Source organism: Phacochoerus africanus, chromosome X, assembly GCF_016906955.1.
Source record: "Phacochoerus africanus isolate WHEZ1 chromosome X, ROS_Pafr_v1, whole genome shotgun sequence".
In the NCBI taxonomy this organism is placed as follows: domain Eukaryota; kingdom Metazoa; phylum Chordata; class Mammalia; order Artiodactyla; family Suidae; genus Phacochoerus; species Phacochoerus africanus.
In genome coordinates, this window is record NC_062560.1 from 88,303,738 (window position 1) to 88,375,826 (window position 72,089).

At 40.6% G+C, this 72,089-nt stretch overlaps 3 protein-coding genes across 9 annotated transcripts; 2 read left to right on the forward strand and 1 right to left on the reverse strand.

Moving 5' to 3' along the window:
* Positions 1-3,810: 3,810 nt before the first annotated feature.
* Positions 3,811-5,388, reverse strand: LOC125118305 (protein BEX1-like). The gene is made up of 3 exons (XM_047764596.1): positions 5,251-5,388; positions 4,785-4,859; positions 3,811-4,448 (listed from the first exon to the last, which is right to left on the reverse strand). Exon 3 carries the CDS (start codon positions 4,441-4,443, stop codon positions 4,057-4,059), a length of 387 nt encoding a protein of 128 aa, XP_047620552.1. The 5' UTR covers positions 4,444-4,448; positions 4,785-4,859; positions 5,251-5,388; the 3' UTR covers positions 3,811-4,056.
* A 23,055-nt stretch (positions 5,389-28,443) lies between these two features.
* Positions 28,444-30,330, forward strand: TCEAL7 (transcription elongation factor A like 7). Of its 7 annotated transcripts, none has more exons than XM_047764600.1 (4): positions 28,444-28,559; positions 28,813-28,869; positions 29,156-29,280; positions 29,651-30,330. In XM_047764600.1, exon 4 carries the CDS (start codon positions 29,664-29,666, stop codon positions 29,964-29,966), a length of 303 nt encoding a protein of 100 aa, XP_047620556.1. In that variant the 5' UTR covers positions 28,444-28,559; positions 28,813-28,869; positions 29,156-29,280; positions 29,651-29,663; the 3' UTR covers positions 29,967-30,330. The 7 variants fall into 7 exon arrangements, with proteins under 7 accessions (XP_047620556.1, XP_047620557.1, XP_047620560.1 ...); XM_047764601.1 differs by having other exon boundaries at positions 28,813-28,831; XM_047764604.1 differs by lacking the exon at positions 28,813-28,869 and having other exon boundaries at positions 29,648-30,330.
* Positions 30,331-57,229: 26,899 nt separating this feature from the next.
* TCEAL9 (transcription elongation factor A like 9) lies at positions 57,230-59,576 on the forward strand. The gene is made up of 3 exons (XM_047764605.1): positions 57,230-57,387; positions 57,896-57,961; positions 58,792-59,576. Exon 3 carries the CDS (start codon positions 58,868-58,870, stop codon positions 59,180-59,182), a length of 315 nt encoding a protein of 104 aa, XP_047620561.1. The 5' UTR covers positions 57,230-57,387; positions 57,896-57,961; positions 58,792-58,867; the 3' UTR covers positions 59,183-59,576.
* The last annotated feature ends 12,513 nt before the right edge of the window (positions 59,577-72,089 follow it).

The window sequence follows — 72,089 nt, forward strand, 5'->3', positions numbered from 1 at the left end:
TAGTTGCCAGCCTATGCCACAGCCACAGCAAGGCCAGATCCTTAACCCACCCAGCAAGGCCAGGGATAGAACCCGCATCCTCATGGATCCTAGTTGGGTCATTACCGCTGAGCCATGATGGGAACTCCTACCTTCAAATAATATTAATGTATAGGGTAAGAACTTTAAAATTGCATACTTCCATTCTCCCTCTCTTGGCCTTTGTGCTACTATTGACACACATTTTATCCCCACACGTTATAAATCCTACAATACATAGTAAGTTCATGGCAGTCAGAAGGCTCATGTTGTTTCTCTTCTCTCAGAGAACTTTTCCCTCCACTATCTGATGTTCATAACTGAAAATGTTGCTTCACATATTTTGTCCAGATTTTAGTTGTTGCAGGGAAGTACATTCAGTCCCTGTTACTCCATTTTTATTTGAAACATAAATGTGGATTGATGTTTTAAATGATCTTTAATCATGAAGGCTTTATTTCACTTCTAACCAAAATGCATTTCCTATGTTATCTGGGCTTCCTGGAAATGTCCAGTGTCAGTGCACTGTTCCTGCTCTGCCTCTGGCTAGAAAATTCAAACTGCATTACTTTGTTTGGTCACAAGGTGGCCCTTAAGTTTATTTTCTGAACTTCAACGGATTTGAAGTTTTTAAGAAACAAATCCAGTCATTATTTCTATTCAAAAGTTATGAGATATCTGCATTATTATTTCAGTTTTGTTAGAAAGACATAAAGATTCAAATATGTATCCTTGTTATCATTTGCTGAATACCACTAAATCTATACTTGTTAAGTTTTTCACTTATCAGATATCTGCTAACTATACAAGATGTGCTAAAACTCCAATGGCCCAATTCACATCTACATCTCAAACCTTTCTTGAACACCCTTTTTCTGTAATAACGAAAGGCACACTCCCTAATCTCCGTGCCTCCTCTTTGCTAGATTTTTTTAGGCACTTATGATAATAATCTGCCTATTCCTTTTGTGGAGGATGGCCACTCTGAGGGAGAGAAGGAGGCTCACCAAATAGAAATGATGTCAATAGGCAAATGCAGCCAGACCTCTTGCTGCATGATATGGCTCTTCCCTCTAGGTGATCTCTTGCCCTATTCCCTTATTGTTTTTTGCTTATTTTCTGCTGGTTGTTTGTTCCCTGAGCATTTTTGGTGGAGCTTGACCACCCACATACTACTCCCTCACATGCACTTTCAGATCCAAGTTAAAAGCCAAGGGAAGTTGGTTAGCAGAAAGCATTCTGTCTGGGTACTAGAATTCCAAACTCACTCTTCTCTGAGGTTGACAGTGCACCTTGGATCTGTCTATACACAAAGACATGTACATTTTTTTCAGGAATATGCATGTCTAACCTTCTATCAAGATGTGCCATGGGAGTTCCTGTTGTGGCGCAGTGGTTAACAAATCCGACTAGGAACCATGAGGTTGCGGGTTCGATCCCTGCCCTTGCTCAGTGGGTTACCGATCTGGTGTTGCCGTGAGCTGTGGTGTAGGTTGCAGATGCGGCTCGGATCCCACGTTGCTGTGGCTCTGGTGTAGGCTGGTAGCTATAGCTCCGATTAGACCCCTAGCCTGGGAAACTCCATATGCCGCGGGAGTGGCCCAAGAAATGGCAAAAAGACAAAAAAAAAAAAGATGTGCCATGGGGAGTTCCTGTTGTGGTGCAGCAGAAACAAACCCGACTAGTATCCATGAGGATGTGGTTCGATACCAGCCTTATTTGGTGGGTCAGGGATCCAGCGTTGCTGTGAACTGTGGTGTAGGTTGAAGATGTGGCTCAGATCTTCTGTTGCTGTGGCTGTGGCTGTGGCTGTGGCATAAGCTGGCAGCTGTAGCTCTGGTTCGACCCCTAGCCTAGGAACTTCCATATGCCACAGGTGCAGCCCTAAAAAGCAAAAAAAAAAAAAAAAAAGAGAGAGGGAGAGGGAGAGAGAGATGTGATGTCATGGATTCATTCATATGTGAGCCTCCAATTTCTCTTCACAAAGGAAATGCTGAATATCCTTAAGCCAATAAAGCCAGAATTCTTCTGTTTTCCATAGAAACTGGTACAAACATTGGCAAACAAAAGTGAGAAGTCTGGTAGAACATAAGCTTCTCTGTTCACCAGTTTTCCTGTCTTTTCAACTTTAGCCTTTCTTTTTATAAACTTTTGTCTTGCAGGAATGTGCCTTGTGTCTCAAGCACTAGGAGGGAGGGCTTTGAAATTGATTAGGCATCTGATTCATGATGTCTGGGCGTTTGCTGTGTTGCATGACATTTTCACCTATCTACCCACTTTGTTTTAGTTTCATAAGTGCTATTGTGATGTTATAGTCTAGAGCAGAGGTTGCCAAACTTTTTCTGTTAGGCTCAGACACTAAATATGTAGGCTTTGCAAGCAGGCCATACCATTTCTTTCACGACTACTCAATTCTGCCACTTTAGGCCAAAACCAGCCATAGACAATATGTAAGTTAATAAATATGGCTATATTTCAATAAAACCTTAGGGACACCAAAATTTGAATCTAATTTTCATGTCACAACATATTCTTGATTTTTTCAATCATTAACAAACATAAAACTTATTCTCAGCTCAGTAGGCCAGATTTGGCTCATGGGCTGTGGTTTGCCAATTCTGTTCTAGAATCCTAACTTCTAAGTTTATTTCTGCAAAAGACTCTCTTTCATACATATGTTTCACCTACTTAGCACACTGCAAGGCAACTTTATTTACCAAGTTCTACTGGGATACTTAAACCCAACAGCCTTCCAATTGGTCTTCTCATAAAGATGTCCATACTTAGGTATCCTCTGAATTCACTGACATGATCTCTGAGCAATCAACTCAATATAGGATATTTTTTTACATTCATTGGTTTGAATTCAAAGGCGTGGTGCGAGAAGTGCCTATCTCAAATGTTATGTGAGCTATTCCCTCACACATCTTATATAGTCTAATGAATAGGAGAGGTTTCTTGGAAAAGAACTCCATCTAAGAAAAGAAAGAACCAGAGCTCCCATTGTGGTTCAGTGGGTTAAGGACTCAACACTGTCTCTGTGAGGATGTGGTTTGATCCCTCGCCTCACACAGTGGGCTAAGGACCCAGTATTGCCACAAGCTGTGGCATAGGTTGCAGATATGGCTCGGATCTGGTGTTGGTGAGGCTATGGTGTAAGCCTCAGCTGCAGCTCTGATTCAACCCCTAGCCTGGGTGCTTCCATATGCCACAGGTGCAGCCATAGAAAGAAAAAGAAAGACCTATGAAGCTAAACACAGAAAGGGGATTTATCCACAAGTACCTACCCCTTAGTCTATTGGACTTGTTTGTGAGTATAGGGAAGACCTGGCTTTGGGTACTTCCCCAAATAGCTGGAGGTAATATCTAAAAGGTTGGGCCATATCTACATCAGTGGGAATAAGAGCATAAAGCTCACAAACTTACTGCCTCATCAAGTGCACAGAGACGCTCTGGAGATGATTATTATCTTCATCTTGCTAGTAAATGTAATGATTTTTAAGGAGATGTGTCTCTTATCATTAGGTTTACACTTCTAAATAAAAGATCAAGGTAAGCTAAACCAAGATTCTGTCCCAAGCACTTAATAGCCAAGCACTTAATAAGTGCTCACCTTGCTTTTAACAGGTGGTCAAGCTCCTTCAATTAGCAGTATGTGTTCAGTTTTGAAAAATGAGAAAACAGATAAAAAATAAAAAATTATTCATAATTCTACCATAAAGAGATACTTTGTTACTTTATATTGTGTTCATACATAAAATACATAAAATTTTAAGTAAATAAAAAAGAGAATGCTTTTTTAAACTGCTTTATTAACTTCACAATATATAATGAACATCTCTCCATGCAACAGGTAAAACTCTCCTGCTGACAGAAACGTACAGATTGGGTCAAAAACACAACATTCACTTAGAAGCTGGTAATAGGAGACCCACAAGAAACAAGTAACACCAAAAGGTTTACAACAAATACATCACAAACATGTAAGTTTAGGAAGTAGGTGTGTCTCCTTATTAACTTCAGCGAAAACATCAGGATTTAAGGCATAAGGCAAAACTCATCGTGATGGTCATGGTGAGGGGGGTCAGTGCTAACTGCCCGAAGACTATGACTCAACTGCTTTTCCCTCAGCTTTTCCATCAGCAGCCTCACCTCCTCCCCAATCCTTTCCATATTCTCTTCTCTCATCCTTGCCTGTGGCTCTCCAAGCCTCTGAGTCATGTCCCATCTATACTGCAGGATAGGCTGCCTCACACGGAACCGCCTACGATTTCCTCTAGGTACGCAATTATCACCAGCTTCCACAGGGAGGGCCAAAGGCTCTCCTTTAACACCTTGCTCCTTTTCACCCTTTTTTTCATTTCCCTCGTTGGCATTTTCCATGCTGAGATTTTTTACTGCTTGCTGCTCCTCTTTGGACGCCATTGCTCCTAGGACACAAAAGGCGAGAGAAGGGACTATTTTCTTGGTGGACCGATCAGCACCGAGGACAGAGGCCCTACTACGCACCTCTCGAGATTCCCCTCCCCACAAGTCAAAGGCTTTTCAAATTTTCCTTCTCCCACCTGAGAGGCTCCCTAGGCCCTCTAGGGGGCCCCCAGTCCGGGCTCCCCCCCCTCCCTCCCCCCAACCCACCATTTTCCCTGCCCATCCATGCCCAGGCCTCTGCAGGCACCAAAATGGAGGACGAGCTGGGGGGGGGGGCTCGTTTGGGGTCTCAGGGCTTTCCAACCCTCCCCCCGACCCCCACTGTCCCCCACACCGACCTGGGCCTATCCTTGCTGTCTCCTGCTCCTCCCAATTGTCACGAGTGCACCGCCGCGACACCTAAACCCGCAGACCTGCAGAGGGTCGGGGTGGGGGCAGAGGGGCTGCTGCAGCCGGGAGTCGGCCCCGCGCCCCCCCCCCCCCTCCCGCTTTCCCCGCGTTCCCCGCCCCCACCCCCGCACAGACCACCATTTTCCACACCAAGAAGAACGGGAGCGGGGCGGGGATGTCGGAAAAACTTGCGGGGGTGCGAGAAGCAGGTGTCTGGTCTGCGAGGAGTAGTCGCCTCGCGGTCATTAGGCCCGCCGCAGGGAAGGCCGACCTTTCTAGGGGCCAAATGTCCGGCTGCGAGGGACGTGGGGTTTGCGGTCTCCGCTTTGGGGCAGCTGGACCCCCGGGGAGGGGTCTGCAGGCCGCGTCCGCTAGCCCACGCCACCTCTGGGGAGCTCTCTCCGAGTCCTTTACCTGCTTTCCCTGCACCGCCAACGCTTGGGGGCCGCCCCCAGCCCGCACTCCCTCAGGCCAGACGGGAGCAGGGACCGAGAATGGAGAGAGCGACAGCCGCGTCTGACGCTGAGGAGTGGCGCGCGCGAGTCGGCGCTGGCCGGTCACGTGGTGCCTTCATCACGGTGGGCGGCCACGCCCCCAACACGCCCCGCCCCCCCGCCCTCCGCGACCCCGGTCTGGGCGCCTGGCTGGGCCCTGACTCTGTTCTGTTTGTGTTCCTGGGCCTTTCTCTGCCAGCCGCCCAAAGGCAGTAACTTCCTAGGGAGTCTTTGGCCATTCCCACTTCTTTTCTGGGGATCTTCCTCTCCTCCCTCAGCTCCCAGGATACGCCCTCCTTCCACCTGCTGTCCTTTCTGCTACCCGGTGCTCTCCGTTTTCCCTCCACTAAAACGCACAGAAGAAATGTGCCCGGAAAAGACCCCAGGAGAGTGGCTTTTTAAACATTCTTAATATCTGTTTTGTTCCCTTTATTTTAACCCAAAAAAGTCAAAATATCTTTTTTAAAGAAAATAAGGAATAGGTATTTTTATTTGAGAAACAGGATTAATGTTGGGGGAAAAAAAACCCCAACCACCTGTCTCCTCTGACAAGTCATTATATAAATATAGACTCTACAGGCAGCTACGTGTTTAGCAGTTGGAAAAGGACACGCAGCTGATGGTTTCTCTTGTGAGGGGTCCGTACATAACGAGGCCCTTCCGTGAGGTGAGCCAGTAAATGTGCAGCAGAGTATTGTTTCTTTTTCAGAACTAAAACAAGAAAAACTCCTTCACAGAGCTCTGGTTCAAAAGGCAACAAGTATGTCTATTTGCAAATCACACTATCTGTATTGATAAGAATCCCAAGGGATATACAATAAACCTACATTGAAAGAAAATTTTAATTTAACAAAGTTGTAGTTATAGGTAGATATACAAAAATTCAATTGTGTTCCTTTCTGCTAGCAATGAACAATTGGAAATTGATAATTGTCTGTGTGTGAGAGAGAGAGAAATGTATGACAGCTTCCAAAAACGTGAGACATAGGGATAAATTTAAGAAAATGTAGAAAACTTATACACTGAAAACAACAAAATGCTGCTGAAAGAAGTTAAAGTTCAAAATAAATGTGAAAAACCATGGTCCTGTATCAAGAAATGCAGTACTATTAAGAGAGTAATTCTCTCCAAATTGATCTATAAATTCTGTGCAATAAAAATCAAAATTGCAGCAGGCATCTTCATATAAATTGACAAACTTACCCCCAAATTTATTTGGAAATTCAAAGGACCTAGAATAGACAAAATAATTTTGAAAAGAAAACCACAACTTTTAGATTGGATAAACAACAAGGTCCTACTGTATAGCACAGGGAACTATATCCAATCTACTAGGATATATATGTATAGCTGAGTCACTTTGCTGTACAGCAGAAATTGGCACAACATCGTAAATCAATTGTAATTTTTTAAAAAAGAAAAAATAAAGAAAACCACAAATCTGGAGAATTGCATTATTTATCTAGGTTGAAGATTTATGATGTAGCAGTAAAGGTAGTGGAGTAGTGGCATGTACTAGCCATTGGACTTAGCAAAATTAAAAACTTCTCTTTGGAGTTCCCGTTGTGGTGAAGTGGTTAACGAATCTGACTAGGAACCATGAGGTTGCGGGTTCAGTCCCTGGCCTTGCTCAATGGGTTAAGGATCCATTGCCGTGAGCTGTGGTGTAGGGCGAAGACGCGGCTCGGATCCCGCGTTGCTGTGGCTCTGGTGTAGGCTGGTGGCTACAGCTCTGATTGGACCCCTAGCCTGGGAGCCTCCATATGCCACAGGAGCAGCCCTAGATAAGGCAAAAACAAAACAAAACAAAACAAAAAAAAACTTCTCTTTGCAAGATATGGTTAATAAAGTGGAATGGGAAGCTGGGAGAAAATACTTATGTATAACTGACAAAATGTTTGTATTCAGAAAATATATAAGGTAAGGAAGTAGATTTCAAAATAAGAAGGCAAACAATGCAATTAAAATAGTTGGAAATAATAAATGAAAAATAAAAAAGAAAACAAAAATGATCAAAAGATTGAAACAAAAAATTAAGTATATATACAATATGCATCATGGAAAGATGCTTAATCTCATTAATTATCAGGAAAATGTAAAGAAAAAAAACCAGAATGAAATATCACTGCGTGCTCATCAGAATTGCTAAAACTGGGAGTTCCCACTGTGGCTCAGTGGAAATGAATCCGACTAGTATTTGTGACATTGTGGATTCAATCCCTGGCCTCGTTCAGTGGGTTGGGGATCCAGCGTTGCAGTGAGCTGTGGTGTAGGTCACAGAGGCAGCTTGGATCCCACGCGGCTGTGGCTGTGGTATAGGCTGACAGCTGTAGCTCGGATTAGACCCCTAGCCTGGGAACTTCCATATGCCACGAGTGCGCAGCCCTAAAAAGCAAAAAAAAAAAAAAAAAAGAATTGCTAAAATTAGACTGACAATCCTAAGTATTTCTGAGGATGTGGAACAACTGGAACTTTCATTCATAGCTGGTGAGAAGTTCAACCACCTCAAAAGACTTTGACAGTTTCTTGAAAAGTTAAACTTACACTTACCATATGTCCCAGAAATTCCATTCTTTGGAATTTTCCCAACAGAATTTAAAGCATATTTCTTCAAACAGATTTGCATAGGAATGTTCATAGAAATTTCGTTTATGACAGTCCCAAAGTAGATACAATCCAAATGTCCATCAAGAAATGAATAGATAGGAATTCCCATCATGGCTCAACAGAAATGAATCTGACTAGTGTCCGTGAGGATGCAGGTTCGATCCCTGGCCTTGCTCAGCAGATTGGGGAACTGGTATTGCTGTGGCTGTGGTGTAGGCTGGTGGCCGCAGCTCCAATAGGACCCCTCGCCTGGGAACCTCCATATGCTGCTGGTGTGGCCCTAAAAAAAAAAAAGAAAGAAAGAAAGAAATAGATAAACAAATTGTGATGTATTCATGCACTAGAGTACTGTAAGCAATAAAAAGAAACAAACCATGGATGCAAGAATTAACAAAGATGCATCTCAAAAATATTATATGCTGGGAAAGATACGAGACACAAAAGAGTGAATTCTGCATGATTTCATTTATATGAAGTTCTAGAAGAGGCAAAACCAGATTGTATCGATGTAAATTTAATCAAATCACTGTTTGCCAGGCTTGAAGTTTGTGATTTTTCTGACCGTAAAAGGAGCATAACAGAACTTTCTCAGCTGAGGGAAATGTTCTCTATCTTGACAAATTAGTAACTCTGTCAACAAATATATTTAATTAAATCATTGAATTGTATAGTTAAAGTGTGTTTCTCTTATTGTATATAAATTATACCCCAATCGGAGTTCCCATCGTGGCTCAGTGGTTAACGAATCTGACTGGGAACCATGAGGTTGCAGGTCGATCCCTGGCCTTGCTCAGTGGGTTAAGGATCTGGCATTGCTGTGAGCTGTGGTGTAGGCTGCAGATGCGGCTCGGATCCCGCGTTGCTGTGGCTCTGGTGTAGGCTGGCGGCTACAGCTCCGATTGGACCCCTAGTCTGGGAACCTCCATATGCCACAGGAGCAGCCCAAGAAATGGCAAAAAAACCAAAAAAATTTAAAAATTAAAAAAATAAATTATACCCCAATAAAGATGACTAAAAATCAAATATCTAGGAATAAATCTACTTAAATACTTGTAAGACCTCTACAATGAAAACTATAAAATAATTTTGAGAAAGAGTAAAGAAAACCTAAGTGAAGAAATATAGATTGAAAGACTCAATATTTTAAAGTTGTCAATTATTCTCAGATTGATCTATAAATTTTTTAGATGACTTTATAGTTTTATTTTATTTTATTATTTTTTTCTAGTTATTTTTTTATTTAATTTTGCTTTTTTTAAAAAATTACTCAAATGAATTTATCACATCTGTAGTTGTATAATGATCATAACAATCTGATTTCACAGGATTTCCATCCCACAGCCTAAGCACATCCCCCCACCTCCCAAACTGTCTCCTCCAGAGACCATAGGTTTTTCAATGTCTGTGAGTCAGTATCTGTTCTGCAAAGAAGTTCATTCTGTCCTTTTCTCAGACGCCACATGTCAGTGAAAGCATTTGATGTTGGTGTCTCATGGCATGGCTGACTTCACTTAGCATGATAGTTTCTAGGTCCATCCATGTTGCTAAAAATGCCAGTATTTCATTCTTTTTAATGGCTGAATAATATTCCACTGTGTATATGTACCACCTCTTCTTGATCCACTCCTCTGTCAATGGACATTGAGGTTGTTTCCATGTCTTGACTATTGAAAATAGTGCTCAAATGAACATTGGAGTACATGTGTCTTTGCAAGTCATGTTTTTCTCTGGATAGATGCCCAGGAGTGGGATTGCTGGATCAAATGGTAGTTCTATATGTAGTTTTCTGAGGACTCTCCATACTGCTTTCCACAGTGGTTGCACCAATGTACAATCCCACCAAGAGTGTCCTGGGGTTCCTTTTTCTCCACACCCAGTTCAGCACTTATTGTTTGTAGACTTTTTTGATGATGGCCATTCTGGCTGGTGTAAGGTGGTACCTCAGAGGGGTTTTGATTTGCATTTCTCTACTAATGAGTGATGTTGAACATCTTTTCATGTGTTTTTTGGCCATCTGTATGTCTTCTTTGGAGAACTGTCTGTTTAGATCTTCTGCCCATTTTTTGATGGGCTTGTTTGTTTTTTTGGTATGGAGCTGCAGAAGGTGTTTATAAATTTTGGAGATTAATCCCTTGTTAGTTGATTCACTTGCAAAGATTTTCTCCCATTCTGTGGGTTGTCTTTTTGTTTTGTTTAAGGTTTCCTTTGCTGTGCAGAAACTTTGAAGTTTGATTGGGTCCCATTTGTTTATTTTTGTTTTTACTGTCATTACTCTAAGAGGTGGATCTGAGAAGATGTTGCTGTCGTTTATGTCAGAGAGTGTTTGGCCTATGTTTTCCTCTAAGAGTTTTATAGTATCTGGTCTTAAATCTAGGTCTTTAATCCACTTTGAGTTTATTTTTGTGTATGGTATTAGGGAGTATTCTAATTTCACTCTTTTCCATGTGGCTGTCCAGGTTTCCCAGCACCATTTATTGAAGGGGCTGTCCTTTCTCCATTGTATATTCTTGCCTCCTTTTTCATAGATTAGTTGGCGGTAGGTGCGTGGGTTGAATTCTGGGCTTTCTATCCTGTTCCACTGATCTATATGTCTGTCTTTGTGCCAGTGCCATGTGGTTTTGATGATTGTTGCTTTGTAGTATAGTCTGAAGCCTGGGAGCCTGATTCCTCCAGCCCCATTTTTCTTTTTCAGGATGCTTTTCTGGGTCTTCTGTGCTTCCAAACAAACTTGAAAATATTTTGTTCAAGTTCTGTGGAAAATGTCCTTGGTAATTGGATAGGGATTACATTGAATCTGTAGATTGCCTTGGGTAGTATAGTCATTTTCATAACATTAACTCTTCCAATCCATGAGTATGGTATGTCTTTTCATCTGTTTGTGTCACCTTTGATTTCTCTCATCAGTGTCTTACAGTTTTCAGAGTACAGGTCTTTTGACTCTTTAGGTAGATTTACTCCTAGGTATTTTATTCTTTTGGATGTGATGGTAAACAGGATTGCTTCCCTAATTTCTTTTTCTGCTCTTTCATTGTTAGTCTATAGAAATTCCATCAATTTCTGTGTATTAATTTTGTATCCTGTGATTTTGCCAAATTCATGGATGAGCTCTAACAGTTTTCTGGTAGAGTCTTTAGGATTTTCTAGGTATAGTATCATGTCATCTGCAAATAGTGATCGTTTTACTTCTTCCTTTCCAATTTGGGTTCCTTTTATTTCTTTTACTTCTCTGATTGCCCTGGCTAGGACTTCCAAAACTATGTTGAAGAGTAGTGGAGAGAGCAGACATCCTTGTCTTTTCCTGATCTCAGTGGGAATTCTTTCAGCTTTTCACCATTGAGAATGATGTTCACTGTGGGTTTGTCATATATGACCTTTATCATGTTGAGGTAGGTTCCCATTATGCCCACAGGCGAATTCTATCAAACATTTAGAGAAGAGCTAACACCTCTCCTTCTGAAACTATTTCAAAAAATTGCAGAGGAAGGGATACTCCCAAACTCATTCTATGAGGCCACCATCACCCTGATACCAAAACCAGACAAAGATACCACAAAAAAAGAAAACTACAGGCCAATTTCACTGATGAACATTGATGCAAAAATCCTCAACAAAATAGTAGCAAACCACATCCAACAATACATTAAAAGGATTATACATCATGATCAAGGGGGATTTATCCCAGGGATGCAAGGGTTCTTTGATATCTGCAAATCCATCAGTGTGATACACCGCATTAACAATCTGAAGAATAAAAACCATATGATCCTCTCAATAGACGCAGAAAAAGCCTTTGACAAAATCCAACACCCATTTCTGATAAAAACCCTTCAGAAAGTGATCTATAAATTCAATGTAATCCATATAAAAATCTTAGGTTATTATTTTCTTTTTGGACAAGCTGATTCCAATTACTATATGAAGATGAAAAGTCAAATATAGCAAAGGCAACCTTGAAGAAGAGACCTTCAAGGCTCCCATACTAGACACCTAATTTGATACAATGCTGTAGTGAATAAATAGTATCATATTTTCTCAAATATTAATATATATGTGTATACACACACACTCATACACATATGGACCTGTGTGAAAGATACCTACACATACTGTTGCTTGATTTATGGGAAAGAAGACAATGTAGTGAAGTGGAGAAAGGATTTGTTTTAAAAGTCATAGCAGATTAGTTGAATATCCATGTGTGAAAAATATTTAACTTCATCTAAAGTAATACACAAAAATTAACTCCCAATGGACTGCATATCTAAATAGGAAAGGGAAAATGTCATTCTAATGTGAAATACACAGGAAGTCATCTTCATGACTTTGGAGCAGTTCTTAAGGTGTTCTTAAGGAGAACACAAAAATGACTAATTACAAAGGGTGAAAAGATTATAAATTGAAATTTATTAAATCAGAAACTGCTATTAATCAAAAGACACTATTAAAAGAATAAGGAAGGAAACTACAAACTAGGAGATTTTTTGGAAGACACACATCTGAGAAGTAATATATGTGTAATGTTTATCTACAATGTATAAAGAACTCTTACAAATGAATAAGAAAAAGACAGGCCATGGAGTTCACGTCGTGGCACAGCGGAAACGAATCTGACCAGGAACCATGAGGTTGCCAGTTCAATCCCTGGCCTCACTCAGTGGGTTAAGGATCCGTCATTTCCATGAGCTGTGGTGTAGGTCGCAAACACGGCTTGGATCTGATGTTGCTGTGGCTCTGGTGTAGGCTGGCAGCAACAGCTCCGATTTGACCCCTAGCCTGGGAACCTCCACATGCCGTGGGAGCGGCTCTAAAAAGACAAAAGACAACAACTAAAGAAAGAAAAAGAGAGGCCATCCAATAGAAAAATGGGCAAACACCTTAAAAAAGCAGTCCAAAAACCAGAATCTCCAAATGTCTAATAAATTTGTGAAAATACGCTTGACTTCATTAGTTTGCAGAGAAATGCAAATTAAAACCAGAATGTGATACCACTAAACACCACCCAGAATGTCTGAAATAAAAAAGACAGAAAACATTAAGTATTTTACAAGTACAACAAGAACTGGTACTACCTCTTTGGAAAACTGTTTGGCAGAATATATAAAAGTAAACTTATGTGTACTCTATGACCCAGCACTTTCACTCTAGATGTACTCATAATAAAAATGTGTGCATTGGCTTACCAAACAACATTTACACATATGTTCATAATAGTACTATTTAAATTGCCAAAAGCTGGGAAATACTCAAATGTTCTTCACTGAGAACATGTATATGTTAATCGTGTATTACACGGTGGAATATTGTTCAGCAATAAGAATGTACAAATCACAACTACACATAGTATGAATGGATCTCACAAGCATAATATTAAGATAAAGAAGCCAGGAATTCCCAATGTGGCTCAGATCTGGCATTGCTGTGGCTGTGGTGTAGGCCAGCAGCTGCAGCTCCAATTCGACCACTAGCCTGGGAACTTCAATATGGTGCAGGCGTAGCCATAAAGAGAAAAAAAAATGATAAAGAAACCAAAATGAAACAGAGTAATGTATATGAGTTTATGTGAATTTAAACATAGACAAAATTATCTATGATGTTAGAATTCATGGTAGTCACAGCCTTGGATAACGACTGGAGAGGAGTTTTCATAGTGTTATTAATGTTCTAGGTTTTTTGTTTTGTTTCGAGTGTTTCTTAAATGGTTTTAGTTTGTAAAACTTCATTGAGCTACGTAATTATGATTTGGGCACTTATATACACATGTACTTTATACTCTATTCAGACGTTTCCTAAATGCAAAACAAACATACATCATTCTTCTCATAGTAAATTGTTAAACTTAAAGAAAAAATTATCACACTATTGTTGGGTATGTAATTTGGTACATTCATTCTGGAGGGCTACTTGGCAGTAATTATTAAAAGAAATGTTCATATTACTTGATGTAGCCGTTTAATTTTTTACTTTTATTCTACAGTAAATGTCAGACATGTGGAAAGATTTGTGCACAAAGATGTTCATTATAGTGAACAAATAAAGTAAAACAATAGAAAAAAGAAAATATGCAAAGAGTTCCTATGGAAAATAGTATGGCGTTTCCTCAGAAAACTAAATATAGAACTACCATATGACCCAGCAATCCTACTCTTGGGCCTATATCCACACAAAAAAATTTCACTGAAGAAGACACATTCACCCATATGTTCATTGCAGCACTATTCACAGTAGCCAAGACATGGAAACAACCTAAATGTCCTTTGATGGATGAATGGGTTAAGAAGATGTGGCACATATATACAATGGAATACTACTCAGCCATAAAAAGAACGAAATAATGCCATTTGCAGCAACATGGATGCAATAAAGATTCTCATACTAAGTGAAGTAAGTCAGAAAGAGAAATACAAATACCATACAATATCACTTATATGTAGAATTTAAATAGGGCACATGGAGTTCCCATCATGGCTCAGCAGTTAACAAACATGACTAGCATCCATGAGGACTCAGGTTCAACCCCTGGCCTCACTCTGTGGGTTAAGGATTCAGTGTTGCTGTGAGCTGTGGTGTAGGTAGCAGACGTGACTTGGATCTGGCATTGCTGTGGCTGTGGCGTAGGCTGACAGCTGCAGCTCCAATTGGACCCCCTAGCCTGGGAACCTCCATATGCCACAGATGCTACCCTAAAAAATAAATAAATAAATAAGGCACAAATTATCCTATCTATAAAACAGAAACAGATCACAGACATGGAGAGCAGACTTCTGGTTGCCATTGGCGGGGGGGGAAGAAGTGGGATGGACAAGGAGTTTGGGATTGGTAGATGCAAGCTATTATGTTCAGGATGGATAAGCCATGAAATTCTGCTGTATAGCACAGGGAACTATATCCAGTCTCTTGAGGTAGAACATGATGGAAGATAGTATGTGAAAAAGAATGTAAATATATGTATGTGTGTGACAGGGTCACTATGCTGTACAGCAGAAATTGACACAACACTGTAAATCAAGTACACTCTAATAAAAAAAAGAATGAAGAAGAAGCCAGAAAAAAAGAAAATATGCAAATATAGATTATTGGGCTTAAACAAATTATTGCCTATCCACATAACTGAGTTCTGTTAAATGATTAAAATGTATGGTTTATGGTCAATTAATCTTTGACAAATGAGGCGAGAATATAAAATGTGAAAAAGACAGTCTCTTCAGCAAGTGGTGCTGGGAAAACTGGACAGCTGCATGTAAGTCAATGAAACTAGAACACACTCTCACACCATGCACAAAAATAAACTTAAAATGGCTTAAAGACTTAAACCAATAAGACAAGACACCATAAGTCTCCTAGAAGAGAACACAGGCAAGATATCTGACATCAACCGTACAAATGCTTTCTTAGGTCAGTCTCACAAGGCATCAGAAATAAGAGCAAAAATAAACCAATGGGACCTAATCAGACTGACAAGCTTTTGCATAGCAAAGGAAACCATGAAAAAAAAAACAAAACAAAAAGACAACCTACGGAATGGGAGAAAATAATTTCAAATGATGAAACTGACAAGGGCTTAATCTCTAAAATATACAAACCACTTAAACAACTCAAAAAAAAAAAAAAAAAACCACAACAACACAATCAAACAATGGGCAGAAGGCCTGAATAGATATTTCTCTAAAGAAGATATACAGATGGCCAACAGGCACATGAAAAAACGCTTAACATCATTAATTACTAGAGAAACACAAATCAAAACTACAATGATGTACCACCTCACACAAGTCAGAATGGCCATTATTAACAAGTCAGCAAATAACAAATGCTGGAGAGGGTATGGAGAAAAGGGTACTCTATTCACTGTTGGTAAGAATGTAAATTGGTACAACCACTATGGAAAACAGTATGGAGGTATCTCAGAAAATTAAATATAGAAATACCATATGACCCACCACTCCCACTCATGGGTATATATCCAGACAAAACTTTCCTTGAAAAAGACACATGCAACTGCATGTTCATTGCAGCACTATTCACAATAGCCAAGACATGGAAACAACCTAAATGTCCATCAACAGATGAATGATTAAGAAGATGTGGTATATATAGACAATGGAATACTACTCAGCCATAAAAAGAACAAAATTATGCTATTTGCAGCAACATAGATGGAACTAGAGACTCTTATACTAAGTGAAGTCAGAAAGAGAAAGACGAATACCATGTGATATAACATATCTGGAATCTAACATATGGCACAAATGAACCTATCTACAGAAAAGAAACAACCCCATGGACTTGGAGAACAGACTTGTGGTTGCCAAGGGGGAGTGGGAGGGAGTGGGACAGACTGGGAGTTTGGGGTTAGTAGATGCAAACTCTCGCATTTGGAGTGGATAAAGCAATAAGATCCTGCTGTATAGCACAGGGAACTACATCTAGTCACTCGTAATGGAGCATGATGGAGGATAATATGAGAAAAAGAATATATATGTATATATACATAACTGGATCACTTTGCTGTACAGCAGAAATTGACAGAACATTGTAAATCAACTATAATAGAAAAATAAAATCTTAAAAATAAAATAAAATATACCATAAAAGTGTGTCTACGGATAGGTGTTCCCTGATGGTTCAGTGGGTTAAAGATCCACTGTTGTCACTGCTATACTTCTAGTTACTGCTATGGTGCACTTTTGATCCCTGGCCCAGGAATTTCCGAATGACCTGAGCACTGTAAAAAAAAAAAAAAAAAAAAAAGAGAGAGAGAGAGAGAGAGAGAGAGAAAGAGAGAGCCTCAAGAAGGAAAAGGACCTTGACTTGGGCCTCAGAACATGGACAGGACTTAGAAGTAGGGTGGGAAAGAGAGGAGATCTGTCTGACTGAAGCCAGGCCTAGTGTGCTTACTACTAAATACACTGTCCACTTAGTCCTCCTTCAGAAGTGCTTAAGTCTGGACTATTTTGTATGAAAGAAATATACTTCTCTCTTGTTTGAAACATTGTATGGGGGGGGGGGGGCTTCTCTGTATTGTAGTGGCTTATCCTCTATCCTAAATAAACTTGTGAAAGAAATGATAGATTTTCCATGTGAAAGGGAAGGATTTTTCTACATCACCTTTTTTTTTCCTGAAACATGGGAAAATGAGTTTAAAATGAATTCATGATACATGTTGTTCATGTTTCTTAGTTTGTTAATTGCCATGTTTTCAGTGTTTTATGTGTAGAAATTGTTTTAATATTGATTATATAAAAATACTCAGGAGTTCCAGTCCTGGCTCAGTGGTTAATAAACCCAATTAGTATCCATGAGGACACGAGTTTGATCCCTGGCCTTGCTCAGTGGGTTAAGGATCCGGCATTGCTGCGAGCTGCAGTGTAGGTCATAGACGCAGCTCAGATCTGGTGTTGCTGCAGCTGTGGTGTAGGCTGATAGCTAAAGCTCCTGGCCTGGGAACCTTCATCTGCTGCAGGTGTGGCCCTAAAAAGACAAAAGAAAAAAATTGTTTTTAAACAAAAATATTCAGAAATAACAATTGATACATATTTTATCTATTACATTCTATGTATATATATGCATATAGATGTATATTATAATCCAACTGAGCATACTGTTTCTAATCTACTTTTCAATTATTTAAAGTATAAATCATGAAAGCTTTATCATTAAATACACTTTTTTTTTGGCTGTGCCCACAGCGTGTGAAATTTTCCAGGCCAAGGATCAAACCTACACCACAGCAATAACTAGAGCCACAGCAATGAAACGCTGGATCCTTAACCCACTGAGTCACCAGAGAATTCCAAGGCTTTCTCTATTTTGAGCCAACATGGCCATTGCTGTTTCCTAGGTCCTATTGGTCCAACAGTTCACCTTTTCTTTTAGCTTTTTCCAGATGGCCTCAAGTGAAGAGGCATTTGGCCTACCCAGGGAGAGTATAACTTTCACCAGCATAGTGCCCTCCTCTGAGACCTAAACCTTATCATTCAGAGCACACGGAGAAGTGCTGGGTATCTGAAGGGGCCCCCAAAGTAACTAATGACTAACCGTGACAAAGGGAAGAGATCGCCTGGAGAGTATGAGAGAACATAGAGGTTATATTGACACAGTCTCCATTCTTTTTTCCTTTCTTTTTAGGGCAGCACCTCCTGGCATAAGGGAGCTCCCGGGCCAGGGGTCGAATCAGAGCTGCAGCTGTAGGCCTATACTTCAGACACAGAAACACCGGATCTGAGCCATATCTGCGACCTACACCATAGCTCACGGCAACGCTGGATCCTTAACCCACTGAGCGAGGCCTGGGATCCAACCCACATCCTCACGGATACTATGCCACGTTCTTAGCCCACTGAGCCATAACAGGAACTCCTAGACAGTCTCCATTCTAAAACTTAGGCTGGTTTCCAGACTCAACACTAACCAGCCATGCAAAACCTTTCAAATTTAAACCTTGTTTAAACCTCTCAAAAGGGGAGAGGGAGAGGATGGAGGGAAGAACACCAGAGATAGTGTGCCCTAAAAGATCAGATGAAAGGTCAGAAGGGTATTAAACCAGCATAATGATTCAGCTGTCATAGTAAAGAAAGGTAGAGGCATACTGGCCATCAAAAGGAGTGAGTGTCAGACAAGGCTCTGGAATTTCAAGACAGAGGAACTAGACAAGTTAATATGGCAGCACAAGATCTCACTCAAAGATGAACTACAAAATATCAACAGAAGGCCCAAAAGTCAAGTTGGCTCCCATAGACCGGTAGGGACCAAATGATATCATTTGGATAATGGCAAATGGTTGGAATCAATATTTTCATCTCTTAGATATAGTTGCAAATTTGCAGGATTAGAGAAAAGAGGATCAGGTTGAACCATAAATAGGTGGTTAGCAAAATCCAGAGTGTGGGAAATCCTACAAGTGAAACAGCTCAAGCTTTTCCACAGATAATTTGCAAGGAAAAGAAAGAGGTGGAGGAAAAACCCGTACATAAATAGAGACTTTAAATAAACCTAAACTTTTTTTAAAGAGCAAGAAAAACTGTAGTGTGCAGGTATGTACAACTGGAAGATAAAACCATAAAGAAACCAAAGAAAGTGATTACTATAAACAGAATAGTATTTACTTTCAGGGGAAAAGAAGGAAGTTTCTTTTAGGATGGGGCACCCAGCGGAACTTCTGGAGTCGCTGAAAAAGTTCTATTTGTTGACCTTTATTATGGTTACAAGAGTGTTCTCTTCATAATATTTCACTGACCTATACGTTTTAAATGTTTCTGGGTTATATTTTATAATAAAAATGCTTTAAAACTTACACGCTCTCTCTTTAACATGAATAAGATCTAAGACAACTTTTCAAGAATCATAACATCATAGCAGGCTAGTAATGTTGAGATCTCAGGGTCTCCTAATGACCTCATAATAAACAAGATCAGGATTGTTAAGAATTCTATCACCTGAATCAACTCTGATTTCCCAGTTTATACAACTAGTCCTTTATTTCTTTGTTCTACAATTGCATGCAATTATTCAAAATATCATTATGGTTTTCATTCAATCTGCAGGCAATATCTATCTAGGATAAAAATGCTACAAAGCTATGACAGTTGAAGAGCTCCCTATAGCCTTTCATAGTCCAAATTGATTTCCTCACTTTGCAGAGACATTAGGTTAACCTTGGGGTTTTTCGTTAGGATTGATCACTTTTCTTAAACAACTGTTAGAGATGTAATTTACACACATTAAATTGTATACATATGAAGAATACATTTCAAATGAGTGGTGAGTATTGACAAGTGTATAGTCCTACATAATCATTACTGCATTGGAGATATGGAACATTTCCATTACCTCAGAAACTTTGCAATTGGTACCTCAATAAACTTTATTCCAGGAAACAAAAAAACCTATTTCTATTACTATAGATAGGTTTTACCTGCTCAGAAATGTTGTATAAAAAGAATCATATTGTATATATTATTTTATGCCTGGCTTCATCCATGTTATTGCCTGCATAGGTATGTTCCTTTCTATTGTTTGACCGTCTGTGTTTGGTATTGAAACATAGCAAATAAACTCAGTACTTAGGGGCTTAAAATAATAACATTTATTTTTTATTTTTTGAGGAAACTCCATAATGTTTTCCGTGTTGGCTGTAGGTTCGTCATGTGTGGTCCTTATTATTTTGAAGTGTGTTCCCTGTATGTCCACTTTATTGAGAGTTTTTATCATAAATGGATGTTGAATGTTATCAACATCTTTTTCTGCATCTGTTGATGATCATGTGATTTTTATTCTTTAAATTTTAATGTGGTGTATCACATTGATTTATTTAACCATCCTTGCATCCCTTGGATAAATCTCACTTGATCATAACATATGATCCTTTTAAGCATTACTGAATTCAGTTTGTTAATATTTTATTGAGGATTTTTGCCTCTGTGTTTGTCAGTAATATTGGTCTGTAATTTTCTTTTTTTGTGTGGTCTCTTGTCCGATTTTGGTATTGGGGTGATGTTGGACTCATAGGATGTGTTCAGAAGTACTCTTTTCTCTTTAATTTTTTGAAAATATTTGAGAAGGATAGGTTTTAACGCTCCTTTAAATTTTTATTAGACTTAACCTGTGAAGCTATCTGATCCTGAACTTTGGTTTGTTGGGAATTTATTATTATTACTGATTCAGTTTCATTGCTGGTAATTGGTCTTTTCATATCTTCTCTTTTTTTCTTTTTTGTCTGCACCCACAGCATATGGAAGTTTCCAGGTCAGCAACTGAATCTGAGCCATAGCTAGGGCCTATACCACAGTTGTGGCAACACTGGATACTTCACCTGCTGTTCCACAGCAGGAACTCCCTCTTCATATTTCCTATTTCTTCCTGATTCAATCTCAGGAGATTGCACAATTCTAGGAATTTATCCATTTCTTCTAGGCTGTCCATTTTGTTGACATATAATTGTTCATAGTACTCTCTTATGATCCTTTGTATTTCTATGGTGTTGATTGTAACTTCCCTTGAATTTCTGATTTTATTTGGGCCCTCTTTTTTTCTTGACGAATCTAGCTAAAGGTTTATCATTTTTGTTTGTCTTTTCAAAGAACCAGCTCTAAGTTTCATTGCTATTTTCTTGGTTTTTTGTTTTTGTTTTTAGTCTCTAGTTCATTTATTTCTGCTATGATCTGTATTATTTCTTTTTTTCTACTAGCTTTGGGTTTTGTTGTTCTTCTTGTTCTAGTTGCTTTAGATGTAAAGTTAGGTTGTTTCTTCTCTGAAATTTTTCATTTCCTGAGGTAAGCATGTGTCACTATAACCTTCCCTCTTAGAACTGCTTTTCAGTGTTCCATAGGTTTGGATAATTATGTTTCCATTTTCCTTTGTCTCCAAAGGAATATATGTTCCCATTTTCCTTTTATTCCAAAGAATATTTCCTATTCCTTTATGTCTTTAGTAGCATATTGTTTAGCCTCCACGTGTTTGAGTTTTTTGCAGTTTTTTTTTCTTGTACTTGATTTCTGGTTTCATACCATTGTGGTCAGAAAAGATGTTGGATATGATTTCAATCTTAAATTTACTGACTTGGTTTTTGGCCTAGCATGTAATCTGTCTTGGTGAATATTCTGTGTACATTTGAAAAGAACGTGTATTTCATTGCTTTTGGATGGAATATTCTACATATATCCACTAAGATCATATGGTCTAATGTTTCATTTAAGGTCAGTATTTCCTTATCGGTTTCCTGTCTGAATGATCTGTCCATTGATGTAATTAGGGTGTCAAAGTCCCCTAATATTATTGTGTTACTGTCAATTTCTCCCTTTCTGTTTGCTAATATGTGTTTTATATATTTAGATGTGAATGCTAGTACACTTTATGTTGTCCCAGAGGCCTCTTAAACTATCCTCATCTTTTTTTTTTTTTTTTTTTTGCTTTTTAGGGCTGCACCCCTGGCATATGGAGGTTCCCAAGCTAAGGGTCCAATCAGAGCTACAGCTGCCAGCCTACGCCACAGCCACAGCAACACGGGATTCAAGCTACATCTGTGATCTCCACCACAGCTCACGGCGATAGCAGATCCATAACCCACTAAACGAGGCCAGGGATCAAACCCACAACCTCATTGTTCCTCGTCGGATTCATTTCTGCTGTGCCATGATGGGAACTCCAAACTATCCTCATTTTTTAAAAATTCTTTTTTATTTTTTCCATGCGTCTTGGGTGATTTCCACTATTCCGTCTTCCAGTTTGCTGATCCATTCATCTGTATCATCTAATCTTCAATTGATTCCTTCTACTGTATTTTTTTATTTCAGTTATGGTATTCTTCAGCTCTCTTTGACTCTATATTTTCCAGCTCTTTGTTGAAATTCTCACTGTACTCATCCATTATTCTCCTGAGATCAGTGAGCATCTTCATGATCATTACCTTGAAATCCTTATTGGGTTGATTGCTTATATCTACTTTGCTTATCTCTTCTCCTGGGGTTTTGTTTTGTTCCTTCATTTGGAACATATTCCTCTATCTCTTCATTTTGCCTAATTCTCTGTGTTCATTTCTATATATTAAGCAGGTTGGTTACATTTCTTCATCTTGGAGAAGTGGCCTTATATAGGATATGTCCTGGTGGGCCCAGTAGCACACTCCCCTCTAGTCACCAGAGCTATATACTCTTGGGGTGCCCCCTATGTGGGTTATGTGGGCTCTTCTATTGTGGTGGGGCAGACTACTGTGGGCACACTGGTATGTAGGGTTGGCCCCCAGCCCAGTTGGTTGCCAGGATTTACCTCCTGTCATGGCTATCAGTCTGTTCATGGGTAGGGCTGGGTCTTGGGGCTACTGGCTGTGGGGTTGGGGGGCCTAAGACTGGTGCCAGCTTGATGGTGGTTGGATAAGCTCCTGTTTCTAATAGGCTAGAAAAAGGTCTCCAAAATGGCATTTGCCAGCACCAGTGTCCTTGCGGTAGAAGGAGCTCCTCAAGATGGCTGCTGCCATGGTCTATGGCTCTGAGAGAGTCCTAGTCACCTCCTGCCTCTCTGGGAGACTCTCCAAAATTAGCAAGAGGGTCTGAACCAGGCACCTTTCAAATTATTGCCTCTGCACTACCACTTGGATCATGTTAGGTTTTGTGTGCATCGTTTAAGAGCAGTTTCTGTTTCCTACAGCCCTCCAGCTCTCCTGCACACAAGCTCCACTGGTTTTCAAAGGAGATTTTCTGGACTAGGGAGTCTGATGTAGACCTTGAAAAATTCACTCCGAGGGGAGAACCTCTACAATCATGATTATCCTCTCATTTGTGTGTCATCTACTCAGGAGTGCAGGTCTTTACTATACCATGCCTCCACCCTTCCTACTTTCTCATTGTGGTTCCTTCTTTTATCTTCAGTTGTAGAAAATGTTTCCTTTTAGTCTTCAGGTTATTCTCACAGACAGCTGTTCTGTAAATAGTTGTAAAGTTGGTGTGTCTGTGGGAGAAGGTGAGCTCAGGGTCTTTTTACTCCACCATCTTGCCTACAGCTCTAAACTTTTTTTTTTTTTTGTCTTTTTGCCATTTCTTGGGCTGCTCCTGTGGCATATGGAGGTTCCCAGGCTAGGGGTCAAATCAGAACTGTAGCCACCGGCCTACACCAGAGCCACAGCAACGTGGGATCTGAGCCACATCTGCAACCTACACCACAGCTCACAGCAACGCCAGATCGTTAACCCACTGAGCAAGGGCAGGGATCGAACCGGTAACCTCATGGTTCCTAGTCAGATTCGTTAACCACTGCGCCACGACAGGAACTCCTAAACTTTTTTTTTTGTCTTTTGTCTTTTTAGGGCCACACCTGTGGCATGTGGAGGTTCCTAGGCTGCTGGCTACAGTAGATCTGAGCAGTGTCTCTGACCTACACCACAGCTCATGGCAACGTGGGATCCTCAACCCACTGAGCAAGTCCAGGGATTGAACCCACATCCTCATGGATACTAGTTGGGTTTGTTAACCACTGAACCACGATGGGAACTCCCCTCTAACCATTTTTAATTGTAGAATTCAGTGCCTTTTAGTATATTCACAGTGTACAATTATCAAAACTATCTAGCTACAAAATATTTTCTTCATCTCAAAAGGAAATCCCAGGCCCCTTAAGCATTCACTCCTCATTCTCTCCTCTCTTAGCCCTTGGAAACAATTATTTTGTTTTGTGTTTCTATGGATTTGTCTATTATGGACATTTAATACAAATACAGTCATACAATATATGGCCATTATAACCCATTTGTCATTCTTTGCCCAGCCTCATGAAATTTCACTTTATGTATGTGCACCTTAATATATAGCAATAGGTGCAAGGGTCACACCTGTGGCATATGGAAGTTCTCAGGCTAGGGGTCAAATCACAACTGTAGCTGAGGCCCATACCACAGCCACAGCAACACTGGATCTGAGCCACATCTGTGACCTATAGCACAGCTTGTGGCAAAACCTGATCCTTACTCCACTGAGCCATGCCAGGAATCGAACCTGCATCTTCAAAGACGCTATGTCAGGTTATTAACCCACTGAGCCATAATGGGAACTCCTCAAGGGCAACTTTTTAAAGACTTTTGGAGAATGTTTTCCTGCGCTAAACCCTCATCTCAGGTATTCTTCCTCACAAACTTCAGCCACTTCTACCTCCAACCTGTCCTGTCAACTCAGGAAGGCAAACATTCCTTCTCTCTAAGCCACTATCCATAGGATGCCTTTATTCAAAATCCAAAGCAGTCATGGGGCTCACCTTGATTAGTTCTCTTCTTTCAGAGACCACACCCTTTTACTGCCAATTTTCCAGAGTCTAAAAACATTTGTAGTTGTTTGACGTATTTGTCTAGTTATCTAGTTCTTCAGTGAAGGGGGATGTGCCTGATCCCAGTTTGTCCATCATCTGTCATTTGGTTTATTTTAGCATATTTTGTACAATTTTAAGATAATTTGGGAGTTCCCATCGTGGCTCAGTGGTTAACGAATAAGACTAGGAACCATGAGGTTACCGGTTCGATCCCTGCCCTTGCTCAGTGGGTTAAGGATCTGGCGTTGCTGTGAGCTGTGGTGTAGGTTGCAGATGTGGCTCGGATCCTGCTTTGCTGTGGCTCTGGTGTAGGCCGGCGGCTACAGTTCCGATTCGACCCCTAGCCTGGGAACTTCCATATGCCGAGGAAGCGGCTCAAGAAAAGGCAAAAAGACCAAAAAAAAAAAAAGACAATTTGTTGTAGAGTTCCTTCATCTTGTATGAAGTTGTATTGGAAAAGGAACCAGCAAGTCAACCTGGTGTCTACATAACCCACAAGAAAATTCACCCATCCTTGCCATAGCAAGGGTAGGAGTGCACTATGCCTCTATCTTTGCCTTGTTATCTCTTTTGGATCAACAGGATGAGCAGTGATCTAAGGATTGTACACCAGTACCCTGTTCTTGCAGACCTCTGTATGAAATTCTCTTAGAGACTCCATGTCCACTTAGTTTAAAAGAGGAAAGGAGTTCCCATCATGGCTCAGTGGTTAACGAACCTGACTAGTAACCACGAGGTTGTGGGTGCGCTCCCTGGCCTCACTCAGTGGGTTAAGGATCCAGTGTTGCTGGGAGCTGTGGTGTAGGTCACAGACGTGACTTGGATCCCATGTTGCTGTGGCTGTGGCCTAGGCCGGCAGCTGTAGCTCTGATTAGACCCCTATCCTGGGAACTTCCATATGCCGGGGGTGCAGCCCTAAAAAGACAAAAAATAATAAAATAAAATAAAATAGGAAAGAATTATGCTATTCCTTTCATCCATGAGAAATGGATAGAATTGACTTTTACTATGTGTGAAACCTGGAGTCAGAATACTGTGGTTAAAATTCTAGCTCCACTATTTATTCTGTGACTTTGGGTGAGCTGCTTAACCCTGTATTCCTTAGCTTCCTAATAATAGTATTCTGAGTAGTAATTAAGTTAGTATATGTAAAGCAAACTTAGAAGAGTGCCCTGGTACATAAGAAGTATTATATAAGCGTGAAGTACTATTGATGGTGTTGTTGTTGTTGTTGTTATTGTTGTTATAATGAACAACACTGAACTCCCCACAAAACCAATGGCTCCCGCAATTCTTTCTCTCTCACCCTTACCTGTTTCTTACACTGATTTGGGGGAAGAACTGGGACAATTTTTATTGTAGATACACTGATTTAGATACCTTTTGGTAAGCTCTTATGAATGTATCAGTTCCCAAGTATTGGAGGGTTTTTTTCCCCTGATACATAATGCCTCTTTGTCCTCACCTATGAATCCCATCAGCCAATGCTAGGGAAACTAATTAAATCTACCTCAACATCTTACTTTGCGTACGTTTGCATGTATTTTTATACCAGCTTTTACTTATAAATGGAGACATATTCTGTGAACAATTCAGAGAAACTAATGATGTCTGGATCTAATATAATCGTTGGAGGATGAAGTAAAATAAGGCAGGGCAGTGATATGATTATACCCATTGTTTAGAATCATCATTCTATTGGAAGATGGCAAGATGTAAAGCAAAGAGGCCAGCAAATGTTACTGTAGTTGTTCTGGAGTCTATGGCTGCTTGCATTAGGGGAGGGGCAGTGAAGCCAGAGGGTGAACTGGAAAGATTCCTGAGATCTTTTGAGACCTGCTATTTATTAGAGCACTTGGTATTTGTCAGTCATGGAGACAATGAAGAAAAAGACCTTCCTTTTTGTAAAAGGTGGAGATGCTGGCAACAGGGAAGTCCAGAAAAACAGGCTTTTATTACAAGGATGAGCTAGGATATTTACCATTATTTTTGTAATCTGGTCAATTCATAAACAGTGACCTCTTTCAAATTGGAAAAAAAAAAAAAACAGAACAAGTCTAACTACCTGTTTGAAAAGCTGTTCAAAGAGGATTCAGGAATTCTCCACCCCACCAACAAACGTTTTGCCTCTATCACAACTAACTATTCCTTAATAACTGTGATAACAATGACCCACTCTTTTTAAAATCTCTTCTCCTTCTCAAGGATTTTCTGGAGCCATTTACGTCAAATTGATTAATGGCAACTTTTCATTTATAATGAGCCACTGTCTTCCTAAAAACAAATTTTAAGAACATATCCCTCTTCGTGTTGCATATATTTCAAGCTAACCAATCAACAACAAATGCATTTAGGGAGTTTCTGTAGTGGCTCAGCAGTTAACGAAGCCGACTAGTATCCATGAGGACGCAGGTTCAATCCCTGGCCTCAGTCAGTGGGTTAAGGATCTGGCATTGCTGTGAGCTGTGGTGTAGGCTGCAGATACAGCTTGGATCTGGCACTGCTGTCGCTGTGGCGTAGGCCGGCATCTGTAGCTCTGATTTGACCCCTAGCCTGGGAACTTCTATATGCCATAGGCATGGCCCAAGACAGACAGAAAGAAAGAAAGTAGGAAGGAAGAAAAGAAACAACAAATGCATTTAGATACGTACCAAAAGCCTTAGCCACAAAACGTTTTGTGTGATAAGTGTGAAATGGGGCCACTTTCTATTAATGCTTCTAATTCTCCAATGTGGCTGATTAAGGTCCAAGGAAACATAAACAGGATGGAGATGTCTGGGAGATGTGAAAAACTATTTGATTCTGAGCAAGAGTGTTTAGGAAAGGTGGGATTTTAAAAATACAGTATTGAAGGAAATAAAAGGGCATGATACAAACTGGGAGAGAGAAAGCATGATATTGAGATCAAACTCGTAAAATGTTATGACTAACTTTTGAGATCTGAAAATCTAAGGGCAAGGTGCTGAAGGATTATGGACTCAGTAGCTCACCTAATAAAAGGACCTCACATGCTCAGGAGTGCCTCAAAAGTGTGGCCTCCAGTTGCCCCGTACATTTTAAACCTCCAAAAATGTGTCTGCTTGGAATGTCTATATTTATCTTATGACCCAGCAACAGAAACAGGTGGCAAGGTCTTATTATCCTCCTAGCTTGAATCTTTTTTTCCCCAAATGTATGTATTGTTATCATATTTCTGATTATTGAAAGAATATAACAAGTTATGAGGAAAAAAGGGAAAAGAAAAGGAAATTATCAGAACAAAAGTAGAACCCATAATCCCAATCATTATTTCCTTTCTTAATATACCCCACTCCCTCCCATATGGTTGCAAGAATTGAAGTGCAAGGACAATTGTGGCTCTTAGTGACTGGGGAGAGGGTAGGTGGAGGAAGGACTGCTACCTTGCTGTTCTTAGCTTAGAAGAGGATGAATAATCCTCGCTTTCCACACAACCACTAAAAAAGTAACAATTGTTAATATGACTATGAGAAGATGCAGCCCTTCTCTGGTAATCAGAGAAAGGTAAATTCCCACCACAGAGAGAAGGGGCCACTTTTGACCTCTGGAATTAGCGATGACAACAATGAGCAACAGGGCCCGGTGAGGTGGGGGGTGAGAGGTTGGTAAGCCTTCCCACTTCTGCAGCACAGCTGGTGGGAGGGGAAAGTGGGGACCAGAGTTGGAGGATGACATAATCCTCACGTGATCAGGAGCTGACGCGAAGTCCTTATATTCCCCGTGCTTCTTTCTCCTCCGGGTACCAGCTCCTTACTGCCCTGCAGGCGTTCGTGCTTGTGGTCAAGAGAAAGAGGACGTAAATTCTTTAAATCCCAGAAGGTTGGTGTGAGGGAACCAGTGGGACCCTTAGGGTGATAGTGGCTGAATCTAGTGACTGGAATAGGTCCAGGCTTGCTTTCCCCAAAGCCCTGCAAACTCGTTGGAGATAATTGTATTCTTTTTTTGAAGGGGGGTGGGGCTGGAGGAGGTGGAAGTCTCTTGAGAGCCACCTAGAGTTTTAGTAGTAGCTCAGCAATAATCAGCTTCCTTCAGATTGGCAAGACTTCCCTTTATCTTTCTCCTCTTTTTCCAGTTCCACTGGAGGAATTAAGGTGTGGGCTGGTGTGTGGAGAGCGGCTAGAATCCTGAGGTGGTGACAGAAAAATTTAGGGATAATTCGAAAATAGTTCCTCTCATTCAATGCCAGCCTGCAAGGGAGGCGGGGCAGTGGGCAGGGAGGGGGTAGTGGTCCTTGCAAGTACTAGGCCTGAGGGTGACGGGTAGGGGAAGGGGTGGGGGTGGGGTCGGAGATCCAGTGGGAAGGGATAGGAACAGGACGGGAACCAGGAGCTAGGAAATTTGGGGCGACCGCGGTGATGAAGAGCCCGGATTCAAGACAATAACGTGTCTTGTCTCTGGGGCTGGTCCATCCACAGGGAACTCCCTCCTCCTCGTCCCCGCCCCCTTCCTTTCGGTCTGCAGGTCTGTAGGTCCGTAGGTCTCTGTTCACAGACATCTGGAGGGAAGAAAAAAAGGAGGAAGCTATCCTGCATTGTCTCAGGTCAGTGTGAGGGAGGCACTCAGACAGGGGGTCTCTAAGGGTGGAGTTGGGAAAGGCGAGAGCCGGATAAAATTTGCGACCTCACAGCTCAACTCCCTCTCCGCTCCCCTTCTCCCCATCGGGAAGGCCTTTAGCCTCGTCTGCTGGAGAACTGGTGGGTTGCGGAGGGAGGGGAAAGAGGGCGGAGAAGGGCTAGGGGAGGAAGGGGCGGCATCTCGAACTCCGGAGGGCTGGACCAGTGTGGCAGGGGTGGGAGATGAGGGGAGTATCCAGCTTCAGAAAGAACCTGACAGTCTTAAATCAAAACAAAACAAAACAAAACAAAAACCAAAGCAGACTTACTCTATATTTTCTCCACGGATTTAAGCAGGAAACGACCCATCATGCAAAAATCCTGCAAAGAAAACGAAGGAAAGTCCAAGTGCAGCGTGCCAAAGAGAGAGGAAGAACGCCCCTATGGAGAATTTGAACGCCAGCAAACAGAAGGGAATTTTAGGCAAAGGCTGCTTCAGTCTCTCGAGGAATTTAAAGAGGACATAGACTATAGGCATTTTAGGGATGAAGAAATGACAAGAGAGGGAGATGAGATGGAAAGGTGTTTGGAAGAGATAAGGGGTCTGAGAAGGAAATTTAGGGCTCTGCATTCTAACTATAGGCATTCTCGTGGGGGTCCTTATCCCATTTAATGCATTTCTTCGCCCAGTTCAACTGTTTTCTTTGTTAATATTGCCATCATTGGTTCTTTTTGTCTGCCTTTTCTTGCTAAATATTTGCTACTATTTTATTTCAATCCTTCAGTGTTCTTTTGATTTATACATGACTCTTGTTACCAACACTTCATCTTTTGACCCAATCTCACTCATTTAATAGGGTTGTTTCATTCGTTTGCATGGGAAGATGCTCATTGTACATTGTAAAGTGAAAATAATATGCTGCAAAATGATATATATAGATCTATCTATATATATCTTATGTGTACATTTATATATATCATAAATGCAAAAAAGTCTGAATTATTATACACCAAATGGTTAACTGTGAATCTCTGTGTGACCTGTATTTTTTTTCCTTTTTTGCCTATTTGCATCTCCTCATTTTCCAAAAAAAATGAACTGTATGTATGTGTGTGTATTACTTGTGCCATGAAAAAAACCTAAAATAAACAAACACAATAAAAAAAAACTTGTTAATCACCTTTGAAGGGCAATGAAACAGTTAATAAACTCTTAATAACAGGACTATAAAAAAGAAATGTAAACTTCAAATTACCTCTTGATCACCTAGCCAGGGGAATAAAACTGGCAATTATTACCGATACACTTGCTTAAGACTCCATCTTTTCATGTTGAAAACGTTTGCCTAACAGGGCTGCTGTGGGGAAGAAGTGAGGTGACTGTGCTTGGTGCACCCTTGTTCCCACCTATGCATACAGAACCCCAACCCACTACAGAACATCAGCTAGTTGAGGGAGGGCCCTGGCATGACCAGTGTTCAGGAACAAGTCCAATAGGCTGGGGAGGGTGGTGGTGCTTCCCTGCCAGGCCTCTGCTGTTGAGCCCCACTGCTGGCGTTCCTGGGTCCTGCCATGCCTGCTGGGCACTGCTGCCTTTTCTGCTGTGTCCTTTGCTTTCTGTTGGCTCCCACTGCTGCTGGTGCACTGGAGTCCTTGTGTGCCAAGACCCCAAAGACTTTCCTGGAGTCCCCAGTGGGCTTAACCCCCACTCTGTCTTCTAAAGCTTCTTTCTTTGCTTTATAATGACGTGTAACACAAGTGGAGACTGTCCCAGGATTGCTTGGGCCACAATGTCTTGCAGGATTCTTGGTAAAATAGTCCCTTTCGTTTTCGCTTTGCTTTGCTTTGCTTGCTTGCTTGCTTGCTTGCTTGCTTTCCTTCCTTCCTTCCTTCCTTCCTTCTTTCTTTCTTTTTAGGGCTGCAGGTGTGGCATATGGAAGTTCCCAAGCTAGGGGTTGATGGGAGCTACAACTGCCAGCCTACACCACAGCCACAGCAACATAGGATCCAAGCCACGTCTGAGAACTACAGGACTGCTTGCAGCAATGCTGGATCCTTAACCCACTGAGCCAGGCCAGGGGTCAAACCCATGTCCTCATGGATACTAGTCGGGTTCTTTACCATTGAGCCATGATGGGAAATCCAAGCCCCTTCTGTTTTCAATCACAGGATACCTCTTCTGAAGGAGCCAGACCCGCTGAGTCTATTTGGGGAGTTAAACCAGGGTACAAGCTTGAGCAAAAGATGTCATACTCTAAGAACTGAGGTTTTTTTTCTTCTCTTGTAAGATGATCTCTCCCTGCAGACTCCTGGAAAGCCTGCCTTACTGGTTCAGAAGACTCAGGGGACATGTGTAAATTACACAAAGTGATGCAGGAAATAGATCTAGGGGCACAATCCCTTTCTCTCCATCCCTTCCAATCCTGAAACATTTAAGAATTCCTTGTAAGACTAATATATATATATATATATACATACATTATGTATATATATATATGCACTTAAGCTTTATTTCCTAAGTGGGCTTTTTACATTTCACACTTCAAAGTAAAGACTGTTATATTTCATGATATTTATCATTTCTTTTTATTTCTATTGATTGCTGCTATGGCTTACACATAATGGGTACTTAATAAATGTTTACTTAATTATAATTCTAGTGTTTTTGGCCCAGTTTTACTTCTTATTGCATAAAATTGGAAATAATCTATTTCTCTAAAAAATATAGCATATTTTCAAAAGGAACCCAATAGGAAAGGGATTATACCTCCAATTCAGTCTATACAACTATTATAACATTGTATAACTGAGGTCTCTCAAAAAAATAAGCTCCTGACATAATCATCTGGAATGCTTATTAAAAATGCAAATTTCTGGGAGTTCCCTGGTGGTGTAGTGGTTGGGACTCAGTGCTTTCACCGTCACAGGTTTAGTCCCTGGTCTGGGAACAGAGATTCCACATCAAGCTACTGTACACTGAAGTCAGAACAAAACAAAACAAAACAACAACAAAAAAACACCCAGCAAATTTCTGACAAAATATCTTCCCACACACACATTCTCTTACAAACACACTGAGTCAGAGTCTCTGTGCATATGGCCCTGGAATCTCCATTTGGGGATTCCCACTAAATTATTTGCTCCAAAACTGCTTCAAAAATCCTCATTTTATTGGAGTTCCCGTAATGGCTCATCGGGAACAAACCTGACTAATAACTATGAGGGTGTGGGTTTTATCGCTGGCCTCACTCAGTGGGTTAAAGATCCAGCGTTGCCATGAGCTATGGTGTAGGTGGCAGATGTGGCTTGGATCCTGAGTTGCTATAACGATGGTGTAGGTCGGCAGCTGAAGCTCTGATTCGACCCCTAGCCTGGGAACTTCCATGTGCTGCAGGTGTGTCCCTAAAAAAAAAAAAAATCCGTTTCTGTTTTAGCTGAGCTGTGCGGAAAGGGTTTCTTTATAGTCAAAGAGCCTAAGCTTTACAATTTTTAGTTAAGGGCTCCTGAAAGCCAAAACGGTGGTTATGAATAGCCTGAAAGTTGAGGGTATTCACCATGTAAATCTATGGGGAGAATAAACATTGTTCAGCCTTAGTAGGAGGCAAAAAGACAAATGAAATATAAATTAAAAAAAACCAGCTATCTACCCATCAAATAGGCAAATGTTTACTAACAATACTCAGTTTTATTGAGGGTATAAGCATTCTTATACTCAATGAGAGAGTAAATTGCTATGTCAATTTGTTTTGTTTCTATTTACAATAAGCACCAAAAGCTCTGTATTTTGCATACTATATGACCCCCAAATTCTACTGCTTAGAATTTGTCCTAAGGAAAGAATCATAGTAGTGAGTAAATATTTAGTTATAAGCACTTTTTTTTTTTGTCTTTTTAGGACTGCACCTGCAGCATATGGAGGTTCCCAGGCTAAGGGTCTAATCGGAGCTGTAGCTGCTGGTCTACACCACAGCCACAGCAACTCAGGATCCAAGCCAAGTCTATGACCTACACTACAGCTCATGGCAACACTGGATCCTTAACCCACCAAGCGAGACCAGGATCGAACTGGGTCCTCCTGGACATTAGCCAGAGTAATTTCTGCTCAGCCATGACAGGAACTCCTATAAACATTTTTATTTAAAGACCTCATACATGTTCAAGGTTCTTTTTTAGCCTAAGAATCAAGTACATGGACTATCCAGTCAGAAGAAAATGAACATAGATTCCTACTCACAAACACAGAAGTACATTCCAGGTGGATTAAAGATGAAAATGTGAATAACAAAAACAAAATATTACAATGAAAATTAAGAAAAAAAATTGTATAGTCTTGCGATGTGATTATCTTCTTAAGCATGAAAGGAAATCCAGAAGTTTTAAAGGAAAAAATATAAAATAGTCAAAGACAAGAAATAGCCTGGAAGAGAAATATTTGCAATACCATGATAGATAATGGGAAAAGACCCCAATAACTTTTACAAATGGAAAAGAAAAAAATATTCAAACCAATAAAAATGTGACCATACCATATTACCCAGAGTTACACTGCTTTATATTACCATAGAGATATGTGTGCACATGCACACAGGAATGCCTAGATGAATATTTATTGTGACACGGTAAGAACCAAAACATTGGAAAAAGCTTAAGCTATCAAAAGGGAAAGGTCAAATAAACTGTGGTCTATCTATACAAAGAAAACTACATGGTAGTTAAAATGAATGAGATTCTTATATTGAAGCCTCTCCAGGAATATTGTTAAGATATATATTTGGACTTCCCTGTGGTCCACAGCATAGTTATGTGGCATAACTACTGCTACAGCTCTGATTCAATCCCTGGACCCAGAACTTCTGCATGCTGCAGATGCAGTCAATGGGCGTGTGTGTATATATACATATATATCTTTATGTTGCAATTGTCACAAATAATGACTTATATGATTCATCGTAATATAATGCTTTAACTACACATCCAGTTTTTTTTTTTTTTTTTGTCTTTTTGCTATTTCTTTGGGCCGCTCCCGCGGCATATGGAGGTTCCCAGGCTAGGGGTTGAATCGGAGCTGTAGCCACCGGCCTACGCCAGAGCCACAGCAACGCGGGATCCGAGACGCGTCTGCGACCTACACCACAGCTCACGGCAACGCCGGATCGTTAACCCATTGAGCAAGGGCAGGGACCGAACCCGCAACCTCATGGTTCCTAGTCGGATTCATTAACCACTGCGCCACGACGGGAACTCCCTACACATCCAGTTTCTTTAGCGCTGCACTCCATGGCATGTGGAGGTTCCCAGGCTAGGGGTCTAATCAGAGCTGTAGCTGCTGGCCTATGCCACAGCCGCAGCAACGAGGGATCTGAGCCGAATCTGTGACTTACACCACAGCTCACGGCAACGCCAGATCCTTAACCCACTGAGCGAGGCCAGGGATCAAACCTGAAACCTCATGATTCCTAGTTGGATTCGGATTCCCTAACCACTGAGCCACGACGAGAACTCCTACACACCCAATTTCAATCTTCTTCCCACAATTAAACACTTATCGGTTTTATGGATATCCATCTAGGAAGTTATATATTATTTGTTTCGCACTTTTTTTTTAAGGCTGCATCTGCGGCATATGGAAGTTCCCAGGCTAGGGGTCAAATCAAAGCTGCAGCTGCTGGCCTATGCCACAGCCACAGAAACACCAGATCCAAGCTGTGTCTGTGACCTACACCACAGCTCATGGCAACACCAGATCCTTTAACCCACTGAGCAAGGCCAGGGATCCAACCTGCATCCTATGGACACTAGTTGGGTTCCTAACCCGCGGAGCCACAACAGGAACTCCTGTTTTGTATTTTAACTAAATATTATAATGTTACATTATGACTTTTAGGGTCTCTTAATCATGAATTATGAACAGGTTAAGTTCTTTGATGATAAGACACACATATTAACATAATTATAATCATTATTTTATGCATTTTTCTTTTGTCATATAGAAAGCAAGAAGAGTTATAAACCAAATATGCAAAAGTTTGCTTTTTTTTTTTTACAATTTGCTTTTATATTTAGCTATGTAGCTACGTTTACCATTGTTATGTCTTCATATGACTTTAAGTTACACACTTAATTGTGTCTCTATTTCAGTTTGGAAGACTTATAGGACTTTTCAAAGGTGGTCTGTAAATACAAATGCAAATGATGTTGTGGCTCAGTGGTTAACAAACCCAACTAGGATCCATGAGGACACGGGTTTGATCCCTGGCCTCGCTCGGTGGGTTAATGATCTGGCATTGCCGTGAGCTGTGGTGTAGGTTGCAGACACGGCTCAGATATGGCATTGCCGTGGCTGTGGCGTAGGCCAGCAGCTGTAGCTCTGATTCAACCCCTAGCTGGGAACTTCCATATGCCATGGGTGTGGCCCTATAAAAAAAAAAACGCAAACGAATCTACTTTCTATAGTATCAATATAACAATAACTTATGTTATTCAAACCATCCCCCTGTTAATCAGCATTCAAACTATTTCCTTGTTTTGCCCACTAAAAGAATTGCTGCCTGCAATGAAGTTGCTTGTATACATGTATGAATTACTGGTGCTTTTATTTCTCTACAATAGATTCTGGAAAGTAATATTCCTTGATCAAAAAGTATATGTTCTTTCACATTTCCTAGGCTCCTGTACACTATGTTGGAGCTTTCAAATGTAATATAAAACATTTCTGAGGCTTATAAACAGTTTTGGGTGATCTCTCCACACTCCTTTCAGTAACCTTGGAAACTATGTGTATTTTCTGGAAAACATAACTGTGAGATGAATGCAGGCTAGATGACCAAATAATCAATGGAGCAGAGCCAGGCAGGAGAGTCAACAACTCTCACTGAACTGACATGAAGGAGTGATCAACCGTTTTAAAGTCACTGAGATAGCCTAGTTCATCTTCTCTAACCACACCTTAACACAATTTCAATCCCCTTCCCACAATTAAACACTTATTAGTTTCACAAATATCCATCTATAAATTTATATATTTCTGTTACACATTTTAACTAAATGTTATAAGATTACATTTACTATCCTACTGTTTTTACTTCACAGTATTCCTGGAGATGCTTCAATAAAGAATCTTACTGCTTTTAATGACTGTGTAGTTGTCTTAGAGTATAGTTTATTTAACATTTCCCTTTTGATTTCTTAGGATAGTTCCAGTATTTTCACTTTTACAGACAATTCCACAATAAAAATCCATTTATGCATTTCTGAGCAAATGTGTACATATATCTCTATGGTAATACAAAGCAATGGAACTACTGGGTCATATGGTATGTAGCTAATTTTGCTTGTTTGTGTTAGAGCACCAGTGAAAGAAAGACAGTTGACCAGAGCAGTGAGATTTCAAGCAAGATTTATTGACCAGCAGAGTGGCTAGGAGCCCTGAGCAAGAGAAACTCAGAGCCCCCCTGTTGTTGGGAGAGAATCGGGTTTTATAGGCAGGGGGGCATGTACTGAGGTCTATAGGTCTGGGATGGCAGTTGATATAATGGGATAAAATTTAACTTTTTCTTGGGGCTGTCTTTGTCCTTGGGAAGTCAGCCACTTCATGGGCTTGACTGTTCCACCTGTGGAGAAAGTGGAGACTGCAGGTCTGGGTTTGGATGGGTAAATGAGTCATACGGACTTATTCTTTTTTAGGTCTTTATTTTAGTTTCCACCTAGAAGTTTGTATATTTACCACAATGTATGGCAGAAATATATCCATCACCTCCAAAGTCCTGATGAATATTGATGCAAAAATCCTCAACAAAATGCTAGCAAACTAAGCCAACAGCATGCTGAAGGAATTTTACATCATGATGAATTGGGATTTATCTACAAAAAGAAAGGGTGATTCAGTATACAAAAATCAATTAATATAATATATATTACATTAATATAAGAAAGGAGAAAAACATATTGTTATCTCAACTGATGAAAAAAAGCACTGAAAAACCCCAACACTCTTTCATAATGCAAACACTCAACAAACTAGGAATATAAGAAGATTGTCTTACATGATAAAAGGCATTTAGGAGAAACCCAATGCTATATTATATTCAACTGTGAAAGACTGAAATCTTTCCATGTAAAATCAGGAACAAGTCAAGGATGGCTGCTTTCATCAATATTGTACTAGAAGTTCTAGTCAGAGAAATTAAGCAAGAAAAAGGCATTAATCAAACCCAAGTTGGAAAAGAAGTATCTTTATTTGTAGATGGCATATAGTAAATCCCAAATAATGTGCAAGAACACTACTAGAGCTAAGAGATGAACTTGGAAAATTGCAAGATACAAGATCAGCCATCCAAATCCTGTTGTATTTCTATACACTAGCAATGAGCAACCCAAAAATGAAATTAATAAAACAATTCTATATACAAAAGCATGGGGAAAAAAACAGAATACTTAGGAATAAATTTAACCAAGGGAGTTCAAGACTTGTACACTGAAAATTTTAAAACTACCGAAAGTAATTAAATAAGACCTAAATAAATGGAAAGATACCCCATGTCCATGAATTACAAAACTTAATATTAAGGTGGCAAAAATTCCCAAAGTAGTATAGAGATTCAATGCAATTTCTATCAAAACAAGAACAGTCTATTTTCCAGAAATGGAAAAGCTAATAGTAAAATACATATGCAATTATAAGAAATTCCAAATAGGTAAAAAAGAAACCTTGGAGGAAAAAAAAAAAAGTAAAAAGACTCATCTTCATATGTCAAAGCCCTACAAATTTATAATAATCAAAACAGTTTAGGAGTTTCCATTGTAGCCTTGTGGTAATGAACCCGACTAGTACCTATGAGGACATGGGTTCAATCCCCGGCCCCACTCAGTGGGTTAAGGATCCAGTGTTGCCATGAGCTGTGGTGTAGGTCACAGATGCTGCTTGGATCTGGCATGGCTGTGGCTGTGATGTAAGCCAGCGGCTACAGCTCCCATTCAACCTGGGAACTTCCATATGCTGTGGGTGTGGCCCTAAAAAAGAAAGATACAAAACAGTGTAGCACTGGAGTTCCATGATGGCCTAACAGTTAAGGATTTGGCACTTCACGCTATGGCTTAGGTTCAATCCCTGGCCCAGGAACCTCCCCAAGACAAAACAAAAAACAAACAAACAAAAACCCCCAACAACAGTGTAGTACTGTCATCAGGATAGACATATAGATAAATGGAATAGAACTGAGAGTTCAGAAATACATCTATGGTCAATTGATTTTTGATAAGGATTCAATGGGAGAAAGAATAGGTTCTTCCACAAGTGGTGAAGAGACAATTGGATATCTACATGCACAAGAATGAAGTTAGACCCCAACTCTATATTACAGTGCTTTGCTAATTTTTAAATTGGGGTTTTTTGTACTGTTGTTGAGTGTGTAGGAGTTCTTTTTATATTCTCAATAGTAGACCCTTTTCAGATGTATTATTTATAAACATTTTTTCCATCCTGAAGGTTGCCTTTTCACTTTCTTGATACTGTCTTTTGATGGATAAATGTTTTTAATTTTATTGAAGTCCAAAAATTTTTTTTCTTTGTCTTTTTAGGGCTGCACCTGCAGCATATGGAAGTTCCCAGGCTAGGGGTCAAATTGAACCTGCGTCCTCATGGATAATAGTTGGGTTTGTTACCGCTGAGCCATGATAAGAACTCTTTTTTTTATTTTTTATTTATTTATTTATTTATTTGCTTTTGGGGTCTAACTTCATTCTTCTGCATGTGGATCTTTTTTTTTTTTTTTTTTTTGAGAAAAGTCTATATATATACCACTCTGTTGAGTGATGTTGATAAAGGTGGTGGCTAGGCAAAGGGTATATAGGAAATCTCTGTACATTCCTGTCAAATTTGCTGTGAAACTAAAACTTCTCTAAAAATGCTTTTTAAAAACTATATACGAATAGGAGTTCCTGTTGGGGTGCAACAGAAAATAATCCGACTAGAATACATGAGGATTCAGGTTCGATCTCTGGCCTCACTCACTAGGTCAGGGATCCAGCATTGCCATGAGCTGTGGTGTAGGTCGCAGATGTAGCCCCAGTCTGGCCTTGCTGTGGCTGTGGCATAGGCCAGCAGCTGTAGCTCTGATTGGACCCCTAGCCTGGGAACCTCCATATGACACAGGTGCAGCCCTAAAAAGCAAAAAAAAAGAAAAAAGAAAAAGAAAAAGAAAAAAAAAAGTAAAATAAAATAAAATATGGCACAAATGAACCTATATACAAAACAGAAACAAACTCAACAGACATAGAGAACAGATTTATGGTTATTCTTTCTCACTGTAATTATGCATTAGAATTAACTAATCAGAGAAATATCACTAAATATATCAAAATTTTACCCATGGCAACCCCAGGATAGCTCAGGGAACTATATCCAGTCTCTTGGGATAGACCGTGCTGGAAAATAATATGAGAAAAAATGTATATATATCTATGCCTGTGTATATGTAAGACTGAGTCACTTTGCTGAACAGCAGAAATTGGCATAACATTATTATTATTAAAGTATAGTCAATTTAAAATGCTGCACCAATTTTTTCTGTAAAGTGACTCAGTCATATACATATATACTTCTATACAGTAGGGTGTTATTGTTTATCCGTTCTAAATATAACAGTTTGCATCTACTAACCCCAAACTCCTGGTCTCCTGCTGTTCTAATCATTGCTTAAATGGATTTGTTGTTTGTTTCACTGAGAGACTGAGAACATGATTCTGGAGCCCAACAGTTTGGGCTATATCCTGGTTTTACAACTTACTATCTGTACAACTTCAGGTAATTTGCTTTATCTGTATGTGCCTCAGTTTCCTACTATGTAAAATGATTTACAATCAATGATTTACAATCATTGATTGTATAGACCTCACAAATTTCTTCTGAAGAGTGGTTTGATTAGTATCTGTAAATAGCTGAGAATATTATCTCAAATATGGTGCACCAGAAAAGTATGTTATAAATATTTTTATTGTTATCACTATCTTCTGCATACTCCAAATGAACATGATGGCATATATATTCAGTATTGACTCTTTGGGGGTTTTTTGTTTTGGTCATACCTGTGGCATGCAGAAGTTCCCAGGCCAGGAATCGAACCTACAGCACAGCAGTGACAATACTGGATCCCCAAAGCATTGATCCACCAGGAAACTCCCAGAATTGTTTTAACGGCAATTTGATCATAACTATACAAAGAATTTAAATCAAAAAACATGACATTAATTAAATAACTGTAGAAAAATTATCTTTTATTACACATCCATTCCTAAATATCATTAATGGTGAATTCCTTTATGTCTTTTTCTATTTGTGTATGTACATTCTCAAATATATTTATATACCTTACTTTCTTATTAGATTACAGCATCATTGACATATACTATTGATTCAGCAACATCTTTTTGAGAAAAAAAAATCAGAAAATCTACACATGTATTTTATGATGTATCCTGATGTGAGAAATGCTGAAAGATTTTTAAAAATTGATCCTAACATAGAATAAGACAATTTAGATCATGTGATATAAGCATTGCTAGAATCTCTGACATTTTGATGTATTTCTTTGGGGTCTTTTTCTAGGCCTATTTGTACTTGCTATATAGACTGAACGTTGTGTCCACCTAAAATTCATATGTTGAAACTTAATCCCCACTGTGATTGTGATTAGAGGTTGGGATTTTGAAAGGTGATTATGTCCTGAGGATGAAGCCCTCATGAATGGGATTGGTGCCACTATAAAGAGACCCCAGCAATCTCCCTTGCTTTTTCCACATTATGCAGTCACAGAAAGGGACTACAATTCAAAGAAATGAAATTTAGTAGTTCCAAGCTTCAAAGAAATGTCAAAAGTTTTGATTCCATTCAATAAAGAACAAAACAAGTTGTATTTAAAAAAAAAAAAAAAAAAGACAGGGACTACAGTCTATGAATGAGGAAGTAAACCCTCTCCAAAAACCCTAATCTGCCAGTACCTTGATCTTCCTACCTCCAGAATAGGGAAAAATGAATTCTGTTATTTAAGTCTACCCTAAGACTATGGCATTTTTGTTATTGCAGCCCAAATGGACCAAGGCAGTACTCAATATAATTGTTTTCCACTGTACTACCAGTAATTCTCCAAGGTTAGTACATATCAGAATCTTTCAGGGAAGCATATTAATAATATACATTTTGGGGCCCAGCTGGAAGAGTGTTTGATTCATATAATCCAGGGAAGGATGCCAAAGTCTACATTATTAGCAAGAGAGAGTGTTACTGAGTCCAAGTTCCTACTGCCTGACACAGGACAGGCCAATAAATTGAGAGATAAGGTGTTGGGGCAATGAATAGCCACTTTATTTGGAAAGCCAGCAGACAGAGAAGATGACGGACTAGTGTCCCCCAAAACCCTCTTACCAGAGTTAGAATGTAGGCTTCCGGAGTTCCCTTTGAGGCTCAGAGGTTAACGAACCCGACTAGGATTCATGAGGATGTGAGTTCGATCCCTGGACTCGCTCAGTGGGTTAAGCATCTGCCATTGCCATGAGCTGTGGTGTAGGTAGTGGATGCGGCTGGGATCCAGTGTTGCTGTGGCTACGGAGTAGGCGGGCAGCTGTAGCTCTGATTGGACCCCTAGCCTGGGAACCTCCATATGCTGCAGGTGCAGCCCTAACAAAGCAAAAGCAAAAACCAAACCAAACAAAAAGAATTCAGGCTTCCTTTATAATAACAGGGGAGAGGGTGTGGCTGATTGTTTCGGACTTCTAGATGCCCACCAGACTCTGGAGGGGATGTGATAATTCTTTCTTCCTACAGCTATTCAGGTAGGTCCGGTCACAATGCTCCTGTAAACCTCCAATAAGACAAATGTTATTCTCTGCACTGCAACTTTATCTGTATAAGAATGAAAAGTGTTACACCTTTAAAGGTCAAGCCCGGGAGGTAAAATCTTAAGAAAGGGCTATTATGTATATTTCAGGCTACAGGCGGCAATCCTTTACAAAGGTACAGAGCCAGCATTAATATACACAGGCAACAGAGCACAAAGGTTAGATAGAGCTAAATTAATAGATCCAATATTTAGTCATGTTTGTTCTTCTCTGTTGCAATAGATTCTAAAGCATGAAATCTATGTGACACACTTTGAAAATATCACTAAATTTCGTGTTTTAATTTAGCATGCCATCCTGCTTCTACTAGGCTCCTTAGGAAATGCAAATCTTTATCTTTAGAGAAATGAAATGACTTACCTGTTGTTCTTTTGTCAAGAGTAGAACTGGAGGAGTTCCTGTCGTGGTGCAGCGGGAACGAATCCGACTAGTAACCATGAGGTTGCGGGTCCGATCCCTGGCCTCACTCAGTGGGTTAAGGATCTGGTGTTGCCATGAGCTGTGGTGTAGGTCGCAGATGCGGCTTGGATCCCGAGTTGCTGTGGCTGTGGTGTAGGCTGGCAGCTACAGGTCCTGTTCAGTCCTGTGCCTGGGACCCTCCATATGCTGTGAGTGCGTTCCTAAAAAAGCAAAAAAAAAAAAAAAAAAAGTAGAACTGGGTAAAGAACTGGAGAATCCCCACAGAGTCAAAATGCCCATATTGAGCATTTATTCAACATTTACAATATGTCAAACATTGTAATAAACCCTAGGAATATAAGGCTGATAAAGAAACTATGTGCTATGGTAATGGCACAGTTCTACAGAGGAGTACAGAGGAGTAATTGCTGACACTTTTAGGAGGTTTTTTTTTTTTAAGAGTACTTCTGACTTTTTTTACTTATTTATTTCATTTTATTTTTTGTCTTTTGTCTTTCTAGGGCCGCACCCGCAGCATATGGAGGGTCCCAGGCACGGGGCTGAATAGGACCTGTAGCTGCCAGCCTACACCACAGCCACAGCAACTTGGGATCCCAGCCACATCTGCGACCTACACCACAGCTCATGGCAACGCTGGATCCTTAACCCACTGAGCGGGGCCAGGGATCGAACCCATATCCTCATGGGTACTAGTCGGGTTCATTAACCACTGAGCCATGACGGACACTCCCTAGGAGTTTTTTTTATCTTAAAAAAATATTTTAAACTCTTTCCTGTAGGGATATCAGATTTGGGGCATGTTACTCAGTTTTGATCAAATAAGGTGAATATCTCTGGAATTTATACACTTCGTGTGTGTCTGTTGCCCTAGTAAATGGCCCCAAATCTTTTCTATGAGAGACTGCGGTGTGTCCTGAAAGAGACGACATCTCTGGAAATAACATGGCAGGTAGAAAACGTCAGGGTCACCATCTGGAGATTATTCTTAAAAATTTTTACTAGTAGAAGAGCAATATAGCCTTTAGTATAATTAAAATAAGTGGCTGACTCCACTGTTCAAGCCATTACTTTATTTTATTCACTTATTTTATTAATGAAATCTCATGTTCATGTCTTGACCTAGCACTCTCCACCCAAATAGAATAATGTCTGAGTCCCTAGAGAGCAGGGTACCTATAAGTAAAATAAGAAAGATCTGTTAGGATATTATTTACAGAGACACATTTGTGTAGTACTCACCTTCACATGCGTAACAGTGACCTCATAGGAATCCAGAAGGCTTTGGCACCTTGAGGACCCCAACACATCAATCCTGCTGTCAGCAGAAGGAAAAAGATGAAGGAGAAGTGACAGTAGTGTCTAGAAGATATGGCAGTATCCAGAGGAAGGTGGCACCTACTTCTCAGCTGCCTGAAATTGTTCCTGGCCACAGGTTAGATATCTAAGTATCACTGGAGTCTGAGGCTCTGAAAGGGCAGGAGAGTGGGGTACGAGCCAACAAAGTTCAAACATACAGTACCTCATCTGATCCACTTAGCAGCCCTAGGAGGTAGATAGTATTTCTTTTTCACAGATGACAATGGTGACCCTTTAAAGGAACATCAGAGTAATAAATACTATGGTTATATTGTTAAACAAGAAATTTTTCAAAAATAACATGAAATGCACGTTTTATTCTTTAAAAAAGTTTTCATTAACTGATACTTTTTTAAAAAGCTGGTTGAGGAGTTCCCTTGTGGCTCAGTGGGTTAAGGATCTGGCATTGTCACTGCAGTGGCTTGGGTCACTACTGTGGTTCAGGTTCGATCCCTGGCCTGGGAACTTCTACATGCTGTGGGTGATTGACACATTACTTTGACTACTTTTATTGCATTTAAAGGTACAAGTAACAAATATAAATTTGGGAGAAATATAGTTACTCAAAGAGAAAGAAATTAAATCATTCATAATTATGCCATCTAAAGATAAACATTTAAAGCTATACTTTAAGCTCATTGCTAATATATGTAATACATAAATATATATACTTTAAAATGAAGCAATGATAAATTTACACACTGCTTTCTAACTTTTTTTTTTTTTTACTTTTGAAATACACAGTGAACATCTTTCTATTTAAATGGGTGAAACACCTCTGCTGACAAAGGAAAGCTTGTTGATTTGGTCAGAATGCAATATTCAAAAAGAGGTTGGCAATACTGAAAGTTTTGAAGCAACTGAATGAGTAAAATTACACCAAGAAAAGGCAAAGAAAGAGAAAGCAGGGTAGAAAAGTACTAACCTTGGAGAAAATCTCAGTTTTCAAAAGATAGGGAAAAATTCATCATGCTGATGATGAAGGTGGTCCTAAGAAGGCCAGATACACTATCTTAACGTCATTGTCCTGAATTTAATGCTTCACCTCTTCTGTGAATCTTTTCATACATCTGCATCTCCGTCTATAATTTTTTGTTTGTTTGTCTTTTTGCTATTTCTTGGGCCACTCCCGCGGCATATGGAGGTTCCCAGGCTAGGGGTTTAATCGGAGCTGTAGCCACTGGCCTACGCCAGAGCCACAGCAACGAGGGATCCAAGCCGCGTCTGCAACCTACACCACAGCTCATGGCAACGCCGGATCGTTAACCCACTGAGCAAGGGCAGGGACCGAACCCTCAACCTCATGGTTCCTAGTCGGATTCGTTAACCACTGCGCCACGACGGGAACTCCTCCTTCTATAATGTTAATGTTATTAGCAAGCCTAAAATCCTTGGGAAGTAGAGTCCAACCCCTCTAATATTGCCTTCGGGCTCTGGCTTCCATTCCCCTCCCCCAGGGTGAGCATCCTCTCCGTTCTACAAAGGGACTGGATCCCTTTCTTCTTTTTCTTTTTCTTTTTCCTGGGGGACATTTTCCGTGGAGATTCCTTCCCCACCCCCACCCCATTTATTCCACTTTTGACTACATTACTCCTGGGAGACAGAAGGCAAGCGAAAGAACTGAACGCGTAAAGCAAAGATCAGCACCGAGGATAGAGGCCTTACTCTGCACCTTTCAAAATTCAGCTATCTGCCGTTTTTGAAATTCTCTTTTTTTCCCACCTGAGATGACTTAAGCGCCCTCCTGGGGGCCTCCAAAAGGAGCGCCGCCCTCCTCTCGCTTCCCTCTCCTCTCTCCTTTAAAACTCACTATTTTTCCTGTACTAGATCCCTCCCCAGGCTTATGCTGGCACCAAAAGGGAGGATAGAGGTGAGGAGCCTCCGATTGGGCTCTGTTCCCGCCCCCCGCCACCACTGTCCCTCGCATTGACTGTGCCTATCCTTGCGGTCTCCGCCACCGCCGCCTTCTTGCTGCGAGGTGCTTGGTCCTAACCCAAGGATCCAAGGACCTGCAGACGGTTGAAGTGGGGGAAGCGGGAGCTGCTGCACCAGGAACTCTTTGCCGACCCTTCCAGGACCCACTCGGCATCTCCCAGCACCATATACCCCAACTTTGTCTCTCCTTGTCCAAAGTTTTTCTCCATAGATATCCTCAACCTTTGGGAAGCCTGTTCCTTTAAATACCCACGATGGTCGGAGAGGAGTGACTCCTTAAAACTTTCACTCTCCTTGTCTCTTTGTTTCCTCCTGCAATTCGCTTCCACACCCCTGCTACCAGAATGTTTTGGGCCAACATAGGCATGGGACACGGGGAGCGGGGGCTCACTGGAAAGCTTTCCAGCATATACCCATGTACCCATATTCATACACTGCTTGCCCCCAAGACCATCCAAAATGGACTTTGGGTAAGGAAGATGTGACCAGAAAGCAGACTGACCCACGTGGGCTTTCTGCCCTCAGTGCCCAGCCATCCCGGTGCCAGGGTTACCCCAGGCTGCTTCAGTCAGGACACAAACTTGCTACCCGGACCGTTCTCCTTACTCTGAGGATAGGAAAGGCAGGAAGAAAGGGACTTGGGCCCAGGTAGACTTCCATCAGGTGACACCAAGGGAGGTAAAGTTCCGGACGTACCCTCCCACTCAAAGCAGAGCAGCAAGAACATTCAACCCCTCCTCCTCCTGTCACCCAGGATCTGGAATGTCTCTTTTCTACGTTAGCATTTCCGGAGGCCGGATGCAGCGTTTGGCAGTTCTCTAATAATAAGGAAGAGGCGGTATTTTCTCTTGGAGTTATTGTCCACTAGAAATTCTTGTGGAATTAGCCCTTTCCCCTGTTCCAACAACTCCCCTACCTGCTCCTTCTCTGAGCCTACTCTCCTGCTAGGCATTCTTTTTCTTCTGAAGCCCTTACCTGCCCCTAAATGGCAAGAAAGCTTGATATCAAGAAAGGAGGCTGGGAGTGGAAAGTGGAATGTTATCTTTTTTCTATGTATTTTTATGTTCCAATTAAAAATTTTTATTTATTTATTTATTTATTTATTTATTTATTTTTGGTCTATTATTTTACGGCCGCACCCGTGACATATGGAGGTTCCCAGGCTAGGGGTGGAAGAGGAGCTGTAGCTGCCCCCCTATGCCGCGGCCACAGCAATGCAGGATCTGAGTCGCATCTGCGACCTACACCACAACTCACAGCAACACCAGATCCTTAACCCACTGATTGAGGCCAGGGATCGCACCTGCGTCCTCATGGATGCTAGTCAGATTCATTTCCCCTGAACCACAGTGAGAACTCCTATTTTTTGTTACAGTGATTTACAATATTTTGTCAATTTCTGCCGGATGGGAAAGTGACCCAGTTATACATATATACATTCATTTTCTCACATTGTTCTCCATCATGTTCCATCACAAGTGACTAGATATAGTTCCCTGTGCTATACAGTAGGATCTCATTGCTTATCCACTCCAAATGCTATAGTTTGCATCTACCAACCCCAAATTCCCAGTCCATCTCACTCCCTCCCCCTTCCCCTTGGCAACCACATGTCTATTCTCCAAGTCCATGAGTTTGTTTCTTTTCTTCAGGAAAGTTCATTTGTGCTGTACATTAGATTCCAGATATAAGTGATATCATACAGTATTTGTTTTTCTGTCCAACTTAATTCACTTAGTATAAGAGTCTCTAGTTCCATCCATGTTGCTGCAAATGGCATTATTTTGTTCTTTTTTATGGCTGAGTAGTGTTACATCATGTATATGTACCACATCTTCTTAATCCATTCATCTGACATTGGACATTTAGGTTGTTTCCATATCTTGGCTACTGTGAATAGTGCTGCAATGAACATAGAAGTGTATGTATCTTTTTCAATGAAAGTTTTGTCTGGATATATGCCCAGGAGTGAGATTGCTGGATCATATGGTAGTTCTGAGGTACTTCCACACTGTTTAAAATGCTTTGTTTGGAGTTCCTGTCATGGCTCAGTGGAAATGAATCTGACTAGCATCCATGAGGACGCAGGCTCAATCCCTGGCCTTGCTCAGTGGGTTAAGGACCTGGCGTTGCCATGAGCTGTGTGTGGTGTAGGTCACAGATGTGGCTCAGATCTGGTGTTGCTGTGGCTGTCACATAGGCTGGCAGCCACAGCTCTGATTCGATCCCTAGCCTGGGAATTTCCATATGCCCCAGGTGCAGCCTTAAAAAGACAAAAAAAAAATGTCTTTTTTCATTAGAGTGCCTTGTTATTTGGCTAAATTAACATATATGAAATAGAAAATAATTTTCACCAGCTACACAGGAAAGAACAATTTTTAAAAACATGCTAATTGTTCTCTTTGGGGAGAAAAATAATTTACAAGAAAAAGTAAGATTTCCTGCTAAATAGGAAATCCTTCATAACTGGGTCATGTTTATATTTATTATTTGGAGAATGCTTCTGGCCATACTTCCCAAATAGCTTAATGAAAAAACAGGCTAATTAATCTAAAATTTTTAAAGCTAAATTTTTCTAAAACAAATCAACATTTTACATATTGAACAAATGAATCCCTATAGAGCCTCGTAAGTGTCTTATTTTTGTCTTGATTTAGAAAAATGATCTATCTTTTCCACTTTGGGGAAATTTTAATCTTCATAAATATTAACTAGTTCTGTTTTGTTCTATAAGAGAGATGCAGCCTCAGATCCAATGTTGCTGTGGTGTAGGCCAGCAGCTGTAGCTTGGATTCGAGCCCTTGCCTGGGAACTCCCATATGCAGCAGGCAAGACCCTAAAAAGCAATATATATATATATATATATATATATATATATACACACACACACACATACACACCTTAATAAAAAGGTTTAAATCACCTCTAGATTACTTATAATACCTAATATAATGTAAATGCTATGTAAATAGTTGTAGATGTAATATAAATGCTACGTAAATAGTTGCCAGCACATCCTGAGCAAATTCAAGTTTTGCTTTTTTTCTGCAATTTATTTTTCAAAAATTTTTTACAACTTTTATTTATTTATTTATTTATTTATTTTTTGCTTTTTAGGGCCACACCCATGGCATATGGAGGTTCCTATGCTAGGGGTCAAATCAGAGCTACAGCTGCTGGCCTACGCCACAGCCACAGCCATGCAGGATCCGAGCCATGTCTTCGACCTACACCACAGCTCACAGCAATGCTGGATCCTTAACCCACGGAGCGAGGCCAGGGATCGAACCCGAAAACTCATGGTTCCTAGTTGAATTTGTTTCCACTGTGCTACAACGGGAACTCCATATTTTTCAAATATTTTTGATTCTGTGGTTGATTGAATCTGCAAATGTGGAACCCATGTATGTGGGAGACTGTACGTGTTTTATACATATAATTGTATTATATATGTACTGACAACAGTGAATGAAGTCTGGGTTATCTTAAAAATATATATTTCATTATTCTGGGTATGTAATTCTGGTAAACTGCAGAAAATATTGAAAATATTATACACAAGAATTTTTTTAAAAATCTAAACTTCATAAAACTTCCAGGTACTTATAAGTTTAAATACTTTTATATGATTCTCCTCCCATTAACATGATGACCTATCTTAAAATGCTGTAAACTAGAGTTCTAAATAAATCAGAGGTGAACTTGACTAGGTGGGATTTCACTTTATACGCTGACTTTAGAACCCAGCCTCCACTTAAGATGCAATTCCACTAATACATTCAATCAGGAATGATAATTGAGGAGAAAGTTCCAGAAGAGACAAACATACTTAGGTCAACAATACCTAGAAAGTGCCTAGCTCTTATTTGTCGAATGAATAAGTGGATGAAATATATGGTTGAGAGTCATGAAATATATGAAACTGAATGTAAACTTGGGGTTTTCCTTCCTTCTATATGTATTTTTAAATACAACTGGAATAACTTTATGCACATTGTTTTTTTCTGCTGCTTTTTCTTTTTTCTCTTTTTAAAGTTATAGTTGATTTACAATATCGTGCCAATTTCTGCTGTAAGCAAAGTGACTCAATTATACACATACATACATTCTATTTCTTATATTTTCATTATTGTCTATTGCAAGAAACTGGGTATAGTTCCCTGTGCTATATAGTAAGACCTCTTTGCTTATCCATTCTAAATGTAATAGTTTACGTCTACTTGCACATTGTTTTATAACCTGCTTTTAAATAGTATTTACTGCCAGAGTTCCCGTTGTGGCACAGCAGAAATGAATCCGACTAGAAACCATGAGGTTGAGGGTTCGATACCTAGCCTCGCTCTGTGGGTTAAGGATCTGGAGTTGCTATAGCTGTGGCGTAGACTGGCAGTTACAGCTCCGATTCGACCCTTAGCCTGGGAACCTCCATATGCTGCGGGTGCAGCCCCCCCAAAAAAGCAAAATCAATCAATCAAAATATAAATTAAAAGATAAAAATTAAATAGTATTTACTGCCTTTTTTTGCAAAAGCAAAACATTTTCATTGAAAAAAAGTCAGGAAACTATAGATAAATGCCATTTGTCAAGCAGAGGCAGAAATAAATCCTTGGAGTTCCCATTGTGGCTCAGTGGTAATGAACCCAACCAGTACCCATGAAGACATGGGTTCAATCCCTGGCCCCACTCAGTGGGTTAAAGATCCAGTGTTGCCATGAGCTGTGGTGTAGGTTGCAGATGAGGCTTGGATCTGGCATTGCTGTGGCATAGGCTGGCAGCTGCAGCTCTCATTTGACCCCTAGCCTGGGAACCTCCATGTGGCGCAAGTGCGGTCCTAAAAAGCAAGAAAGCAAGAAGGAAGGAAGGTAGGAAGGAAGGAAGGAAGGAAAGAAAGAAAGAAAGAAAGAAACGCTTTTTTGTTCTATTCAAGCATATTCTTTTTTTATATATTTATATTTATTAAAGTACAGTTGATTTACAATGCCATGCCAATTTTTTTGTTGTTGTTGCTTTTTAGGGCTGCATGTGTGGCATATGGAAGTTCCCAGGCTAGGGGTCAAATCAGAGCTGCAGCTGCCGGCCTACACCACAGCCACAGCAACTCGAGATCTAAGCCGCATCTGTGACCCACACCACAGCTCTCGGCAACGCTGGATCCTTAACCCGCTGAGTGAGGCCAGGGATTGAACCTGTATCCTCTTGGATACTAGTCAGATTCATTACTGCTGATGCACAATGGGAACTCCCCAATTTCAAATATAGTTTTAAAAGCATTGAATTGGTAACTAAGACAATTTATAATCTGCTTAAAATATTATATCATTGCCTACAATATTAATTTTCCCAGCAAAAAATTTTTCCAGAGGGAAATATTTCTCCAGGGTAAAATTCAGAGATACCTTCTGTGCAATGTATGACTAATAGCACATCTTGACTTGGATTAGAGGGAGGCACAGTAAGAGTGTGGGGAGGAGAGCCTCGTTTATTGTTCGTTTATTATATTGAAGTATAGTTGATTTACAATATTGTGTTAATTTCTGCTGTATAGCAAAGTGATATGTTATATATATATATGTTATGATATATATATATATATACATACATACAATCTTATTTTATTTTAATTTTTTTGTCTTTTTGTCTCTTTAGGGCAGCACCCATGGCATATGGAGGTTCCCAGGCTAGGAGTCGAATCAGAGCTGTAGCCACCGGCCTACACCACAGCTCACAGCAATGCCAGATCCTTAAGCCACTGAAGGAGGCCAGGGATTGAATCCGCATCCTCATGGATGCTAGTTAGGTTCGTTAACCGCTGAGCTACGACGGGAACTCCTACAATCTTATTTTAAAATATCCTTTTCCATTATGGCTTATCATAGGACATTGAATACAGTTGCCTGTTGTTTATCCCCTCTGTGTATAACAGCTTCCCTCTGCTAACCCCAACCTCCCAGTCCATCCTTCTCCCAACGACCTGCCCTTGGCAACCACAAATCTGTTCTCCTCGTCTGTGGGTCTATTTCTGTTTTGTAGAGGAGAGTCTCATTTTAATGGATACTAGTCACTAATGGGAAGGGAAGCAAATGTGAAGCATTCAACAATTGCTGGGACTCCACACCTCAAACAGGTAACGGAGGCCTTGGATCAAATCTTACTCAGGTACAGAGAAGTATATATGTGAAATATGTGTCATAAAATAAAGTCATAGTGTTGGCAGACTATTCTTTATTGTAGAAGTTACGCATACCTACAGAAAAAATGTAGAAGAAGCTACAAAGAAGTATACAAAATAATATATAAATCGCCCACCAACCACTTCTAATATTTTGGTATATATATTATGTATTATATACATATAATATAGATATACTTGTAATTTTAATGGGACCTTCTGCAGATTACCATTTGTAACCTGCTTTTCTCACCTACCAAAATATTACAAAAAACACCTCCGTTTCAATAAAGATATGACTGTCTTATATTTGTCAGATATTTTATTTCTTTTGTATGTTTTCAGTTTTATCTCATTCATTCTTCTCAATGCTATTAATTAATGCATACCTATCAGAGTTTAGTTTTGAGGGCTGCACTCACAGCATGCGGACATTCCCAGGCCAGGAATCAAACCTGTGCCACAGAGCCATAGCAGTGACAACACTGCTTAACCCACTGAGCCACGAAAAACACCAAAGATAAATTTTAAATACATAATGGAACACTTAAAAATTAAAGGTTCCCAGAGTTCCCACTGTGGCTCAGTGGTTAACGAACCCGACTAGTATCCATGAGGACATGGGTTTGATCCCTGGCCTCGATCAGTGGATTGGGGATTCAGCGTTGCTCAGTGGATTGGGGATTCAGCATTGCCGTGAGCTGTGGTGTAGGTCGCAGACACAGCTCGGGTCATGTGTTGCTGTAGCTGTGGTATAGGCCGTCAGCTACAGCTCTGATTCGACCCCTAGCCTGGGAACTTCCATGTGCCGTGGGTGCAGCCCTAAAAAGAGAAAAAAAAAAAAAACAGTAGAAGTTCCCTTTATATTGAATACTCATTTCAAATATATCTTATGGGAATATCTTAGTATATATTAGGTCAAATTTGTAATATGATAGAGAAGTACATAAGACTCCATAATATTGACATTGGATATAATGTGATTGGCAATGGGCATGGGAGAGGGGAAAACAAGGATAATGTTTAAGCTTGAGTGTTGAGTAAACAACTGTTGGGAGGTGGCATCAAAACACAGCTGAGTCTCTAATGGACTTGGGTTGTGCAGTGAGCTAACCAAATAGGCTCACATCAGTAATTCCATTCATCTCTTAATAATATAACCCAGAATTTTACAGCAGTGAATTTTGTGGACTTTATTAATCATGCTATGGTAGAATTTCATTATATACTTATATTTTAAATACACAAAAATAAATGTATGTATGCTATGACCAAAATGTGCTACCACATGTATTAACCTTCAATTTGCTTTCTTAACAATATATGTTGGACATTTTTCATGTGAGTAAATATAACTCCACATTATTATTTTTTTGTCACTGCATAGTATTGCTTTAGTGAATGATCAAACTTTTCTTAAACCAATCCCATTTTAGGACTATTTAGTTTTTTCCTTTTAAAAGAAAATCTATTACCACTACAAAGACCATATTTGGCATGAGAGTATTTCTTTATGATAAAACATTAGAAGAGAGATTGATGTGTCCAAAAGTACATATATTTTAAGGTTTGATATCGCCAAAATGTCCTCCAGAAATATGCTATTTTATCCATCGTTTATTAATTTTTTTGCATCTTGCTTGTACTCTTTTTAATTGAGGTATAAAGGACATAACATATTAGTTTCAGGTGTACATCATAGTGATTCAGTATTTGTATAAATTGAAAAATGATCAACATATTAGTCTAGTTCATATTCACATACTATTTTATATTCTCAAAAGTGCATGTGAATGTTTATTTTTCCATACCCTCACCAGCTGAGTATAATCAATATTTTTCAGCTTTTCTATTTGCATACGTGGAAAATTAACTCTCACTTCTGTTCTCAATAGATCTCATTCTAATTCTTAGAATTCTATGGTATGGTTTTTACATAATTAATTTAACCTGTTCCCTATTTTAAGACATTCAATTTTTTCTTAATTGTTCCTATTAGTAAAGAATTGTGTTAAATATCCTAACAGTCATTTTCCATTTTTAAATGGTATATACTATTGGTGCAGTTTGAATTGTTTTAACAGAACTATGAAGTTTGCCTTCTTTGCTTTGTAGCAAAATCATCTGGAAAAATCTTTTTTGTGTGTCTTTTTTTGTCGTTTTAGGGCCCCACCCAGGGCACATGGAAGCTCCCAGGCTAGGGGTCGAATCAGAGCTGTAGCTGCTGGCCTACACCACAGCCACAGCAATGCAGGATCCAAGCCATGTCTTCAACTTATACCACAGTTCACGGCAACGCCAGATCCTTAACCCACTGAGCAACGCCAGAGATCGAACCTACATCCTCATGGATACCAGTCGGGTTCGTTAACCACCGAGCCATGATGGGAACTCCGTCTGGGAAAATTTTTAGTTTAGGAGAATATGTACATGCGTGTGAATGTGCAGGTGCATGTGTACTTGCTTGGGCACATATCTGCTATTTCCTAGAACAATTCTCTTTTCCTTCATCACTGCTTTTCACCTGTGGCTTCTCTTTGTATATTCAGGTCCAAGTCAAAGAATTGATGCTAGGAATTCTGGTCAACAAACTAACCGTGTTGTCATAAATTAACTACTGTGACTACTATTAAATATTTTCTCAGGGTGAATACCTAAGAACAGATTTACAGGCTGAAAGGGAATGCATATTTCAAGTACGTAGCAATTACTTACGTACTATCCAGAAAGGTTGATCAATTCAGATTCCATAACCTGGAAATAAATGAAAAAGTCCTTGCCGGTAATGCAGAGCATATCAAAAAGTGCTTGCACTGAACCTGTTTTCAGAAAATAGCCACCGTCAGTCCCATAAGGAGGAGCCACTGGCCTTTAGCCAGCAAAGCAGCATGAGACAGGCCAGGGTAATGGTAAGGACACAGGACCTAGCTTCAGTCAGACTGGTCTTCTCTTTCCTTCCCACTCTCCATCTAGGTCCTGCCCACCCGCTGAGGCCCAGGTCAAGGTTCCTTTACCTCCAGGAGGCTTCCTCTATTAGGGGCTAACTGGCCTTTGCCTTCTCTGAGCTCCTACTAGCCTGGCAGTCCACCCTTTCCTTTAACCCTTTCTCCGAATGGCTTCCTGTGAAGGGGGTTCTGCCTTTCCAGCAATAGCATCTATTCTAACCCTAGGGTGAACCCACAGGGGATGGGGCTCACTCTCAGGTGGATAGACCTGGAAGAGGGCACAAGCAAGCCTTGGGTTTAGGCTCCAGGTCCTTTGGGTAGGCTATTCCAAGGTCCTAGGTATCTAGAATGTGGGCTATAAGGATAGAAGTGAAGGGTCCAAGTTAGCACATCTTGCCCCATTGACTCTTCGCTTCCTGGGGGACACTGCATCCAGAGGACCAAACATTGCTTCCTGGCAAATACCACCAGCAAGACTCTGAGATCAAACATTACTTTTATTAATTTTGAATTCTTTCCCCCAAATGAAATCCAAAGATAATGATAATAATAGTTTCCACTTTTATATTTATTTATTTATTTTAGGGCCGCACCTGCGGCACATGGAAGTTCCCAGGCTAGGAGTGGAATAGGAACTGTAGCTGCCAGCCTACACCATAGCCATAGCAACACAGGATCCGAACCGTGTCTGTGACCGACACCACAGCTCACAGCAACACCAGATCCTTAACCCACTGAACAAGGCCAGGGATTGGACCCGCATCCTCGTGGATACTAATTCATGAGATTCATTACCACTGAGCCACAACAGGAACTCCTAGTTTCCACTTTTAAAGCACTTACCATATGTCAGGCACTATTCTCAGAACTGTACGAATTCTAACTCATTTAACTAATTTTGTCTTTTCTGACTATAAAAAGATATGTTTGTTAAAAAGAAAATCACAGCCCCCAAACCATGTCTCTTGTGCTAAAACGCATGATACCAAACCAAGACTTAATGCCTGACCTATTTAAAAAGAAAAAGATACAAACGAACTTATTTGTAGAACAGAAACAGATTCACAGGCTTGGAAAAACTTACAGTTACCAAAGGGGACCAGTGCAGGGGGAAGGAAGGACTGAGGGTTTGGGATTGGTATATGCACACTGAGGTATACAGAATGACTGGCCAACAGAGTCCTGGTGTATATAACACAGTGAGCTCTACACAGTATTCTGTGATACTCTATGTGGGGAAGGAATCTGAAAGAGAATGGATGTGGGTATATGCATAACTGAATCACTTCGTTGTACAGCAGAAATGATCACAGCCTTGTAATCAACTATACTTCAATAAAACTTTAAAAATTAAAAAAAAAACTGATCTAAGTGCAGTTTCAACCTCTCCAAGAAAAGTAATCTTAAATCAACCAGTCTGGAATTTTCTGGTCAAGCAGCAATAAGGTAATCTGTCCTGTAGGCCCTCTCCATCCCCCCCCAGAGAAAAAAGAAGCAATCTGCATGATAAAACCCTTGCTGCTCCCTTGTCCCCAGGCCACCCCCCAGAAGGGGTCCTGGCCTAAAAATAACCCTTTCTTTTTATTTTGCTAATAGCTCCCTTGCCCCTCTCTCCTGCCTATAGAAAAATTCCATTTTGTACATTAGATGAACTGCAGCCCTATTCATGAATTCTCCAATAAAGCCAATCAGATTTTCATGTTTACTCAGTTGAATTTTGTTTTTTTAAGTTAATTTTTTTAATATGGAAAAGTATTAAGAATAAAGTAAAAAAAAAAAAAAAACACACATTAAAAAATCTTACTCCTGTCCCAGCATCACCCAACCCTCGCCTTTTTTAAAAACCTGCTGCCAAAACAACCCTGCTCCACAACAGCCCAGGACCAGATTGCAGAAGAAACAGAAGCTGGGGGAGGGGCGAGAGATGTAAATTGTAGTTCTTTTTTTTTTTTTTTTTTTTTTTTTTCTTTTGTAGGTTGGAGCTCTTAATCCTGGGAGCGGAGGGCAGGAAAAGACAATTCTTGAAAGAAGTAGAAAAGTTTAGAAGCTCCAGAAAAAGATGCAGCCCCTCCCCAGGAATCAGAGAAAGGCAAATAACATTTTTCCCTCTGGGATGGGCAAAAAAGACCGACAAGGCCAAATGCATAAGGGGGAGGGGGCAGAGGGCCGACCCACTTCTGCCGCGCTTTTGGTGGGAGTGGAAATTGGGGACCAGAGCTCACCGGTGACGTAGCTCTCACGTGACCAGGAGTCGACGTGTGCAGAAGTCCTGCTAGTCTGGTCCTTGTTCGCCGCTGGGTACCAGCTTCCCTTGAGCAGCGCAGACGGCGGGGCCCGAGGCCAGGGGAGGAAGGATTCGGCTTGCCGGAATTTTGCAGGTCGGTGGCAAACTAGGCGCTGCCTGGGGATTTCTTGGGTGGGGGTGGCCTAGAGCCTAGACTTGAGGGAAGGCCTGGTCAAGTCCATCTCTCCACCTCCCACCTCCAGCTCTGCAGGAAGTGATGGCCCTCGGGAAAGGGACCAGGAGTCCCGGGAGAAGGACAAGGAGACCTGTGATAGCTTAAAAATAATCATCCTCTGCCACCTCAGACCGCTCTCCCAACACCTACCTTCGCCCCAATCCCTCCCCCGCGCCCACGTCTTAAAGATAGTTGGGAAATAATCTGCTTTTCCTACTCCCTGACTGATGGAAAATTCGAGCTAACTTGCACTGTTGGAGAAGGGGAGAGATGGGGGAAACACAGAAGGTGGGAAAGTTACCCAAACCGAGAACTTTAAGAAGAAAAAAGTACGTGGTGCCGGTCAGTCCACCAAGCGTCGGTCCACCAAGCGCTCGCCCCACCCCCACTCTCACCCCTCCCCCTCCCATTTCCCGTTTGCCTGCAGGTCTGTCGTTCCCAGCTGTACGCAGGGCTGGAAAGGGCAAGGAAGAACGTGACCGCATCAGTACAGGTAGGTGTGGGAAATATAAAGACCCCCGGGGTGGAGGTGGGCCAGGGAGGGACTGAGGTTGTGGGCCCCACTGTTCCTCCCCCCATCTCTTTCTTCCAGCTTACTCTGTTCTAGGAGGATCTTGGTGCCTGAAAAAAGGTTGAGGAGGGCCTTGGAAAAGGCTGGAGGGAGGGATGAGACCAGAGAGGTGAGGAGGTGGAAAGTGGAGGTAAGAGCGGCAGGCTCAGGAAATCCCTGATGGCTGATTGAGTCTCTCAGGTGGAAAACATTTGATGATAGCTCTGAATCAAAAAATTAGGAGTTTGGGGTTTGTAGATGCAAACTATTGGATTTGGAGTGGATAAGCAATGAGATCCTGCTGTATAGCACAGGGAACTATGTCTAATCACTTGTGATGGAACATGAAGGAGGATAATGTGAGAATAAGAATATATATGTGTGTGTGTATATATATGTATATATACATATATGACTGGGTCACTTTGTACAGCAGAAGTTGACAACATTGTAAATCAACTATAATAAAAAAAATTTTTTTTGTCTTTTTAGGGCCGCACCCGCGGCATATGGAGGTTCCCAGGCTAGGGGTCTAATTGGAGCTGTTGCTGCCGGCCTACACCACAGCCACAGCAATGCCAAATCCTTAACCCACTGATCAAGGCCACGGATCGAACCTGCAACCTCATGGTTCCTAGTCGGATTCATTTCTGCTGCGCCAAAACGGGAACTCCAAAAAAATTTTTTTAAAAAAAGCAAATACTGAGACCTGTGTACAGAGCCCTGGGCCATTCACCAAGCCTTTGACTTAACGTCTCCTTCTTGCTTCCTAGAAGTAATTGTTTCAAAGAGGAATAAACAGAAAAAAAGAAAGAGGGCAAAGAAGGAAGGAAGAGAGACAGGCACAAGATGAAACCCTGTCAAAAAATTGAAGGAAAACCAGAAAATGAGAGTGAACCAAAATTTGAGGAAGAGCCAAAGCCTGAGGAAAAGCCTGAGGAGGAGGAAGAGCCAGAGGAGGAGGAAAAATCAGAAGGAACTTTTAAAGAAAGGCTGATTCAGTCTCTCCAGGAATTTAAAGAAGATATACACAACAGGCATTTAAGCAAGGAAGATATGTTTAGAGAAGTGAATGAAATAGATGAGATAAGGAGAGTAAGAAACAAACTTATAGTGATGCGTTGGAAGGTTAATCGAAACCATCCTTACCCCTATTTAATGTAGTTTCCCTGGATTTTTTTTTTCTGATGTTAACATTGCTATCTTGTAATTTGTGTTTTCCTGATATACCTTTGTCCATCTTTCTACTTTTAACTTGTTGCTATTAATGGTTTTGGATGCATCTCATTGTTTATTGTATTTCAAACCAATCTACAAGTCTCTGCCTTTTAATAAGAGACCTTTACTCCTTTGTACAAAAAGAGATGCCTGACAGGATATAAAATGAAAAGAAAAGGTAATATGAGAATATCGTATTTTTGAAAGGGAAGAGTACATTTATATATTAACATATATGCACAAAAGAACATGTAAAGAATGAAAGACACAAAGTACGGTGAGTGGTAGTGTTAAGTGATTTTTAAAATTAGCTTATTGGTATTTTTCCTTCTTCCTAGAATGTACACACCTTATTGTTAAAAATAATAAAATTTTTATAACAAAAGGAGTAGCCAACAGCACTTAGTGTATTTCTGAAGGCCTTGGGACACTTAATATTTATCGCCAAAACAACAACAACAATAAAAACCTGGGAGTTCCCAACGTGGCTCAGTGGAAACAAATTAAACTAGTATCCATGAGGACACGGGTTCAATCCCTGGCCTAGCTCAGTTGGTTAATGATGTGGCATTGCCATGAGCTGTGGTGGAGATCACAGACACAACTTGGATCCCACATTGCTGTGGCTGTGGCGTAGACTGGCAGCTGCAGGTTCGATTCAACCCCTAGCCTGGGAACTTCCATATGCTGCAAGTGCGGCCCTAAAAAGCAAAAAAAAAAAAAAAAAATTGCCAGAATTTCCGAAGCAAATGTGAACGTCAAATTACCTTCAGACCACTCAGCTAGAAGAATAAATTTTACATCTTTTATCTCTTTCTTTCTCTCTTTTTTAGGACCGTACCTGCAGCATATGAAAATTCCCAGGCTACGGGGCAAATCGGAGCTGCAGCTGCAGGCCTACACCACAGCCACAGCAATGCAGGATCCAAGCCACATCTGCAACCTATGTCAAAGCTTGTGGCAAAGCCTTAACCCACTGAGTGAGGCCAGGGATCAAACCCACATCCTCATGAATGCTAGTCAGTTTCTTAAGCCACTGAGCTGCAACGGGAACTCCTACATCTTTTCTCATCTGGAAAATAGAGAATGATCTCTCGGATCTTGTGAGAACCAACCAAATAAGGTAATGATAGTGAGCTATATATTTGACAGGATTTTGTCCTCATCTGCCCAGGCAGGATCCCAACACTAAGAGATTTGTGTCAGGCATTTTGGAGACTGGAGAAAGTAGTTCTCACCTTGCTTAAGAACAAATCCAGGCGACTGTTAGGTGGGTACCACCTTTGTGTTTCTCTCCTTCTGTGCCTCCCCAACCTTCTATCCCTTTCCCCTTGATACTGCCATGCATATTGGGTATTTCTGCCCCTTCATCCAAGTCCTGTACCTCTCAGGCCCCAACACTACTGATGTGCTAGAAATCTCAAATAGTGAAGCCCAGCATATTTCTTTGGAACCCCCAATGAGCTGACTCTCCCATTTGACCTACAGAAAGGGGGAAAATGCCCTATCTCTTCATTTTTGATAGACATTTAGGCAGGACCACTTAGGCCATGAAATTTTATTGATTCCTTGGCAATTTGGAGATTCTAATTACAGACGCCTCTTCCCCATAAGACTCAGACACAATGGGTCTGTGTGGGGGATGGAACAGAAGTCTGAGTAACTGACATTATGCTTGAGTCAGAGTTGCTTCTCTGAGTCTAAAGATTGGTTTTATTCTTTATTTACTTAGGATGAGTAATCTCTCCCAAAAGACGGGTGGCAGGCCCTCCTCACCAGCTCAAAAGGTACCCCTAGACCTGTGTAAATTTTAAAGGGAGGTTCAAGTCAGATTTCAGGACATTCCCATTCTCACTTGGAAATATGCAAAAGTGCTGTGAAAGACGTGCTGTGTATTTACATCTACATCCAAATCTTCATAACTATAGATGTATCTATATATGTGTGTGTGTGTGTGTGTGGCTCACAGTTGTGCCACTTTTGGGGGCAATTCATCTCTCTAGTCTATTCAAGGTTGCAACAGCTTGATGGATGCTGGTGGGGCTGGATTCTGGCTGGAGTGAGATGAGAGGCCAGGAACTCATTGTGCCAGTTTTCTAGGATGGTATGAATCCAACCTCCTAGCGCTGGGGCAGGATGGAGAAGGACTTCCCCAAGCCACACTCCTTTTCAGGGTGGTCTGACTTTGGTTCCTCTGCTCCGGTCTACAGCAGGCACCAGACTTCCAGGCTGATGGCGAGGCTGTCCTGCACATACATACCTGGAGGACAGCCACTGTCCCCATTGCAATTCAGAGCACTAGGCTTCCTATCCCCCTTTTTTCCTTTGCAAAGGGGCTTGATGGGAACTTTTCAAATGGAAGAATATAAATGGATATATATGTATATGCAGGGCTGATTCACTTCACTGTACACCTGAAACTTAACATTGTAAGTCATCTATACTCCAATAAAACACTTTTTAAAAAAAACATTTAGGGCTTTCCTGTCGTGGCTCAGTGGTTAACGAACCTGACTATTATCCATGAGGACATAGGTTCAATCCCTGGCCTTGCTCAGTGGGTTAAGGATCCAGTGTTGCCATGAGCTGTGGTGTGGATTGCAGACATGGCTTGGGTCTGGCATTGCTGTGGCTGTGGTGTGGGCTGGTGGCTACAGCTCTGATTCGACCCCTAGCCTGGGAACCTCCATATGCTGTGGGTATGGCCCTAAAAAGACAAAAGACCAAAAAAATGTTTTAAAGGGAAAAATGTAAGACTTTAAATTTCACTAACTGACAACATTGGTTGTGATAGTTTTTGTCCCAGCCATGACTACTCTGGATGTAATCTAATAATTTAGATAAGTAGAAGGGCCTGGTGGTAAGTGGAGATGATTTCAGGTAGTCCACAAATATTTTAAGTTGTAATATCCATGTATTTATTTGAATAATATAGCTATGTGCTCATACTATTATTATAAATAGTATTAAAGTCATAGAATTTTGAATGAATCCTGATTAGCTGAATGAAAAGAACATCAACTAACAAACTAAAAGTAAATACAAGGAACTTTAAAGCTACAGTAAGACGTAGCTACCATGACACACAAAATTAAAGAAATAGAGGAGCAAGGCCAATGGATTTATCAGGATGTTAATGACAAGAGTAATCTTAGTAAGAGTAATCAGTTTTTCACTGAGAAACTGACAGGAGAGTGTGTGTGTTTAAAAGTCAGCCCTAGGAGTTCCCATTGTGGCTTAGTGGTAACGAACCCGACTAGTGTCCATGAGGATACAGGTTCGATCCCTGGCCTCACTCAGTGGGTGAAGGATCCAGCATTTGCTATGAGCTGTGGTATAGGTCCTAGACGCAGCTCGGATCTGGCAATGCTATGGCTGCGGTGTAAGCCAGCCGCTGCAACTCCAATTCAACTGCTAGCGTATGAACTTCCATATGCTGTGGGTGTGGCCCTGAAAAGACAACAACAAAAATTCAGCCCTAGATCCCACACACATGTAATCACCACTGCCTTTATAAAAGGAAAAGCCAAAAGCTAAGAGAAAAGCTGGTCTGTTCCTTCCACAAGGAAAGTTCAAGGTAGGGTAAGAGTTGAGGGAGGGGAGGCTTTTCATTCATAATAGTATCCAAAAGCAGTTATTTGATATTCTGATGCATCATTTGGCAAGAGCCTTAGCAAAAGCAGCTGCATCATTTGCTGGATAATTTTGTTGGGTATGAAGCATCTTTTGATGTACTTATTGGCCATTTGTACATCTTACTTTGAGAAATGTCCATTCACATATTTTGCCTAAATGCCCCCTTGATATTTTCACTGTAAAATGGGTAAAAAAAATCTATTTAAAGGAATGAAGTAGATCCAAATGTACTACATATTCACCATGCATTATTAAAACAAAAATGAAGGACACAAGTTACAGTATGATAGATACACACACACACACACACACACACACACACACACACACACGCCTACAAATACCAAGATGAAGCCCTTTAGCTCACTAAAGGGAGGGATTATGTCTTTTCAAGTGACATTTTGACTTTTCCCCAGGCCTCCTGCTATCTGGTTGTTTAAGAAATAATTTTTTTTAGGGAGTTCTCTGGCAGCCTAGTGGTTAAGAATTCAGTGTTGTCACTGCTGTGGCTCGGGTTCTATCCCTGGCCTGGGAACTCATGCAGGCCACAGGCACAGCCAAAAATAATAACAATTTTTTAAAGTTCACTTTCTAGATAATTCTGTTATCCTTGCATTGTAACTGTCAAAATTATTTCTTAGACTTGTACAGAGTCCTTCCTCCCTTCTGTAAACCCTGAGTCCTTTTCCAGATGTTACCTCATTAACCTGCTATTTAATAGAAAAGGAAATGAGGCCTAGATAGATGAAGTGTCTTGGCCAAGGTCACCCAGTTATTCAGTGGAATGCTGCCTAAGATCAGAACCCTCATTCCTAATCTCTGCTCTGCAACAGTTGATATTTATTAAATACTAACAACAAAAGCAACGCTGTACTAAATGGATTCTCATCATTTTCTTAAAGCGCCATACACTTTCAAATCCTGGTCTTGGTTCCCAGAGTTTTCCCTGCCTGAAACAGTCTCGCAACCACTCCTCACACACTTAGCCTGGATAACTCTTACTCATTTATCCCAGCATAGAGGTTACTTTTTAAAAATAGTCTTATTGAGCTATAATTCACATACCTTACATTTCACCCACCTAAACTGTACAAATTCAATGATTTTTAGTATATTCACAGATATGTACAACTATCATCACAATTTTAGAACATTATCAAGTCAAAAAGAAACACAGAACCTTAGCTATGGCCCTGCCACCATGCCTCTATCCTTCCAGCCCTAAGTAAACACTAATCTACTTTCTGTCTCTATAAATTTCCTTATCTTGGAGTTCCCATCATGGTGCAGCGGAAACAAATATAACTAGGAACCATGAGACTGCAAGTTTGATCCCTAGCCTCGCTCAGTGAGTTAAGGATCCAGCAGACGTCGCCGTGAGCCGTGGTGTAGGTCGCAGAGGCGGCTCCGATCTGGTGTTGCTGTGGCTGTGGTGTAGGCCAGCAGCTATAGCTCCGATTCAACCCCTAGCCTGGGAACCTCCATATGCCGTAGGTGCGGCCCTAAAAAAAAAGACTAAAAATAAAAATAAATAAATAAATTTTCTTATCTGGGACATTTCATAAGAATGTACTCATATAAAATGTGTTCTTTTGTTACTGGCTTTTTTCACTTAGCATATTTCACTCATCCATTGTGTAGCATGTCTTTCTTCACTTTATGGCCAAACAATATTTTATTGTATGGATATGCCACATTTTGTTTATCCATTAGTCCACTGATGGATATTTGGTCTGTTTTCATCTTTTGCTTATTATGAACAATGCCGCCGTGAACATTTATGTACAAGTTTTGTGATGATATATATTCTTATTTCTTTTGGGTAGGTATCTAGGAACTGAATTGCTAGGCCATACAGTAACTCTGCTTAGTTGTTTCAGGAACTGCCATACTGTTTTCTAAACTGGCTGACCATTATACCTTCTCACCAGCAGTGTGTAAGGGTTCCAAGTTCCCCATATCCTTAACAACACCTATTTTTTTGACTTTTTGATTGTAACCATTTACAATCAGGAGTGAAGTGGTATTGTATTGTGGTTTTGATTTGCATTTCTCTGATGGTTAATGATATTGAGCATCTCTTCATGTGCTTATTGGCCACTTGTATATCCTACTTGGAGAAATGGCTATTCAAATCCTTTGCCTATTTTTTTTTTTTGTCTTTTTGCTATTTCTTGGGCCGCTCCCGCGGCATATGGAGGTTCCCAGGCTGGGGGTCGAATCGGAGCTGTAGCCACCAGCCTACGCCAGACCCACAGCAACGAGGGATCTGAGCCGCGTCTGCGACCTACACCACAGCTCACGGCAACGCCGGACACTTAACCCACTGAGCAAGGGCAGGGACCGAACCTGCAATCTCATGGTTCCTAGTCGGATTCATTAACCACTGCGCCACGACGGGAACTCCTGCCTATTTTTTAATTGGGATATTTGCCTTTTTATTACTGAGTTGTAAGCATTTCTATATGTTCTGGATGCAAGTCATTTATCAAATAGCTACATGATTTGTACTTATTTTCTCCCATTCTGTAGGTTATCTTTTCACTTTCTGGGTGGTATACTTTGATGCCCAAAAGATTTTAGTTTTGAAGTTCAGTATATTTTTTCTTTTGCTGCTCATTCTTTTGGTGTCATGCCTAGGAATCCTTTGCCATATCCAAGGTCATGAAGATTTATCCCTATGTTTTTTTCCCCTAGGAGTTCTATCATTTTAGCTCTTACATTTAGATCTCTAATCTATATCCAGTTAATTTTTTGGTATAAGGTGTGAGGTAAGGGTCTCATTTCATTAGTTTGCAAGTGGCTATATAGTTGATCCAGAACTATTTATGAAAAGACTATTTTTTTTCCCCATTGAGTAGTCTTGGCACCTTTGTCAAAAATCAGCTGATACATGGTTTTATTTCTGGAGTCTCAATTCAATCCTATTGACCTATATGTCTATCATGTGGCAGTATCATACTGTTTTGATTACCATTGCTTTGAAGCAATTTTGATATCAGGAAACATGAATCCTCCTACTTTATTCTTTTCTAGGATTGTTCTGGCTGTTTAGGGCCCTATGCAAAGTATATGAATTTTAGAATTGGCTTGTCAATTTTCACAAATAAATCAGCTTGAATTCTGAAAGGGATTGTTTTGAATCTGTAGATCAATTTGGGAAGCATGCATTGTCATTTTAACAATATTAAAATTTTTGAGTCTTTTTTTTCCTTTTAATTGCATCTTTTTTCCTTTTTTTTTTTTGGCTGCACCTGTGGCATATGGAACTTCTCAGGCCAGAGATCAAACTCACATAGCTGTGGCAATGTTTAATCTGCTAGGCCACACAGGAACTTCCTAATTGCATCTTTTAATTTCTTTCAATAATTGTTTGCAGTTTTCAGAATATAAATTGTGTACTTCCCTTACTGAATTTATTTCTAGGGAGTTCCCTGTTGGCCTAGCTGTTGGGGGCTCGGCATAGTCACTGCTGTGGCTATAGATGTGGCTCAGGTTTGATCCCTGGCCCAGGAACTCCTGCTTGCTGTGGATGTGGCCAAAAACATTTATTTCTAAATATCTTGTTCTGGAAGTTCCCGTTGTGGTTCAGCGGTAATGAGCCTAACTAGTATCCATGAGGATGCAGGTTCAATCCCTGACCTCCCTGAGTGGGTCAAGGATCTGGCGTTGCCGTGAGCTATGGTTGTAGGTCACAGATGTGGCTGAGGTCCTGCATTGCTATGGCTGTAGCATAGCCTGGCAGCTGTAGCTCTGATTCGACCCCTAGCTTGGGAACTTCCATATGCCACAGGCGCGGTCCTAAAAAGCAAAAATAAATAAGTAAATAAATATCTTGTTCTTTTTGATACTATTATAAATAGACTTGTTTTCTTAATTTCCTTTTCAGATGGTTCCTTACAAGTGTAGGGAATTACAGTTGAATTTTGTATATTGACTTTTTCTTTTTTTTTTTTGTCTTTTTTTTGCTATTTCTTGGGCTGCTCCTGCGGCATATGGAGGTTCCCAGGCTAGGGGTCGAATCGGAGCTGTAGCCACCAGCCTATGCCAGAGCCACAGCAACACGGGATCCGAGCCGTGTCTGCAACCTACACCACAGCTCACGGCAACGCCAGATCCTTAACCCACTGAGCAAGGGCAGGGACCGAACCCGCAACCTCATGGTTCCTAGTCGGATTCGTTAACCACTGCGCCACGACGGGAACTCCTATATCGACTTTTTCTTTTTCTTTTAGGGCCGAACCTACAACATATGGAAGTTACCAAGCTGGTGGTCACATCAGCTGCAGCTGCCGGCCTACACCACAGCCACAGCACCACCAGATCCAAGCGGCATTTTCGACCTATGCTGCAGATCCTTAATCCACTGAGCGAGGCCGGAATTGAACCTGCATCCTCATGGATACTAGTCGGGTTCTCAACCCACCAAGCCACAGAGGGAACTCCTGTATGTTGATCTTGTATACTGCAAACTTGCTGAAGTTGTTAGCTCTATTAGTTTATCAGTGAATTCCCTAATACATTTTATATATAAGATCATGTCATCTGTAAATAAAGGTAGTTCTACTTTTTTTCAAATTTGGCTACCTTTTATTTCTTTTTATTGTCTAACTGTCCTGGCTAGAATCTCCAGTGTAATGTTGACTAGAAGTGATGAGAACACACATCTTTGTCTTATTCCTAATGCTAGGGGCAAGGCATCCAGTGTTTTTTTGTTTTTTTGTTTTTTGTCTTTTTGCTATTTCTTTGGGCCACTCCCGCAGCATATGGAGGTTCCCAGGCTAGGGGTTGAATCGGAGCTGTAGCCACTGGCCTACGCCAGAGCCACAGCAACTCGGGATCCGAGCCGCGTCTGCAACCTACACCACAGCTCACGGCAATGCCGGATCGTTAACCCACTGAGCAAGGGCAGGGACCGAACCCGCAACCTCATGGTTCCTAGTCGGATTCATTAACCACTGCGCCACGACGGGAACTCCTTTTTTTCCTGAAATTTGCTTTTTTTTTTTTTTTCATTCATCAGGCTCTCTCTTTTTTTTTTTCCTTTTTTTTTTTGTATTTTCTAGGGCTGCACCTGCAGCATATGGAGGTTCCCAGGCTAGAGGTCTAATACGAGCTGTAGCCTCCGGCCTACACCACAACCATGTCAGATCCAAGCTGCATCTGTGACCTACACCACAGCTCACAGCAATGCCAGATCCTTAACCTACTTTGCAAGGCCAGGGATTGAACCCACAACCTCATGGTTCCTAGTCAGATTTGTTAACCACTGAGCCACAACAGGAACTCCCATTCAGTGTTTTAACATTAAGTATAATGTCAGCTGAAGGTTTTTTGTAATACCCTTTATTATGTTGAGAGAGTTCTGGTTTGGGGATATTAGATCACCCTTGCATACTCAATAAATCCCATTTGGTCATGACGTATAGTTATTTGTATATGTTGCTAGATTCGTTTTCCTAGTATTTTGTTGAGGATTTTTACATCCATATTCATAAGAGACACTAGCCTGTAGCTTTTTCTTGTCATATCTTGTCTAGTTTTGGTATCAAGGTAATATTGGTCTCATAAAATAAGAGGAGAAGTGTTCTCTCCTTTTCTATTCTTTTTAAGAATTTGTGAAGGATTCCTCTTTAAATGTTTGATAGAATTCAGCAGTGAAGACATGGTCTAGAGTTATCTTTGTGGGTAGTTTTTGAAAATTTATTACTAATTTAATCTCTTTACTTGCTATAGATCTATTCAGATTGTTTCTTCTCGAGATAGTTTTAGTAGTTTGTGTTTTTCTAGGAATTTATTCATTTTATCTGTTATCGAATGTAATGGCATGCAACATTTAATATTATTCATTTATATAATCCTTTTTCATACTGATATGGTCAGTAATATGTCCCCTCTTTCATTTCTGATTCTAGTAACTTGACATGCCTCTCTCTCTCCTCTCTTTCTCTCTTTCTCTCTCATCAGTCTTGTTAAAGGTTTGTCACCATTGTTGATCTTTTCAAAAAATCAGCTTTGGTTTCACTAATTTTCTCTTTTCTCTTTCTCTATTCCATTCCATTCATTTCTGCTCTAACCATTATTATTTCCTTCCTTCTGCTTGCTTTATTTTTAGTTTGCTCTTCTTTCCCAGCATCTTAACGTGTAGAGTTAGGATATTGATTTGAGGTCTTCTTCTTTTAAAAATGAAAAAAATTTGGCTGCGCCTGCAGCATGTGGAAGTTCCCAAACAAGAGGTCAAACCAGCACCACAGCGGCGACCCAAGCTGCTGCAGTGACAACACCAGATCCTTAACCTGCTACGTCACAAGAGAATTCCCCTTTCTTCTTTTCTAATGTAGGCATTTACAGCTATATATTGCCCTCTAAGCATAAGGTTAGCTCCATCCCATTGTTTTGGGTACGTTGTGTTTCAACATATCAAAGTCCCATCCCATAACTTCTGGTATGCTGTGTGTCATGTTTCATTTTTCATTCATCTCAAAGTATTTTCTGATATCCATTTTGATTTGTTCTTTGATGCATTGGCTATTTAGGAATGTTTTGCTTAATTTTCAGACATTTGTGAATTTCCTAATTTTTTTGTTACTAATATGAAATTTTATTCCACTGCGGTCAGAAAACATATATTATTTTTAACCCTTTAAGTTTACTGAAGGTTGTTTTATGGCCTATCATATGTGGTCTACCATGATGAATGTTCCATGTGCACTTGAGAAGAATGTGCATTCTGCTGTTTTTTGGGTTTTTTTTTCTTTTGTCTTTTTAGGGCCACACCCATGGCATATGGAGATTCCCAGGCTAGGGGTCAAATCAGAGCTGTAGCTGATGGCCTACAGCACAGCCACAGCAATGCCGGATCTCAGTTGCATCTGCAGCCTACACCACATGATCCAGCTCATGGCAACGCTGGATCATTAACCCACTGAGCGAGGCCGGGGTCGAACCCACATCCTCATGGATACTAGTCGGATTCATTTCCACTGCACCACAATGGGAACTCCCTGCTGTTGTTGAGTGGTGTATTCTATACATCTTTTAGGTTTAGTTGGTGCATGGTGTTCCACATCTTCTATTTCCTGGTTGATCTTCTGCCCAGTTTGTCTATTTATTATTAAAATATCCAACTATTATTGTTGAATTATCTATTTCTCCCCTCATTTTTGTCAGTTTTTGCTTCATTTATTTTGGTGTTCTATTGTTAGGTTCATATGTTTCTAATTGTTATATATTCCTTATGGGTTAACTCTTTATCATTAAATTCCTTCTTGCTTCCAGTTTTTGGTCCTGCATGGAAAGAACTTAGAAGTTATCACTCCATTCTAACAATAAGTAAAAAGCTGAACAAACTTAAACTTTCCTTACACCTATTAGAGAATTGAGGTCACAGAGCAAATCACTGCCCCTTAAAAAGGAGAAACAGGGAGAGTTCCCTTGTGGTTCAGTGGGTTAAGGATCCAGTGTTGTCACTGCAGCAGCTTGACACTTCTGCTTTAGTGGGTAGAAAGGAAACAACAGCCTGATGTCCTCTTACCTTGCTTCTCATACTGTGAAACTACACCTTATAAGCCAACCCAAGAATGATCAGGGCCCCAGTATTCTCAGTGGTGCCACACCCATGGGACAGCCTCCATTCTATTAGTGGGGATTGACTGGAAGGAGAGAGCCTCTTGACTGCACTCACCTGGAGCTTAACCTCACAGTCTCAGTAGTTGGGACAGGATAAGAAATACTGATATCCTCATCTTCCCAGGAAGAAATCCCCATGGCTGGGAACTGCAGGGAGAGGATGTCCTGTGTTCTTGGCTGACACTGCAGTTTATGCCTCCGTGAACCTGGGAGTGTGGAGGGAGGGGTCTAGGTTCAAATACCATAGACTCTCAAATTTCTTTTTTTCTTTTTCAGCTGCCCACACGACACATGGAAGTTTCTGGGCCAAGAATTGAATCTGAGCTGGAGCTGCAATCCACGCTACAGCTGCAGAAATGCTGGATCCTTAACCCACTGAGCTGGGCTAAGGATCAAACCAGTGCCTCCACAGAGACAAGATGGATCATTAACCCGCTGTGCCACAGCTGGAATGCCAACTTTGGCATTTCCTATGATTTTTTTTTTGGCTGTGCCTGCAGCATGCAGAAGTTCCTGAGTCAAGTATTGAACACACTCCACAGCAGTAACCAGAACCACAGCAGTGACAACAGAGGATCCTTAACGGCTGAGCCACCAGGGAACTCCTCTTATGAAATATTTTTAGATTTTCTTGAATAGATTATTCCCCTTAATATGTGCCCTGAAGAGCATTTCTATAGCTTTTAAATTTTGTTATTTTATTTTTTAAATTTTAAATTTAATGGTATTGTATTTTTATCTTATTTTATTTTGCTCTTCAGGACTGCACCTGTGGCATATGGGACTTCTTGGGCTAGGGGTTGAATCAGAGCTAGCGCTGCCAGCCTACACCACAGCCAAAGCAATGCTGGACCCGAGCCATGTCTTCAACCTACACCACAGCTCATGGCAACTCCCGATCCTTAACCCACTGAGCGAGGCCAAGGATCAAACCCATATCCTCATGGATACGAGTCAGGGTCTTAACCCACCGGCCACTCCCATTTTATTTATTTATTTGTTTATTTTGAGTTTCACTAGTTTCACTGGAAAGCAGGTCCACAGAGCTCCTCATGCTGTCGTGTCAGAAACTGACCTCTGGATTTCCTGTCATGGCTCAGTGGAAAACAATCTGACTAGCATCCTTGAGGACACAAGTTTGATCCCTGGCCTTGCTCAGTGGGTTAAGAATCTGGTGTTGCCGTGAGCTGGGTGTATGTTGCAGACATGGCTCGGATCTGGTGTTGCTGTGGCTGTGGTGTTGGCTGGCAGCTACAGCTCCAATTCAACCCCTAGCCTGGGAACTTCTGTATGCCACATGTGTGGCCCTAAAAAAAAAAAAAAAAAAAAAAAAAAAAGACAAAAAAGGGAAACTGACCTCTAAGATATTGCTTCTTCCTGGAAGACTTCACTGGCAACCAGGTTAGGTCCTCTTAGTGCTCCAGTTGCCCCTTTAGTACTTAACTACACTCTCCTGGTTTCCTCCCACTAAGCCATGAACTCCATAAGAATATGAAGGCTGTATATATCGTATTGTCTTTCATATCTCCAGGGACTTAGCCTGAGACATAGTAGATGCTCAATAAATGATGGCTGAATGAAAAATATA

What these genes read in the sequence shown, in the direction of transcription:
- LOC125118305 (XM_047764596.1), bottom strand. Translation starts at nt 4,443, where the DNA reads ATGGCGTCCAAAGAGGAGCAGCAAGCAGTAAAAAATCTCAGCATGGAA.
- TCEAL7 (XM_047764600.1), top strand. Translation starts at nt 29,664, where the DNA reads ATGCAAAAATCCTGCAAAGAAAACGAAGGAAAGTCCAAGTGCAGCGTG.
- TCEAL9 (XM_047764605.1), top strand. Translation starts at nt 58,868, where the DNA reads ATGAAACCCTGTCAAAAAATTGAAGGAAAACCAGAAAATGAGAGTGAA.